At 43.9% G+C, this 72,089-nt stretch overlaps 1 non-coding gene across 1 annotated transcript; it reads right to left on the bottom strand.

Moving 5' to 3' along the window:
• Positions 1 to 40,179: 40,179 nt before the first annotated feature.
• TRNAS-CGA (transfer RNA serine (anticodon CGA)) lies at positions 40,180 to 40,252 on the bottom strand. Its single transcript has one exon. It is a non-coding gene; the product is annotated as a tRNA-Ser (tRNA).
• Positions 40,253 to 72,089: the final 31,837 nt, after the last annotated feature.

Raw genomic sequence — 72,089 nt, 5'->3', positions numbered from 1 at the left:
CGACATGGCCCAGTGTCAACGAGCTGACCCCGGTTTACGCCCACTTATTGAGCATCTTGAAGGACTTGATGTAGCTGTTTCATGTGCTTTTGCCATTCGCAATCGCCTACTATACAAGATAAACTTTAAACACAACGAAGAAACCTTGCTTCTCGTTGTGCCGTCCGACCTCGGGCCAGAAATCTCGCACGCATGCCACGATGAGCCTTCGGCTAGTCATTTAGGAGTTACGCGAACATTAGCAGGCATTCGACAAAAGTGCTATTGGCCTAAGTTCCTGCCTTCAGTTCAGTTATACGTGAGAACATGCCGAGATTGCCAGCAGCGAAAGACACCTGCGTTGAAACCTGCAAGGCTTCTTCATCCGATACCTCCGCCGACAGCCCCTTTCCAACAAGTGGGCATGGATCTTCTGTGCCCTTTCCCAACATCCGCATCAAGGAACAGATGGGTGCTAGGCGATGGACTACGTAACGCGATATGCCGACACACAGCCACTTTCCCGTGCAACTGCTGTTGAAGTAGCCCCGTTTTTTCTCAAGATTATTGTACTGCGCCACGGTGCCCCATCGGTTATTATTACTGACTGCGGTGCAGCCTTATAACGCCCGAACTAATGCAGGCTCTCTTCAGTCTTGCCCGCACAAGTCATCCTAGGACTACTGCTTACCATCCGCAAACGAACGGACTGATTAAACGCCTAAACAAACATTTCCAGACATGATTTCTATGTACGTCGAGGTTGAACATCATCCATGGGAAGAAGTTCTTCCGTGCGCAACGTTTGCATGCAATACGGCTGAACAGGAGACGACGCGTCTTACGCCATTCGAGCTATAGTCTTCGGTTGTCCGTCACCACAATGTTGAACGCTATGCTACCCGTAGGTCATGGCGACGATGCCACCAACGCCTATGCGGATGTCGACATATTTCTTCAGCGAGCCGAAGACACGAGCCAGCTCGCACGGTGCCGTATTCAACATCAACAACACCGCGATGCCAGTCGGCACAACCTCCGACACCGAGACGTTCACTATGAGCTTGGCAATCTTGTATGAGTCAGGACACCAGTGCGCCGTCTAGGACTCTCCGAGGAGCCACTTCGCCGATACTTTGGCTCATACGAGGCCCTACGGCATCTTAGTAACGTAACCTACGAAGTTGTTCCTCGGGGTCAACGACTCTCAATACGGCGGCGCTCAAGTGCAAGAACTGTTCACGTAGTGCGGATGAAACCGTATTATCAGAAACAGTAATATTTTGCTCGTGGGCAGCTTTTTGTTCCCTGCTTGTCCTGCGTGTATCTAGTTTGAGGACACTTCCAGCGTCTAGTCGCCAATTTCGAAACGGGGGGGGGGGGGGGGGGGGGATAAGGCGGCGTGCCTCTCTGAACCGAGAAAAAGGAGGATGAAGCATAGTGTAGTGTGTGGAACTGATCCGTTCAGTGTTTGCTGCCTTGTACTCGTTACAATATGCTCATTACTGCACGGTAGTAAGATGCCTCAATAATAAATCTTTTATCAGTGCAGTCTCATCGTTTTGAAAGAAGTCATTTTTGATTTCCGTTTTCTCAACGCACGCTTCAGGTTAGAATACAGTACTTACGAAATGTCGTGCGTGAGCGATTGTTTAGGTGTCTGTCTGACTGTGTCTCCTCTCAGCCATATACCAAACTTTGTATACAGAGGAGGCGAAGAAAAAATTATCATTGCGATAGCAATACTGCCCCAGGTTTCGAGTCATTGCATGGTCCCGGCGGAGGCCACGCTTGAACTTGAACAGCCGAAGAGCAGGAGGAGCAGCAGAAGAAGAAAAGTGGTAACTTGCGCTCTCGCGTCATACTCTTAAATGACGCGACCAGCGTCTTAAGTGTCCCCAATATTGTAGCAATTTACACTGATAGGGCGTGATAGGGAAATAATGCAGCAGGCAAAAGAAGCTCCCACAATTGCTATCACAATTTAACTAACTAGAGTTAAACCAGAGTTAAACCACAACTAATTTATATTTCGAAAATGAGAGAATAAAGTAAAAACGCTGGAGGACTCCAATGCTGCGCTGATGAGCTGACGGGACAGAGTACACATTTTGGAGCGTGATGTGGTGTTTAAGCGACTCTTTAGGTTGTTTGACTCATCATCTGCTCCTATTTAGCTCTTGACTTAATTAGTATATAAATGGTTTCATTACCCGTCATCACTTGTCACGAAGCAATAAATCATTAGTCACTAGAACCACAAATTGCAATAATGTCATTTTTTTTCGACGTGCGGTGCCAACACGTACGCTGACGACCTTTTGATCGAACAAGCTGCATAAGAAATAACGTAATAATACGAGTGGGTGTATACCCATTTTTCTTCAAACTGCATAGAGGTAAGATGCTTTTAAAACATGAATGGCGAAAAAGGGGTCGTTTTTGCCTTAGGAAGCTGAGCACTTCCTTTTTATCAAATCACAATTTGTTACCCATATTTTAGTGCTGGTGTGTGCCATTCTTTCAGACGTGCTGCAGACAGCAATAAAGACTACCCTTAACGTCGTATTGAAAAATATTGTGCCAGTACCTAAAAATGATGTTTACAATGATGATGTTTTCCATCTTCTTGGTCTACGTAGCACGTTTCGGACGTATCTGTGACGAGAACGCCCTGTCGTACATGATTACTGCAATAAATTGTAGACAATATATTAGAATGATATACAAAGTTTTATTTTCTGGAGAAATTTATTTGCGGGATAAAACATCTACCAAATATTCCTTAGAAACACCACTGGATCCTGACATGAGGAATTAACGAGAAAGCATTAGCTTTGTGGATGCAAATGTCGCTGCGAAAGTATCTGTATACTTTTACGGTCTAGATCTGCGATATGTGGGCGTTCCTGCTACAAGCTGACATTAGGCAATTTTGTAAGCACCGAGCACTGCTCTCTTTCTACATAAATTCGCAATCTTGCAGTCATGTGCTTTAATGCGAAAGACGGAAAATTTTGGCGCCACATAAAATTTCGTCAGGCATTCACCCGCAAAATGACACCGTCGAACCTTGACAACAACGCCAGATGGATTTTCGAGTAATGGAGCTAGTTATCCTGTTTGCCTCTGTTGTTTTTGTGGCACGTTGCTCGAACTTCTTAGCGAAGAGTTTGCGCGAACCAGTCATTTTATTTGAGAACAGCTGTGTTCTATGTAACCGAAAAACTTGTATCCTCCAATTTGAAAAGGTTTCGTAAGATATAATTATTATTTACTCTATGCGTTCAGTCGGAACCGGCGACATACAGATGAGCATCTTAGTTGCCTAGTCGGCATAGTGCTTAGCTAGCGACCGCAAGGTAGTAAGAATAAATCCCGGGTGAAGCATGCACAAACAATTATTACAAAGGAACTCATACAGCCCATCATGTCTCTCTCATCCAGTCTTTGTGTATTTGTGTAAAAACTGTGAGGTGAGCCGTTGCCTAGACACAGAAGCGCTGTGTGGGATGACGGTATCTACAGGCTAGGCCCCTGTGACGGGTCTCCTTCTATTACTACTTTCACGCTATTTCTTCGTAAGAGATCACTGAAACCGCTAAAATCGCGTGATATGAGCTGTTTTGTAAAAGGAATCGCCATCTGAAAGGAGGTTCATTATACCCACTATACAGCAACCCTGAAATCCCGCCGCGATGGTGCTGTGGTCATAGGGCGCTCGACTCCTCTGCAAACGGATACGGGATCTAATCCCGGACGCGGCGACCGTTTTTTGGTGGAAACGAAAAGCAAACTGTTCTACATTTCTGGACTGCTGCATTACGGCGCCTCTAATACCCTGAGTCGCTTTGGAAGGTTAAACCCCATGAACCTAACGAAACCGGACCAGACATTGATAAACCATTTCACGAATAGACATGCACCAAACTGATGTCAGGGGGAGCTCAAGTGTATATATTTTACTTATATTACTTGTATCTGAAGGAGAGTGTGGGGGGACATTTCTTGTGCCATCGCTATCGCACTGATTTTCTATCGAGGACTTGTTTGGAGCTAACTGTCCAGGCAACATGCTCGAGTAGCTGCGGAGAGTGCCCGTGGGAAGCCAGGATTTTCATCCACTGCTATTGTCAAGTTGTCTGGAGCGATTCCGCGCACAAAACACTGTGGTAGCCGCAGAAAGCCTTCATCGAGCAGCCGGAAAGTGTGTGTATTGCCAATTATTATAATTACCTTGCTCATAATTTGTTTTTGATCTTTCTCAAAAAGTTCGAGGTAGAAAATATGAGAGTAGAACTTCAGTGAGCGCGTTTTTTTTTTGTTTGTTTCTGGCTTTAGCAACGAGCAATCACTGAGGAGAGAATTCTTCACAGTCGGCACCTCTTCCTATTGTTTTAGTTTCCTCTTTGGTGTCATTGTATGAAAGATGCCCAAAGCAGCTCCCTGATCACTTCCATACAAGTTCCTGCAGAAGAATAGTGGTTTCAGAGCTGCAGCAGCAGAAGTCGGGTGCTTGAAACGAAAAATAAAGAATGTTTTATTCTGTTAAGGCGGCGGAATGAATGCCATTTGCGTGTGTCTGTTACCTTTGGCTCAACAAATGCGGCTCTCGGGTGTTCTCGGGTTCGCAATGGCCTGCGTATAGCAGCCATTAGCAAAGACGTGGTACTCCGTGGGGGGTTGTCTCTGTTGCACTCGGCGCTGCATACATCAAAGGCCAAGGCGATGTAGTAGTTTGAAGCATGGCAATACAGCGGGTGATTAATGGCCAGCCACAGGCCGTCCTTACGCGGTCATTAGAAGGAGCCGCTGCATGGCTCTGCCACGGCTAGCCGCTGTGCCGCGGCCCCTGTCTTGGTGGTGAGTAGCGCTTGGCGTTCGCTGTGTCCAAGGAGGTTTGCCGGTTCATTATTAAAATGGATCCTCCCCGTAATGGGTGTTTTTACTGCCGCACACTCACCTGAGGCACGTGGCTCGCGTCGACCGCCACGACTAGTGCGGCAGTGACCGTCGCTCGCCGAGCAAAAGCACGCAAATAGGTAAGGCTGCTGTATGTAGAAAGGGACCTGGAAAGGCTGGCTGTCAAGCCATGTCGTATGCCTCATTTTAGAGACACAATGAGAGCGTAACAAGAAACTTTACAGAGGCAACTTTGGAGTGCCAGTGATGAGCTGTCATGCTTCACTGGATGGGGTGGCTGCATAAACAGCTTTGTTATATATATATATATATATATATATATATATATATATATATATATATATATATATATATATATATATATATATATATATATATATATATATATATATATATATATATATATATATATATATGTATATATATATATATATATATATGTATATATAACATTTCTTATTTTGCGTATTGTCGAGCACTCCTTTCCTTACATCCAACTCGTCTTGGTGTGCAATCATGCTGTTTTTCTTGTCAATAGGAGATGAAGGTTAGTCTTGTAGAGGTCAAGCACCTTCTTGCTCATAACGGATGTTGAGACGTTGCGAGATGAATGGCTAGTGTATTAAGGAGGAATACATGTGGTTTATTTATTTTAACCTCAGGGCTCGGCGGCAGTACAGAGAGGAATAAGAATACGCAAGTGTACAATATATGCAGCAATGACGAAGGGAAAAATAGAACATAGGATTTAGGAATGAGAAAATGAGAAATAGAAAAAAAATAAAGAGAACAGGAAGTATGCAGAAATAGTCATAAATAAAAAAGACTACGTCCAGAATGAAGTGGGCATACATTAAAATAATTCTTTCTTGAATAAAAGAAAAATATTGTCATATTAACGAGCATGCTCACATTCGAGAGGCGCAATAGTTTCCGAAATGCGTTATTATCTTATATACGAACGATGTTAGGGGGAACGTGATTCTATTTAAAACAAGTTTTGGCTATACATGAATTAGGAAAACAATTTTTGATAATATGGAACTGCAACTTTATGTCGGTGATTACTGTATGCTTAAAAGTAACATGGTAATGTTAGTAATCTGTCTGTCAGAAAGCCGTCGTGGCAAAGTTTATGAAAAGGGCATAATGACGCTACTGATCTGCGGCGAGATAGAAGTGGGAAGGACAAACATTATTTGATGGCAGTTACAATACTCGTTCGGTGATAGAAAGCATGAATTGACAGGCGCGGTTCTGCGCAGCTTCAAAATCGGAAACAATTGAATAAACGCCTGTGCTCCGAACAGACCCAAATATTCTTGTTTCGAGGTACCGGAGTTCTATAAAGTAATAATTGTAATGAGATGGATGAACGAGAAAGATATCTGTGAAGATCGCCAAGCATGCGGCTCGCGTTATTTATTACAATAAACGAAAGTTTTCTAAGTCAGGCCAGAAGAAACGTAGACGCCACGGTATTGAAAGATAACACAGCCACAAGAGAAACGTTATGGTGACAAGTATTAGGTGCGTTTAATTACGAAAAATATACACATGATGAAAGTTCTCAATATTTAGTTTCATATTTTATTTGCTACAGCAATGGAGAACCATGTTAATGTCAGACGTAAGGCACAATAGATCATTATCGTTAATAATTCTACGGTGCTGCCAACGAATGGTTAACTTAGGAAGAAATATTAGCCGGTATGTCCTTTATATGGCTGAGAAAAAGCAGGCGCCTAAGGACAGACCTCTGAGGCACGTCAGAACGGACAGGCAAAGAATATGAGTCAAAGTTTTTGGCCGTTATGTATTTTGAACAGTTAGAAATAAAGCTGTGCAGCCAGGCAATTACATTAGGGTCTATGGTAAGGTTGCGTATTTCAAGACAGAATCTCGAGAGACATTAATTGTCAAATGCTTTAGGGAAGTCAATGAATATGCAAGCTGCTTGAGACCCGCGATCAAGGATACAATGAAGGTCATGTGTAAAACATATTAGCGAAGTTTTGCATGAAAATGACTTACGAAATCTATGCTGGGCAATGCTGAAAAGGAATTTGATTCAAAAAGGAAATACAATGCGAGTATATGTCATGTATCATAAATTTAGATGGAATACTTGCGAGCGATATAGGACGAAAGTTGTCAGTGCAGTGCTTATTTCCAGAATTATGCAGGGGAATATGTTTCCCATCTTCATATCGACGAAAATACAACCTGTTTCAAGAAATTGATCAAATAATTTAGTAAGGATCATGGAACAGGGCGACCTTGTTTGAATCAAGGCTTTAGAATTAATGGAGTCAACACCACAGCAGGAGAAAATGTTAAAATTTTCTGTGATGGTCAAAACGCCTCATACGTCAAATGGAACTGTATCTAAATAAACAACAACAAAATAGGGCACATGCGATTGACAAGAGAAACATTGTCAGACAAAACCATCGCAAAAACATTCTTAAGTGTACAAGCACATTTGTTAGATTGAAGCGCAATACTGTCAGAAGACGCAAATTGCATTGTTGAAGTGTCGTTCTTTTTAGCAATATTCCAAAATTGTTTATGTTTGTTGATCAGGATAGCAGGTAAAGTGATGTTATATAATTCGTCCTTGGCGTTTTTTAGAACAGCTTTGTACTCAGCTGCCGCCAGAAAGTAGGATTCCCATCGTTAGTTAGAATGTGACCACTTTTCAGGTCGAAACAAACGCTTCTCCTTATTGGAGTGTGTTTTTATAAGGTTAATTAACCATTTCCCATTATATTGCTTTATCCCTGGGAATGAGCCAGCTGCTTTAAATGAAGAACTCTTACAAAGAATATACTCCGACCATAACGTGAAAAGTTTCTTGATCTTGTGTCAAATCGCAACTGGAATGGCGTAATAAAAGAGTCGTATTCCAGTAAGTCCTATAATACTATTATATCATCCTTTAAATTCGTATATGACTAGTATTCTCCTCTTACCCTTCACAAAAATCCAGAATATTGAGGAAACACTGGAGAACCACCTAATTATATGATAGGATGAAATTTAGTGGCAACTTCTTTGAACACAACTGATGAAACTGATATCCGTGACTACAAAAATACGAGAACTAAACTAAATAAAGACATCAAAAGAGATAACTCTGAATAGTATATAAATAGTTTTTTTTAGTACTGCCGATAATTCTAGATTTATTCTGAAGACGTTTAATGAACTAATAAAGATGAAACCAATGACCAGAAAGATTAATTTTATAATCCTGATGCTTCTGAAAGGTGATCTCAAACTTGTTTATTAAGCACATTTTTACAATATCGTCCTCCTCAGACACCCATCGTGGCATATCCTGTGAAAAGTATATCGCTAACAACTGTGCCTCAACTGCCTTGTCGCTTAGACCAACATGAAGCGCAGAGCGTAATCATGTCTATGAAATATAGCTCAGCCAGAAATCCGGCACACGAATCCGGCACCTGAGCATAGCTGGCCTTTAAGCAACCAATCCTGCCTCATACGTCACTTGGACGCAGGGACCTCATCACCGCTCACCTCTGGACTTCATAAAATCAGCCAACCTTTTTCCATTCATTTAATCATTTATTCATCCTTCATCTCATAACCTACTGATGCCCTGAGGCAATAAATATCGACTAAAATATATATATATAGCTCAGCCTGTGGCCCTATTGACGTCAAGGCAAAGCGGCTAAAAGCGGTGAGTAGTTTAATTGCAGTCCTACTGACCCATATATGTAATCTTATTGTGACAACAGGCGACTTTCTGGACGAAATAAAGCTAGCCAGCGTTTCTACAGTACATAAAGTAGGATCTCTTGACGACTTAAATAGCTGCAGTCTTAATACAATCATCTCTGTGTTCTTTAAAATAGCGTAATAGATCATTAATAAAATCATAAAGCTCTTTCTAAATACTCATACCACAATTACGAAGGACCAGTATGGATATTTAAAAAAAAAATAATTCGATGGAAACAAAACTTCTTGGAATTAAAGAAGAAATTTTCGAATACGCGGAAAATAATCTGCCCACACTAGGTATCTTCTTAGACTTCCGAAAAGCATTTGACTGCATACAGCATGACCACCTTTTGCGTAAACTCTGCTTTTACGCTTTACGATGTGTAGCATTTTCTCTAATAAAAAGCTATTTAACATCCATGTCATATTTCATAAAAGTAAATAAAACGCAGTCCGAGATGAAAACTATTAAATATGAGGCACCCCAGGTGTCAATTCCTGGAACTACACTATTTCTTCTGCTATGCATAAATGGTATTGTTAATACTTAAGGACGCAAAGAATGGTGCTATGCCCAGATGATACAAATGTATTTTCCTCAGGCAATAACATATATTATATACGTACAGAAGTAAACATGTGCCTTATAAATTTAAATGTATGGTTAAAATCGTATAAAATGCAATGGAATATGGAAGAAACGAAGTACTTATTGCTTAGCTCGAAAGGACAAATTTACCATCCTTACCCCTCGAATTTCAGCGAATACCTATCTAACCCGCATCAACAATCCGGTCTTTAGGTGCCTTGCTCCAAGAAAAATTGTCATGATCTCCTCATATTGATGTCTTAAGAACCGATGTATCTAGAGCCATTGGCGTACGTACCGAATAAATTAAGATAATTTCTCCTGTTTGAGGCTAAGCGCAATAAGCGCAGAGAGCTGGAAGTGAGACGCGAGTACACAAGCGCACTTCGCACTTGTACACTCGCGCCTGATTTCCAGCTCTTTGGTGGTGTCAAGGACTACTGAGAGAAACCTGAGTCCCCGTTTATCATTTCAAACAAACTGTGCGGGCTATTGAAATCGTTCTCTACAAATAAAGCATTGGCTCGTACTTTACCAGTTGTAGCATATAATATATAAAAGAATTGTTTAAGCAAAACCTATCCCTGGAGTCGCTAGTTCAATACTGTCACGTAGTGGGGACAATGTCATAGGCCACAAATGAACAGGCAGGCAGGTGTAGCACTGAAATGAACTCCTTATTGAGCTCACTTGCGCCACCAAAAGTACTAAACAACTCGGTGGCGGCGATAGCAACGAACATGCGCGCTGGTCGTCGAACAAGGAATGCCCGTTTCACCCGTCAGCTCTTATAAAAATTTAAAAGCGGCGAAGAAACATCTAGACAAAACCGCGAACGGTAACTAGCATAACTTGAAACATTGCATAAATACAAGCGCGTGGCTGGAATCTTTCGATATACATCAGGAATCATCTGCCGCAACAACGAAATTAATAAAACCGCGTCTTGCGTCAACGAGCATTTATAAGCAAAGAATACATAATACGTGTGCTAGAATCAGAGTTATAAGGCCGCAACAACAAATAAACATTTGAATGGCTAGCGTCAATACCACGCCGACAAAACCAAGTTTCAAGAAAACTATAAAGTTAAGTATTCCCCGCATGAACTACACAGAGCTTTATTAGTTTTTTCCGGATCACGCACTAACTACGGGTTACAGAGGTAGCCATCACTTATACTAGAACATCTCAATGAGCACCCTAACATATTAAACTTCAAAAAGCCAGTTAGAGCAATATTTCTATCAGAGCAGAAATATGTTAGAGTTTAACCCCTAAGTGAACACTCGGCGTAAGTTTTCTTTATATTCTGTATTGTCATCATGTATTATATGTGCTACATTTCATTATGCACATGTATTGCGTACTACTTTGCACGTAAATTGATTTTTGTGTCGTGAAATCATTTGTTTGTTGGCAAACACTAAAGCAACAAAGAAGTTGCTTTATATCATTACACTGCGAATAAGTTTTCGTACACGGAAATATCAGATCTATATCGAAGAAAATGTGCTTCTTACTCTATTTACATCGATGTATTCTTTTGGGTCTGCCTATGATCGGTAGCTATAAGTAAACGTGCGCTGCCAACGCTGTCAGGGTGGCATAGCCTAGTCAGGCTTTTTTCGAGCATTTTTCTTTTGCCCCCGAGCCAATTTTCATAGAATTGTTTCAAATAAAAAGATGAGAAAGAATGAGAACACAATTACTTGTTACACATCAGGTACCTCAGTAGCCCAGAAGCATTAGTGAGAAGTTCAACAGGATATTTAAACAATTCCCAATTAGTGTGAACTGAACACCATGAAAACCCTGGTAAGTGATCATTCAGAAAAAAGCTTGTTCGCGGTTAATTGTGTCAATATCAGCCCGTCTATAATTTTTAATGCGTTTCATTTGATTTATGTATTTACAAGCTGAAATATGTACATCAAAATGCAGCAAATAGTGATCACTGAGGTCAGGCAGATGCAAGACCGATGAAATAAGATGTGGATTAGTTAGAACAAGATTTAACACGTTAGATGTGGATATAGTAGTTCGAGCAGGTTTAGAGACAAGCTCTGTCAGGTTGAATTCCATACACGTCATTCAAAGCTTGTCACATTCAGTCGAGAAAATGGTAAGAGAAGGCAATATTCATAGTTAAAGTAGCTAGCTGAGTAAAAGGCATGCTCGAAAAAACACAGTGATTGTTTTAAGAGCGTTATGCAGTTCGTCCAAACGTGTGGCTCGAGGACGAGGGACGGTAACATATGCCTAAAATTATCATCTTGAAATGTGCACAACGTTCCACCCTAACCTGTTCCAGGCTACCTAGAAAATTGAGAGGGGTGCAACAAAATTATCTGCGGCAGCCATTAAAACACCTCTGCCATGTCTGACTTCTAACAGAACGAAACACATTACAACGTATTTTACATTAGGAACCTTCCTTGTTCGACATCATATAAGAAAGCCACGTTTTCATTAATGACACAACATCAGTATTAAAGGAATCGATGACACAGTAAAGTTCACTATGCTTGGGTAATGAGTTTTTATCATGATAAAGAGAATAAAAATTGAGTTTACAGTGTCCGGCGCATCACCACCGCCCTCAAGCATCTCTTTGATGGAGGACTTACCAGGTTAATGTATAGTGATTGCTGATTGTTGTGCGGCGAAGAATTGATCCGCAGGCTAAGCATGCAATGAGCCAGAGGTGACATCATTTGATGCTCTTTCATGATTTAGTGCAGGTCCCCGAAAATACCTCTCTACGAATACACAATCGCGACTAGGGCTTAAGCGAGCCTCGACCATTAATGTACAGCTTGTTTTACCTAAGCTTGTAATGCAAATCCGTACCGTTTGCGAACTGCTGCCACTCTTTTCTTGTGTTGACGCGCTTGTAACGAATAATCTTTACTTACGATGATAATTTTGAGCTTGGCTGACTGTGATAGGATCTGTAGCTTTGTTTTAATGGAACAAAATTTCTGAACTGAATGGCATAAAAAGTATCCTGCGGAGCTCCTTGACTGAAAAAGCTAGAAATCATTTCTAACAGCTTTACTTCCGCTTCTTTCCATGTTTCCCACGGACTGTCAGGCAAGCATAAAAACAGTAGATTGTCCGTTCGCTGCCTGCATTCCAGCTGAGATTGACTAACCCGCAGCCAGGAATTTTCACGAAACAGGTTGTCTGCAAGTTCACCCAGGGTCAACCGCTCTTGCCATGCCACCTCAGAAGTCGTGTTTTTTTTCAACATCGGACAGTCTCGATAAATATAAGAAATTCCATTCTATGCAGTTTTTTAGCCTTCTTTGACTCGGTAATAGAAGTAATTAATCGTGACTTCTCTTTTTCCCCTCAAGCAGTGCGAGAGGTTAGACTAGAAACAAGATGCAGATATCAGTGAGCTTTTTTTCTGTGGTTCATCTATTTCATTATATTTTGACCGCTTAACAACACCATGATCACCAGCACTTGAGCCAAGATTAAGCTCTAAGTTTCCCAACAGTAATGGGAGCTGCGCACACATATGAAATAAGTGCACAATCAAACCTACAAGCACTCGTGGGCACTACCAGACCTGATGTTGGCTCTTGAGTTTGGGACGACGTCAGGTATATGTCGTCGACAACGCAAACTAAATTCCTATGAGGCTCTGCGTCCATACATTTCGACACGCCTTAATTTTAATTGTACGCTTGCACTTAAGGCGAACTGCCTCCTTTTAATTAGGCACTTGTAACTTAAGGACTCTCTGTGTCAAGTATTGGCGCCATTCGTTGCAACAACAGCGAGATTATTTGTACAGAGGAAGTAAAAATGGATGTTGTAGAACTGGCAACGTTTCACCAAGGGACGAGTGAATAACTCTGCATTTCTCAAGTACTTGTTTCAAATGATAGTAATAATACCTTCCATTGAGTGGAATGTGTGACTACTGTAATGTAGAAGTGAAACCTTCGTTTTTATTACCTTAGACGAACAAAAAGTGATTAAGTTGACGTCCAGAGTTTGTCGTCGTCAAAGGTGAATGCCTTAATGACCAATGTCAAAGTAAGATGACTACAAAATGAGCTGATTGCATACAGGTGTTCAGAACAGTTCTTCTACATGGAGACCGCTAGACATTTCAACGCTGAAAACTTGTTCTCGAATATCGCCTATGAGCATGTCTCCAACGAACACTTTTCGGATGATGAAACAAGGGAATGGCACGGGGAAAACAGGCTAAGATAAATATAGGTAAATGGTAAATCTAGAATCCAAATGCTGACAGCTGCACATCTTCAGCGATGATAGCAGCACCCAGCACTTAGTCGGATCACAGCAAGAGGTAAACAGCCGAGTTTTCGGGGGGGAATTAGTTGCAATAGAGGTTTGTTTGGACCATCTTTTCAGGTCGTCGCAACGCATTGTCTTTCCACACCATTGGAACAACTTCAATCCTAAGCATCGAACTGTGCTGCTGAAGGGAATTGACGGAATTCTTAAACTGTTGGTCTACATGCTAATGCGGTTATTTTCTCTTGGAGTATTTCTTTAAACATAGGACCAATTCATTTTGTCATGAGGAAGATAGCGGGAACAAGCTGAGGGAAACTAATGAGGTAAGTTGCAGCCAATACGTAAAATGTTCGACACGTGCGCGCAGTGGAGCTGCTATGTGCCTTTTTGTTCAAACCATACTCGTCGATTAAGTGGGTAATATATCGAATTAACATTCCGGAAACAAAGTGAAAGTTGAAAACTTTGAATAATCACGATAGATGCATACCTCTTCAATTCCATAAAAGCGTGCACTATCGTCGTCATCGTCGCTTGCTTCCTGGAAGGAATCTATAGGCAGCGCATGCTTGAAAACCTATCTTATTGCATATGAGTTCGTTTTATTTTGTTTTAACTTTACTTTTGATGCGTGCGAAGAGAAATTGCGTATAGTGGTGGAAAAACCGCAAAACCCAGCCGCCCAGACGCGATGAAAGAAAAACCGAACAGGAATCGCACTTCGAAATACTTTCCGCATGGTAATACCAATGCTTCTCTCCTCTCTTTTTCTTTTCCAGGGTCCTTGCGCAGCGGGTAGCCTCCAGCTACGGCAGGATGGTGAGCGATGAAACCAAGATTGAAGAAAGGAAAAAAAATAACGTCTTTCAGCGAGCGGAAACGCAATATGCGATGACCAATAGATATTCGTACAGACAGTCACGCACGCACTGAGCTTCACTGCGTTCACCAATAGCCCGAATAGTTGGTCAAAAAAAAAAAAAAAATGACGCGGAAGTGTGGCGATCGAAGACGCGCACGTACGTAACGTCCATACACGCACTGAAATACGAATAGGCGCTTTTCTTTCCTGCCCGGTCTATGCGGCGAACTTGGATAGACAAAGACGAATACTGGATACCACGAGCGGGAAACTTTTTTATATTTCTTGTACGCAAGTTTTCCATAAGGTATATTATAGAAACTCATGCAAATGTTTTTCCGTGAGGAACCGGAGCAGGCTCCCGCTCTTAGCGTTGTCGGTGAGCGATTTAAAAAAGTCCACTTCCCTTTGTTGTGGTTAGTCCCACTTCGCGCAGAATCTGTGTCCTTGATGCCCTTGTCGCTGCACAAGTCCATAGCAGGTGGCGAACAGTGGGAAACGGACAGAAATATGTCAGTGTACTTGGAAGCAGTTCCCCGTAAGACACCATTGGGCTATCATCAACGGAAAGAAGATGAAAAAGAAAGTGCAGTGACATTAAAGCGAGCATAGGCGGAACAGATCGTTTCGCCGTAGCCCCGAAAGGGAAAGGAGTGATTAATCGCGTGCCGATTTTGCCAAATCGTGAGCGCAAAATCCGAATTGCGAGCATACATCTTCTACCACATACGAAGCTGCAGCTTTGAGACGCTCCATTTCACCCCGCGAATTCCATTTTCCTCTTCTTCCTTCTGCTTTCCTTCCTTCTCCGATTTCCCGTATCAATCGAACGGAAATAATGAGATCTGACTTTTAAAAAAATTGAAAATGCTGAACGGCACAAGGAAAAATAAGAGAGAGAAGAAGATGGTTGCATTAATATCGACCTCCAGCTCTGGAATGTTTATTGAAGTGGTGCAAGGCAAAGAAGAAAGCTAAAAGACAAGAGAAAGCAAACACAGAGGTGTCATAAAAAACAATATGAGAGAACACCTAATTGTTAAAGCATTAGGCGAACTGCTATTAATGAGGTATATTGAAAACAGCGTCAAAAACGATCGCCTGCACGAAACAATTACACCAGCCCAAAAGGCTGGGAAATTCTAGAGCTGCCGCTCCGGTTTTGAATAACAAGCGTGGAGCGAGGTAAACAATTTTCTTATTTCTCATATTCCTTGCGACCCCTCGGTTAAATTTGTGCAAAGTTGTGCTTATAACAAGGTTACGTTCGAGCAAGCGGAAGCAAAAGCACAAGGAAACGTCGCTGTTGTCGACGCCGGAAGGAAGTTTGGGACGGGCACCAGTATGAGTACAGTCCTCCGCAATTCTGTATATTTTTATTTTTCTGCGAAGATACCGTGTGAACAAAATTGCTTATTATTGAATGCAATCGGGCAGGAAACGTGACGCGGACTATTACGGCTGTAGAATGTGTCCAGATTAAAAGCGTTCTTATTTTCCGAGCTTGTCATGTCATCCTCTTGTTCATTTTTAATTGTAAGTGATTTTTCGCTGTTATTTTTTTTTTGGGACGTTAGCTTTGTTTGTTACTGGAGTCGAACGCAACGTTGATGAAATAACTTTGCCACATTTTAGAAAGACAAGAGGCAGAGAAATTAAATCGGCCGAATTGTTCACGTAGAAATTAACCGTCAGGGTATTCTCTCACGACACAAATAGTCTCCTTGTACGACGGTTTCCAGCTGCTCGAAGAATAGATGAAAATTACCACAGATGAACTGAAACACACTCCAATACACCATTCTATGTGATGTATTTCTAACTCTTCGTGTGCACCTTTTTGTTATTCGTTTGAAACCAACCAAACATTGAGAACCAACTAGCCCAACGGCTTTCAAGAGCATAGAGTGGAAGGACCGACTGTGTTTTTGTCGGCAATAAATAAAACAGATTTCACAGTTAAATAAAGTTACATTATTCTTTGAGTAAACAAATTAAAAAGTATGCAAGTCGACAAGCATGAACTCTAGAAGGGACTTCTGTATAAACACAGATTCAGAGAAAGAGAGGTATGCAGCAAAAATTAGGGAGCCTCGCTCGTCGCCTGAACGCTCTCATGTGTACTTTCAGGATGTTGATCTTTAAAGCGATTAAAGCTAAAAGTCAGTATGCGTAATGTCAGAAAGGTTAACGTTTTTTTTGTAGTATAGTCGGCAGAATTCGATGAAAAGTGTTCGACAATACCAGTTGTTGGGCGAGTTGGTGTGCACGGTGATCCATAACAGTGCGATAGACGGGACGTGGAAGAAAGGACGACAACGGATGAAAAGTGTGTAGCAGAAGTACGCGGTAGTGTAATGAGACGGAATAAGAAACGAAGTCGAATGAAACAAACAGCTATCCCGATTTTATTACAAAATCTTCCTGAAGCATTATACGTATTTTTCCTGTGCTTGCGCACTAGACTCTTAAAGAATACCTAGGTTAGGTGCTCCTCTCTGGCGCGGGAAAACATCCGTCACGGGATTTAGCCAGCAACCTCCAGTCAATAGTGCGGGCAGATTGTTTCGCTTCCTTCTTTTTATTTTTGGGATAACTCTTTTCGGAACTCCTTCTTAATTGAAGTTATTTGAAAATACTTTGAATTTTTGAAAATACAATTTGACTTGAATTAAGCACCCTTGCTACTCATACCAACGAGCAGCCAGTCACGCTACTGCTCAGTCTATTTCGTTTTATAATTCTGGTGTTAATTGCTTTGATAAAATACTTTTGGGTTTATCTATATAACCTCCATCATAAGCACAATACTTATGCTAATTATTAAACTATAGCAAACCATAATAATAACGTGAGGATTTATGTTCTTCTTAGCGCACCGAATCTCTCAACCACTACGTATTTGGCCGGAAACTCTATCCTCCTATGACAATTTTGTCATAGGAGACCAAGCGAGAATGACCGTAAAGGATTATCGATCACAGTGTCCAGAACGAAGCTCAAGATTTTATACATCACTGATGTTTTCATCTTGCGTGGTTTATACTGAAGTTACAGAACTCTTCACAGCAAGGCGCAAAATAAGTGCGAGCGTCAGGGCTGTGCAGTAGGTGGTCAGAGAAGGAAGATTGTATGTGTAGGACCCAATAATGAGGCTTGTTTCTCTGTGTCAGTAAATACACGGGTACCCCACGCTCTTCAAACAAGCGCCCTGTCTACGTCGCGTTGCCAAGAGCCCGCAGCAGCCAACGGTGTTCAAGGGATGATGTCGTGACAGGCTTCACCTCTCGCATGCTCCTGCTCAGAGTTTGTTGTTGTGTAGGATGAGAACACAACGCCAACATTACGCGAGATGAATGGACGTGTCTGTTCGCTGTGACAAGCAGCAGGCGCCACGTTGTCTTGACGGCATCCTACCGGGCAAGCACGCGAGCCTCCGCTGTTGGGTAATCTCTCACCAGCCATGTTTTCTACTTGGGCCTGAATTATAAAACTAGAGCTCCCTAATCTAACTGGCGGCTCGTGCCTTCGACGCGCTATCATAGCGATGGAACACAAGCGGAAGGGCATAAACGGACTATGTACTTTTTTACGAATAGCATCAGGAAGACACAATATGAAATATGTTTCTGCACCTCTATAACCCAAAGCAGGTAATGCTTGCAAAAAACTGGAGCCTCCAGCGAAGGCCTTCACTCTCCCCCCATCTTAACGTTTCATCCCTGTTGCCTCCCTTCGCATTTAACTCAAGCATTTAACCTAGGTGGCTCACATAATAAACAATGATGAGGTTACACATTTTAATGTGGGATCGGATCCAAGAGCTATTTGGACAGCCTTTAAGAGCGGAGAGGTTCACACCGTCATGAGGGAGGCTGTGTTCAGATATAGATGACCTCTACACGTGGTGAATATGCGTCTGCTGTTACAAGTAAAAGTGGTTCGATGAGAAGTTCTTGCTATGCTATTGCATTGCCCAGCTTATTACACAATTCTCTCAGGGTGTTAGTAAAAAATAAAACTGGGGGATTACGTATACCAGATATATGTATTCAGGTCATTCGAAGTGTCTGCCAAAGTGCGAGAGTGTTCACTTCTCTTTACCAAGCTTAGTGTCTGCAACGTACATCTTTTTAGAGCGGGCGATTCATTTACATATTTCCATCACCGGAACAGCAATTTCTATAACGAGTCTAGCGCACGTAGGATAAGATATCACTGTGGGCTAGCCTTTGTGTAGCATACTTAAAGCCGAATGTGTCAATAATGAGATACCAGAAGCGCTAAAATACATATCCATAACGTGATGTTTAAAATGCATAGAAAGGGGTAAGAAGTGCGACAACAATCGACAATGACTGCCCATTATCACACCGCTACCTTTCGTCATCTCTATGAAGATTATGAAAAGAAAGTTGCATGAAAGTAATCACACGAAATTTAGCTGAGAAATAGAAATGTTTACGAAAGAGAAGACAAAACAGAGACATTACAGATTACTCTCAGCGCCACAAAATTAGATTTGATGATTATTAACAACTTGACAGTACCGATCACTTGCACACAAGGACAAGAAATATATTGCATCCAAGATGTTCTGGCTAAATGCAACAAAAGCAGTAAAAAGCCCAGAGTGTCCGAATCCGCGGAAACAACTTTAAAGCTGCTCGCGGTCAGCTTGGCTGGCCTGTTGTATTTCTTTCCATCGCCATAGTTTTTTCGTAAGTAAAGTATAATAAGCTTAAATTTCATTTATTAATTGGCTTGAATAAGCAAGGGTCTGTTCAGAGTTGTATATTGTCTTGAAAACCACCGGGGCACAATGTAGGTAACATTATTTACAGTCCCTTAAAGAAAGCTAATCCGTGACTACCGGCTGGTTCTTACTAGCGGAAGTACAGAGCCTCGTCTGGCAGAGCGCTTCAGAGAAAAGCAGGCCTTATCCTCTACGACGTATGACAGTACTCTGAAGTGAGCGCATGTTGTATTATAGCATTTTTTTATTACTTACTCTAAATAGGAAAACTCTGAAATATTCCTGCCAATGGCACTGCTACTTCTGCGCGTACTTCATCTAGCTCTCCACGGACTATTAGCCCGTGCTCCTTGGGTCCCAGTAGCTTTCAATAAATCATCACTTACATTTGGTAGAGGTGGCGGGTTCTTTCCTTTACGTCACTAATTTATTTATCAGTGTGCAGGGTGCCGAATGTGGGCTTTAAAGGTGTTTGCAAAAAAAAAAAAAAAAAAAAAAAACCTTGTTTCGTCAGCTCAAAGTAAATCTGTTTACTTCCAGCGTTCTTTAGCTTGCAGTTGATGCTTAATAAGTAAGTGTCTTGATCTTTGTCTGACAACCCACAATGGCTGGTGCACACGTGTTGGTCGAGTAAAAGAAACAACAGCGAAAACACAATAACAAGCTCATTGACAGAGCTCTCGCATTAAAATATTTTACTTCTATATAGTTGCTTGCGTATATCGATTTTTGATTCATGTGTGTCTGACATGACTAGCTACCCTCATTATGTAAAGGAAAATGAAATGATGTAGCTCTATGTGTAATTATGGAGAATACCTTGCTACACTCTTAATCTCGTTCCACATAGGCTCCAATTATAAGTGGAACTTTCAAAAAAGTTCCGCTTAATAAGTGGAACTTTTTTAAAAGTTCCACTTATAAGCGGAACGTATGTGGAACCAGATTAAGAGTGTAGCTTAAATACCCGCACGCTAAGCTGTTTTGAAGAATGAACTACGTTCAATGATAAAAACATTAACTGAACGATTCCGATCACTGTTTGAAGGATTTTGAACTACCATTACTACATCTTGCTCTTAAAAACTGATCTTTAATACAAAAATACATAGGAGACTTAGCATGCAGTTAAAACAAATCTTTGTTGCGAAACAATCGACCTGAATTTAAAACTCCAGGTGGCCTAAATTTCTGAAATCCTTCACTACGGCGTCTCTCATAGCCTGAGTCGCTTTGAGAAGTTAGACCCTACAAACTAAACCAAACCGATCTGTCTATAAGATTCATCGAACATTCGCCTTGTCCCATTAGTCTTGTGCATCATATTTCACAGAGCTGACAGAAATTCGATCCCATTCATGCGGTTGCCAAAGCTCTTAATGTGCTGCGCGCACACTATAAGTATGAACTGTGGGATATGTACTAACGCGTGTGACTTAGAAGCTCAACAAGAACTTATCAACTTACAAAAATTCTTTAAGACGACGGTTAAGTTTCGTCTTTAGATGCGGTACCATCGTTGACACCACCGTTTCATCCCACGATTTTTTTTTTCTTGACAGACACGCAAGAAGATTTTCAAAGTATTAAACATCTTTTACTCGTTTGATTTTGCGGAGACGAAGCCGCAGCCTCTGTCTCAATTTTGGGTTGAAATCTACGCTTGCAATGAACGCCATACCATTAAAGTTACATATGTCGTCGGTTGCCATTACTATCGCAAACTATCCTCGAACTTTAGTAGCTGAAAGATTTGACATCGCATTGAACGCTGCACATAGGAGAATTATGCAGTGGTTTTGATACCAAATCAGGAGTTGTGTTTCTTCTTCAATCATCTTTTTACAACATCCAGTTACGGCGCTGGGGACGCCTTCTGGTCCGAACGAGCTGTGCATAATTCGCGAGGACGATATGTCTCAACAACTATTAGGAATAAAAATACCTGTCAGGGGATTTTGTTTTCACAAATTAAATATTTTCTTGCCAGACAATATTTCAGTTAACCGTTTCGTCCATCGCATAGGTCCTTTGTATCTACAACAAAATTAGTTGCTTCCGTAGCCACTCCGGAGTTTACGTTAGGGGTTCTCGTCCGCGCCTCGCCGTCTACTTGTCCGCTGCGGAGCAGAATACGCCGATATTTTTGGAAAAAAGTTAAAGTATCAGCTTTGTGCTTATAATATACGTAGGGTATATTAGGGCCTTCAGTGAACCGCTCACATGAACTTACGCTGTTTCGCATATCAGCAGTTTTATATTAAAAGCCGCAGGCCGAGCCACATTGAAAATATTCGTTTAATTTCGCCACGTAGTTTATTAGAACGATATCCATTTTGTTGACAAAGTGAAAATCACTTTTAACCCAGGAATTTGAATATTAACTGCAATTTAATCATTGAACAGATTTATCGTTCATGGATGACTGGGTAGATAAGTTTAGATATTTAACTATAATTTTTCGAACCTTGACCTAGCGCTAATTCTATAAATTATGAATCCAGAGAAAACATGATACTCATTTAAAACCGCCTTTGCAATCCACGAAATTGCTCATTAATAGACTGGCACAGATCTCCAGTTTGATTGAATTGTGGCCAAAGGAAGGCGCATTACTTGTCTTACTCTTCTATGGATACCTACACTTACAATGATTGCATATAATTAGAGGTACATACGTCGGTTAGACTCGCTGTCGCAGAGTAGCCTCCAACGTGAATAGCTATTTAGATGGATGCTAAGTGGGAAGAGAAGCGAATGGTATGACACCACCCCGAACGCTGTATAATAGTTTCACCATGATTTAGGTCCAAAACCACGGGATATTTTTTTCTGACACTTCGTTCTCTATTTTAGGCTGCAGGAACTACGACACCTCTTCTAGGTAACGAGCTGTATTCGCTTCGCGCAATTTTGTGCTTTCCTGTCCGCCCTAACTTCTTTAAGCATAGTTTTTTTTTTCGTCATAAGATTTTACTTTGGAGTTTCTTAAGACGCAAGATCAGAAGAACGCAGTAAAAGTTTGCTTTCCTTGATTACTTTTGGTATTGTACCCCACTTTTCCAACAGCCTCGCCAAGTCAGCAATAATTGTGCAAAAATAAATATATAGGTAACCTAATCAAATTAAAGACAATGCCCTGGAAATTCCAATAAATACAAACAATTCAATTGTAGAGAAGGCACCTGTATTGAATCATGTCGCCATGTTGAAAACGTTGTTTTAAAGCACTCGATGGTAGCAATCACAAATTCGCGGAAACAGCCTGGGTCCACCAACCGTATATTAGGAGCCGCCTTTTCAAATAACGTGGGGCAAGTGTTGACTTTAATGAAGGCTATCTCACATTGAGACATGCATATTTTATAGTAGCACAACATTTCACAGCTTCAGCTCTCTCCCTACGCACTGATCTCAAACTTTGCTAGTGCTGCAAGACATCGTTTGCAAAAGAGGCACCATGAAGGAGAGGTCGCAATCAGACTTGTTGTTGCCCCTTTTATGCATAAGGTGGCTAATAAATTGAAGAAGTTCGCTAGCAAACATGGTTTCAGTATTGTCGTCTCCATCCCCAAAAGATTGGCTCGCATGTGCGTAAGAGTTACGGGCGATGACCATAAAAAACAAGGCTGCTTTAAAAAGCAAGTGAAGCACTACTTAAAATGTGCTACCTGGGTTATTTATCATATTCCTTTAACCTGTGGCAAGGTACACATCGCCATAGCTGGCTGATGCATGAATGATCGGGCTGCAGAGCATAAGCGTTCTTTGAAAAACAGTCCGACTTTACATCTCCCCGCCCATTGCCAATCGTGCGATTTCTTAGCAAAGTGTGAACCAAAGTTTAAACAAAAATGGGATTTTAAGCAGGAGCAGGGACACTCTTGCCCCTGAGTTGCTCGATGCCTCTTATATAAAAAGGCTGAGATCGGAATGCATCAGTGACAACTTAGTGTTGCTAGTTTGTGGAGGAAGTCGTGTTCTAAAATTTCTTTAGATGGGGGGGGGGGGGGGGGGGGGGCTAAACTGGCATACATATGTTGCCGACGATGTGGGAGCATTTGTTTTTTGAAGAACAAGTTTCAATTTGCTGGTGTTTCGAAAAAGAAGTTGAAGTCAGCGCATGTCCTGTGCGTCTATTTGTGACTGTTTATTTGCTAGCGTTGCGAATATTTCCCTTTATGAGCAATGCCCCAACTCGCCCTGCAATTTGTTCTACTTATCTAGACGTTCCTATGCCGCTTTTAAATTGGGCGTTGCCGATTTAAACAGGAATTCGTACTCCGACGACCGACTGAGCGACTCAGCGCAGCCGCTAGTCGCTCAGTTATTTTGCGGGCGCAAGATGATGATGATGATGAACTCAGACAAAATGGCATATACCAACGGCGGGGAATTGGCCTGGGTGCGTTGTAGATTGTAAATATATATGTTCAAGAACTAGCCCCGTAAAGAGTTGATATCTCAGTGCTATTACGCCTTGTCTTCTCTTTCGTGCTTACAGCCTTGGCACTACCATGTGAAAATATTTTATCTGCACTTTTTACCTGCCAGTAATTTCAATGTGTCCTAATCGATGACCAAGGGGTAAGCTTTTCGTTTCCTTCTGTTCTTTCCTTAATTTTCAAATGTAACGCGTTCATCTCTTTTTCGTGAGCGAGTTTGTTCCAAACAAAATCTGATCTTTCACACCATTTTTTTTTCATGGCTAATTCTTATATTTTCTATGATGCACCAAGCATCTGTAAATTTAATACTCCGACCCTTGTTTCCGCTACGAGAAGGCGCCTGCAGTAGCGTGTTAATAAAATCATCTCAATATAAGTGGCCAATCGGGCACCCTTTTTTGTCTTCTGAAAATTGCTAAGGTTCCTCGGGAAAGCTAATATAGGGCTCATAAGCAGAAACGTATTTATGCACCATATGACTTACACACTTTGCTTTCTCTTCGATTTGCTTCTCGCTGTTTAGCATATATGCATTTGTTACGACCTTCCACATTGTTACGGTATGCAGTCTCGATACGACGAAGATGAGGTGGTGTAGTGAACAACGACAACGTTGAAGCTAGGCTCGGTTGGTCCGGCGAGTGTGTCCATGACACTGAACTGTTGCGGCCGCATCTTAATGTTCCCCGTAACATTTTGGTAGAAATACAAGGTAACAACAGAGTTTTGGCCCGAAGGTCGTTCCCGAAATAAAAATCCTGGACTGCGGTTTCCACTCAGGAATGCAAGGAAAATCGACCATAAATTTATTACGTCCTCTCCCACGCCGATGTGGTGCAGTGACTAGGACGCTCGCTTTTTTTGCGCGAGGTTGCGTGATCGGATCCGTGCCACGTTGGCCGCTTTTCAATGCAGGTCAAAAGCAAGACGCCCTTGTGCTGTGCGATATTAAGGCACATTAGAACCAAAGCGGTGGTCGTTGCAGTCGGAGCCCTGTACTGTGTCCTCTCTCCTAGTCTGAGTCACTATGAAAGGTTGAATACTGTAAACTACACCTAAATCGAAGCCTCCAGTCAGGCAGGCTAATCTGAGAGTTTCGATGCACATTCGGCCTACTTTTTTGGGGAGTGTTTATGTGTCCTATCATGTAAAACATACAAATAAATTAAAGTGCACTGCAGAATCTGCAATGTAGTATTACGAAATCACGGATGCCGCTTTTGGTTGCTTGTGGTTGCTTCTAGCTGCTTAATTCACTTCTTGTTTACCCATTTTAGTCTTTGGTACTTTCAAATTGCATGCCAATCCATTTATACGCCCTTTTTTGACTCTTCTTCTGGTTGCGTGACGTCACATCTTCTAGGTCGCACATTATTCAATTCTTTTTGATCTATATTTTAGTCTTTGGTGCTTTCAAATTGTACGCCCATTCCTTATCATGTCCTTTTTTGGCACGACTTCAGGTTGCGTAACGTCAGCTTAATTGACTGATTTAGTTACTGTGTGGTATTTGATATATCTCGACGTCACCCTAATTGACTGACTTGACTATTTTAGTATTTGAACATTCAAATGTGGCGTCAAGCCATTGGCTCACGGTAGACAAGCGGAATTATGAAGAGCGTTTCGCGATCCGGGGCGTGGCACAGTGGTAAAGCGCTCGGATGGGGATCCATGACATGGAGGTTGCAGCATGCAGAGTTGCAGCATGCAGTAGTCATAACTTTGGCTAACTGTATCTTCTATTACAAAATTACATCGATTTTTTTCACAATAAACAACTTTGCAGTAGCACACATCGCCGCTTTAGCAACTTGACATATGGTTAACTAAAATACGTATTTGCATGCCATACCCTACAGCAGCCTTTGAATCGTTGATTTATCTGTTACCACAACTTTATTACAATATCTTCTGAAGAATTTCATTGAAATAAAGTGAGCAAATATCTTGCGAGAGCAACGATTTCTATGACATAAATTTCGCGCCTTTTTTTCTCTTCACAAATAGCGCAAGAGAATTTTCATTCTGCAGACTGAAACGAGAGCTTCCTGTCGCCATTAGCAAAAAGAAAAATATTGCTGGAGAACAGAGAGCTTCAATTATGCAGTGCTGTTAATTTCTGAGAGTGCAGAGAAGAAACGATTAAGAAAAAGCCTCACGACAAAAGGTTGGAACAAAATTGTATTTTCTCACGCGAAGACGGTCTCAGGATACAGCACGTGTGGTCTTTGTAGGAAAGATCCCAATTTCGGGACACTATCTTCGTGTGCATTTCATCACTAGGTGCCTGCCGTTTATCTATATGCAAATAAGAACTTCCTGCTTAAAATGTCTCCGTGGAAGAAATAAAACCAAAATATAGATGGACAGTAATGAGGCAGCTTAGTATGGGTGCTGCGTATGGCTGTCATCTAGGCTGTTCAACGAATTCAGCGGCCTTTTAAGTGCTGGCGCTATGTGCACAGCTCTGACGCTGACTTCGAAACGAGGGAAATTACCATCCCTCAGAAAGCGAGGAAACTGGAAGAGTGTATAGTCATGGGGAGCGAGGAAGAAGATTGTTAAAAATGGAAGACAATTCCGGTGGACAGAAACAAAGCAGACAATCTAGACTCGAGATCCTAACGAACTTCATGCCAAACGCTATCATTCCCACAAGCTCCACCACCTGCGATCTCACAGTGACATCCGACGCAGGATGAGGACCGTCACTAAAGATGTCTAGCTCGGCCGAACCTGCCATATATTATGGGAACACGCAGCTCTCAACCACTCCACGATTGCTACGGAGCACTTATGCAGAGAAAGCCAGGAGATTTTGCACTGGTGCCGGTAAGGCTTTAACAAAGCCTAAATAATTCCTTAGGTTGAGCTGCTACAGTCACCCAAGAAAGTTAATAGGTGCGTGTGTACCTGACCTATGCCAAACCTCATTAGAATGCCGCTATCAGGCCAGCACTCCTGACAGACAAGCAGGTAAAGATGAGGACAAACTGATGTGATGCACTGCGGTGACCATGCGTACTTGCTTACCGTTCGCTGTGGCCACTCATGACCAGATAGCAGGTGCAGATCGATCCGCAGGAACACGACTCCGACCCAGGGTACATCAGTTGTTTAACCTTGAAAGACTGTCATTGCTCTCACCTAGTAATCCATCATTTTACGCAGTTGTGGCGAACATTGCACAACAGTTACAGAAAACCTTTGTGACTACATGGTAAATTTGACGGCTCATCACTTAAGCGAATTAGGCAGATTCCTATATCAGCAGTTGTCTTTTAAACGCAAATTCACCACGACTCACATCCAGCTTCAACGAACGTTACATGAGGCTCTGGTTCAACACGTAACAGTTGTTATGGCACTAACAAACCAGACTGCTTTTTTTTTTTAAGGAGTTGCTGCCAATGTGAACTACGAATGCCAGTGGCTGAACTCCCGTGCCCAATCTACGTGTTCACCTGTTGGACGAAGAAATTCTCAATGGGGTCGTAATGTATATTCAAAAACCTATACAGGATATAAGTTCTGGCTGTGAAATAGAATAACAACCCTTCCAAGAAACGGCTGCGAGGGTACGTTCGTACTCTGTCAGCCGTTATACGTCAATGCCAGCAAATGCATTATACGTTAATTCGTCCATAACAGCAAAAAGGGAAGGAATTGACCACTTCAAATACAAGCTACTGTATGCAAAAAGGTGAACACGATAAATTTAACGAGCCGGAAAAGAAGCAATAATGACACTTAGAATAGTATATTGTGCTCAAATATTCGGGTACCTGATGCAGGTAATGGCGTTGCACACGTGAGTACTCCAATCGTTATATTCGTTAGAACCGACCCAATGCAGAAAAGAAAAAAGAATACAAGCAGATGAACACCCGATACTCTGTAGGTGAAGGACGGCACAGTAACTGGCTCCCTCGTCTCTCTGGTTCATTATAACACACGATGTTGCCCAACCGCCATTTGGGACATCAAAGGAGAAGGCCCTGGGAGCCCATCCTTCGCAGACGTCTCTTGTCGTCGAGATAAACCTCCGGATTAGAGTGACTGGACACAGGCTCACCGGGACTGATCAGAGCAGAATTGATGGGCTGCCGATTAATGTATCAAAAACTGAAGCGGTAGAAAAGGCTGTTGTAATTCTCCTGGCTTTGCTCAAGACGTTGACCCGGACCTCGTGAATGCTCTTATAATAGGTCAGCAGTTTTATTTTGCTATCAGAAAAATTGTAATAGGATTCATGCTTAATTATGGGCTACTCATTAAAGCTCGATAGATGTCATGACAAAATATGTTGATTGTTGGTGCAGAGCGCAAGAACTAGCGCAATCCTCCTCATCCAGTTATTTTCGGGTAGAATTACGGCACATACTGCAGATTTATTAACAACCCTTAAGCGCGGTGCCCTTGGCATCCATTGAATCACCTCCGCACAGAGAACGAAGAGCGCCACGTCTGAGGGTGCATATTTAGCGCGGAAGTACTATTTCAGGACGAAGGCGGCAAAACCGGATTCGGGTATGAGGCTTGACATTGCAGCGTCCTTGTAGGCCTAGCAAAACGAAAAGAATAGAAACGAGGAAATAAATGCTCGAACAGGCACCGATTCAACCAGGGCTGTTTGTCGTGTATAGCGAGCTCAAAATGTTGTAAATATATCGTGACAACCCATAACGCTGTGTCATTTACTGCCTCTTTCTCGCTCAAGACACTGGATGCCGTCGCCTTACCCAACAACCGTCCGTACGCAGTGGATTGAAACACACGCTGTGCATTGCAATCTGAAGGTGTGTTGATGGTGAGAGGTGGTCATAGTAATGAACGTGACACACTCCCGGAATTCGGGTGACCCCTCCTTAAATATGACATTTTCTTGTTGAAAATTCAGAAGACCCATATTCAAAACGGTCCACCCCTAACTGTGGCTTGTAGTGCGAGTACAAGTACAATTATGTCAGAAATACTTGAACATGAATGTACAGTTCAGATTTGGAAGCTTTAGTCTGATAGCACGTTGGTTGATTGGCGGAGCCAACGGAACTGCCTTTTTCTATGTGTACGCTGATCGACAGGTAAGTAGAAACCGGGGAGATGGCTTGTGAGGACGAACTGCAGCAAAAAGAGGCCCTCCCACATTCCCCAGAAATGCCCGCGTGCTTTGGAACTGAAGGAAGTTGAATCGGTAATTATCACCGAAATCATTCACGAAGGACGGCTACATTCTTGCGACGGAAAAGAAAACTGAAGGAGCGCCAGTGGTCAAGGACTCGCTTGGAAACGAGACCATCAGAATCAGTTTTTCGTTTTCCAGTTGTCATGCACTGGATGGAACCCTAGGCTAAATCCAGAGATATGGCATGACATAGGCCAAGCAACCATATACATGGCAGCAGACAGAAACTGGCAAAATAATATGTGGTAAAAAAAAAAAGTAGACATGACGGGATAAAAAGAATATACAGAGCAAATATATCTGTGAGCACGTAAACATGTAAAGAAATCATGTAAAATACAGGATGTACATATTAAATATACAGAGCAAACATCGTTAAAGCGGCAGGTTGAAATTTAGGCCATGGCATGATTCACAAAATATTGCGCAGGTCTTTTGCATTATAACCGACAGTGTTTATACATTTATTCAAAGTGGCGAAGACATTATGTGTTAAACACTTGCTTAGTGCGAAAGCGTGGTATTGTCCAAATATCGGATTTTCGTGTCTACACATTACTACTGTACGGTTCCAGTGATGCAAAATATTTTAAACGTTTACAAATTTCAGGGGATGGAAAATAGAATGTATGGAATACACGAAACTCGTAAAGATGCTCAGCTCAAATGATACTATAAGACACAAATGTATCCTGCACTGGTGACATGTGTTCACGATTGGCGATATAACACACCATTCTCATCTGGAAGACAAGAATTCTGTTTATGTTGCGCTTTGTGGTAGTTGCCCAGACTAGGTTGCAATATGTTAATTGAGATATGATAAGAGCAAAATAAATTTCCATTTTGGCTTTCTTGGGCAAAAAACACCGCCAATTACAGATGACAGTTTTTCAGACAGGTAATGAACGTGAGTGTCCCAATACAAGTTAGAAGAAACGTAATGAAAGAAGAAGTTTAGCGAATACATGTTCGAAGCTTTGGCGATGGCAGCCGAGTGCCGAGACATACCAGCCCGCAATATGAAGAAATTGCCACTGTATTGCACATGTGCGCTAAGGAATTCCGCTGTCGCAACATCAGACAGCCGGAAATCCGGATTTGCCCAGGACTGGAGTGGTTTTCTGGAGGTCGCGAGAACTTTATTAGCAACAATGAACCTTTCTAGCGGGCATGCTGGCAGAGCGTTTTCGCACTTCAAACTTTAAGGCTTTTCTGGTTTGATCATGCGCGTACAACACTGTAAGAGCCCGGCGCCAAGCCGGAGGACGTTTGCATACATTTTTACTTGTGGGTTTGGAACCAACCTCCTCCCAGCCAGGACGGGTGCATAAAACGCTATTCCACGGCTGCATTGCGATTCTCTGCGGTGAGGATTCATCGGCAGGAGTGTCTCTCCTCGTCACCTTATTAATTTAAACATTGCTCTTATTTCAAGAATGAATGCCAGAGCGCTGATTGCATTCTGCGTCTTCATAGGCCAAATACGTAGGCATTATGTGAAGATAATAGCAGTAACGCAATTTGCCGTGGTATAGCATTCTTATTGTTCAAGCAAACGAAAACTAACTTAAGAACAAAAAAAAGTCTGGATTAGCAAAACACACGTCTCTAAACATCTACACTATCAGGCAAGAGACTAGGCAATATGGATGTCATTAAGCGATCTTTACATTGTCTTTTTGTCAGCAGAGCGTAAGAACTGGGAAATATTCACAACCTCGAGGGGCATTTGGGAAAACGCCGTTCGTTGCGAGTTTCTTTGTTATCCTCGAAAAACTGGTCCTAAATAACGGTAAAGTGCAAATGGCTCATGTAGTTTCCCTTTCTTTTCATGCTTGGGCTCTACACTAAGGTCCGCCTCGATTGTCGCTAACTTTGTCCCTGTTCCTATCGTTTCCCTGCCCTTTCTTCTGCTTCTTCCGAGCTCTCACTTACGAAAACGAAACGCGAATTTTCTGCTTCCCGGCAAGAACCTTGGAATCAGTCGCACCAGCAAAGGCTGCTTGCTTTCTCTCCTGTACCTTCTTTTATATTGATTTTTAAAGCTTAATTATTTTCTCACTCGCAAAGAAATCAAGCGAAGGAAACAGTATTCCTGTCGGTCATCTAGCCCCGTGTTGCGTCAGCCATGCAGTGGCCACCCGATTCTCCTCAGTGGTGGTCAACCAAACCGACAAGAAGCTTCGTCGATATGGCGCTGACATTTGGACACCGAGAGGACGGTCGATCGTCATGCTTCTTTCCTTTGTGAGAGCCCTAAGCAATGTTGACGATCAGCATTTCGCCGGTGTACGATAGATCGAGGTTGCGAGGTTATATTTTGTGCCTTTATTCTTGCAGTAGGCAGAGTTTCAACGAGTTGGCAGGCTGGGACCGTGTTCGCCTTTATTGAAGTTTTTCTTAGCCGTGACGCAAGAGCCCATCCGTAGAGGAGGCTAACGATTTACCGTGGGTTCCTTATCAGAAAAGTAGCCTAATGCGAGTTGAGAAAGCAATACGGCTTGAAAGCAGTGTTGCAAGTTGCCTAGTGTTGACGTTACCCTTCGATAGTGCGGGTTACGAGTACATTGAGGGAACATCACATGCCCTTGCCTTTACTGTCACAACGATACAGTCTGAGTTGGGTGGAAGCGTGCAACTTTTCTTGAGTACGAAACTTATTGCGTATGTTAGCTGAGATGGTCAACGTACCTCTTGGGGCCCAGTTATTCTCTCGGAACTGACCTGTGTCATGTAGGTATTTTTCGAGCAATATAATTTAATCTGCTTATCGTTTTTTTACTAAGCGTTCTTTAAATGCGAAAAACAACATAGTGTGCCGAACTCCGTCATCCTCTGTGCATTGTATATCGCGCAGATTACCACAGATAGCGTAAAATTACATCAATAGTTAAAATTGAAAGTGCGTAGCCATATAGTTGCAACCAAATCAGCAGACCAACGAATATTTTAATAGGTTGCCTAATTGTTGCTAATCTGTCGAGGGAGCTTCGCTAAGCGACATCAATGGCAAGGATATTTTTGTAAGGATTTATCCTCACTACTCTCATTATACATGGAGTTAGCTTGCCCTTTGAGATGGTTCAGGCTGTCCGTCTCATTTTGCCGCACAAATAAGGCCGTATGCACCTGTACACTTCGCGCCGTGATGACCGTAGCCGTGCTCGATGAGGACGACTTGGCGGCTTGTCGGCGAAGTCAGCGTTTTGCTTTTTTGGTGACAACCGGTACGAACCCATCGCCGTCGGTCGAGGATTCGTCACTGAGCGCCGAGGAGGCATCAATGTCCTGGCTGCCTGAGTCACTTGGCTGGTACACTCTCTCTGGGCGATTGCTGTCGACCAATTGGTTGCTAAAGGAGGCCCAGGGGTCTCCTCGTCCATTGCTGTAGCGAAAAAGGGCGCCACCTCTCTATAAGTTTCTTAACTTTCTTAAGGACACAGGGTTGATCAATACCCTTTAAAAATCATCTGTGTGTGCTTATGTGCGTGTGAAACTGTGCGACACCGATTCTCTTTTTTTTTCTCATTTATTTCCCCTTCCCCTCCCACACTCTGTCACCCTCATCCCTCAACCCTCATCAGGAGTAGCATGCTAGGCTTACCACCAGGCAGACATCTCCTGTTGCCATTAAAATATATCTCTCTCTATATATATATGTCGCATATATTCTGAAAAAGAAAAAGAAACTGCACAGATATATAAGTAGTGTTCCGACACAGAAGAACTTTCATTTTTTTTTTTCGTCCATATCTGCTACAGATATTAACCCGAAAAACTGCGGTAATTCTCACATCATCGCTATTACACGTTCCAGCCCAAAAAAATAGCTCATTATTATTCCGGGTCAGTGAACGCTATGAACAGGCCTGAGAAAGCCGGTTGCGGATGCAAAGATGGCAAAAGTAGTTTGCACTGCGCAGAAATGATCAGCGAGCACGTCCTGGAAGGTGGGAAAAAGGGGCCAGATATAAATATTGCAGGTACTTTTAAACGCCGCATTTAGGAGTTTACCACGATAGTGTTAATCACTCCCATCCACGGGCCCTTTCGCGGATCCTCGTTCACCTGCATTCACTTTGTGACTAACCTAATAAACAACCTCTTAATTCTTGCCTCTATTACGTCGCACATAGTCATTAGCATGATGTGGTAAACCCCTAACTTATATGAAATACTGCGTGGTGTAGACACCTATAAAACTCTGCTGTATTCAAGCTGCACGAACGTGCCTGCGTTGCCTAGGAGTAGTACGTATAACTTCTCGCCCAAGGGAGCTTGAAGGCTCGATTTCCATCTCATCCTTCTGTGTGAATTGAGGAGCCCGAGTCAGCACTGGCTTCTGTGTCATGACGTCACATAACCCGCCGACCAATCAGTGCAGAGCCTTGTCGTCGATCTACTACCCTCAACCAGAGCCTCTTATTTGTGCTCCCTGTGTATACTACGAAGGATAATCTCCAGAGAGAGGCATTTAATGCTATGAAATAAAACTACCTTGAAGATCTGCGGAATAGCGCTCAAGCAGCATTGCACCAAAGGAGAAAAATAAAGGTTGAAACAGGACTCGAGCGTAGAGTGGTGAGTAAAGCCTCCGGAGGTAACTGGAGCTGCGATCAATGTCTGTTTTGGCCTAGCCTCAAGTGGTGAATGCGGAACTCCCGCGCTCATTAGTGCGCCATCGTTAGGGCTCCCTTGCCGTGTTCGCATAGTTTAATGGCTCGCGCTTCCTTTATCACTGTGAAATTTTTTTTCCGCATCATGCTACACCATGCGCGAATATAAATGCAAGCCTTCTTTCTTTCTGCATTTGAACATTTGAGCACAACTTCCGCGGTGTACAAATATAATACTGTAGCGTAAAATCACTCGTAATATCTTTAAGACGACTACGTTATTAGCCCCATTGGACAAAATTGAGACATCAATCATACGAAACATAGTTCCCGCAATCAGCGTGAGCTAATGGAGAGCTACGCAAGTTGTTCCGCTTCAATAGCGAACGCAAAGTGTTGACTCGATGACGGAACTCTCTGGCAGTACGCACCAAGCGCTGAGGTTTCGTATCGGGCCTTTTGCTACACAGCGAGGTATGGCCGTTCGACGAAGGGATGATGATGCTTGTGTGTTTCTATTTCCCCATTTGTGTCAAGGCTTTACCTGCGACTGGACTGTTCTGCGCTCATCACAGTGGAACCTTCGAGTGGGGCCATATAATTTAGTAGTAGACGTGGGTGTTGCGATTGTAGTAAGAAAGAAAAGAAAATGTTCGGGCCGGCTGACTGGCTTCGCTGCCTCGTGCGGACAGAGGATAAATAAGAGAAAACAGAAGAAATAAAGTGGAGGAGAAAGAAAGCGAGAAAGACGCGAGTCGCAAGAGCCATTGTCCGAAACCGAAACGGTGGCGGGTGCAATAATGACCTGCATAACAGGTACAAGCGTCATTGACAACAGAGCACCCGCCGCAAACGGCGGTCGCCCATGATTTCCAGCCCCGTAGGACCGGCACCAACCACCCTCCCGGGCATCGACGAAGCAACGCGTTTTTGCGACCGTTTAGAAACACCCCCTTACGCCTCATCTTACAAAGGGTGGGAAGAAGAGCCCCTCTTGTCGAAAGGGAATGTCCCTTCTCTATGGTTTGATGCTCGTAATGGTTGTGTTACGATAACCATCATCGCAGAGGAAACGCGCGACGTGGATATTGTTACGGGGATGTATTTGTCAAGACTTGTGCTTCGAGGGGCAGCACTCGGCGCATAGACATTAAGGGCCGTCGAGTATCCACACTGACTACGTTGTCGTCGTCTGGAGCCACCCTTTATCTTTCACGCGCTCCTTGGTCGTCGTCGTATAGTGCCACATCACTTCGTCGGCCATGTATTCCCCGATAGCAATATACTCGGGATTAACCTCTCGCAGAGCGGAAGCGCTAAACTTTCTTTTCGCCATTCTGTTTCTTTAAGTGAGGGGCTTTTTTTTTAGTTTATTAATTGTGGGATATTTTTATTTCTTTGACTTAGTTCTTTTTAGCCAAAATGTTGTTTTGCTTACTTTTCTCATTCTTTGCTCTTATGGTTGTAAAGGTTTATCATTGACCTCCGAAATGTATGTGTACATATACCCAGTGGGTAAAATAAATAAATAAATTTAAATGCACAGCAGTATGAGTAGAACATCCCGTGTCGTCGCAAGTGTCGCTTATAATGCACGTAGGATTGGGATCTGTGTGACGACCCTCTTAGGCTACCTATGACATCAACGCCGTCAGATTCGAAGCCATCGTTATATTCATTTTCAAACAAATTCAGGCAAAATGAAGAGCTTGTAAACGGCATACATAAGAAGGGAGCCTACAGGCACTGATAGAAACAAAATAATAGGAGATGTTTCTATAAATATGAACAATTAAACATGGAAATATTCGGGGGGTGGGATAAAGCTGGCGACATGCTGGTCTTGTGTTACTTTTGCAAATACATCTCCATGTTTATTTCTAACTGTACAATGTTAAAAGCATCCCCTACACTTTTCTTTGTGTTAATGCTTACGCACTCGTTCCTTATGTATTACAAATATTTAGTTTCAGGGAAGAAGTGCTCGGTTCGAGGCTGCTACCTCGACCAAAATATCCCCTTCGTGCGGAGCAGTTGTGATTGGCAAACAGCTTCTTAGCACTGTTGTGCAGCAACCGCTCCATAACTACAGGAGGAGCTGCACGACGTTGCTATGCATAGTAACTACGTAACAGCTTCAGAACAACGCGTTGTCTAGGCAAAGGAAAGTCCCGCAGTTTGGAGCTGCACGCACACACTCCATCGATAATGTATTTTAAAAGGTGACAAATTTGTGTCTCATTCCAGCCAACTAGATATAGGAAAGCAACAAGAGAGAAAAACCTGCGTGTCATCGCTTTCGCACAATATTAAAGTCTTAGCCAAAATTCCCTTCTTTTACTTTAATTTGAGGCACCGGGGCTTTTGTCTGGTCCCATGTTTCCCTTGAAGAACGCGTAGCCGCATTCTATAAAAGCAACTAGGCCTTCGCCAGCACTAACGTTAGCGTTAATAACAATTAACCGAATGCTTGTTTAATTTTTGTTGCACTGACTACTACCCTGAACTATCCCCCTCTTGAGGGCCATTTAAGTTGAAGCTGAATTTACGTCGTCGCCATAAAAACTCGGGAACACTGTCGCAGTGGGCCCCAGTGGTGTAATCGATTTTCATTTTTGAAACGCCACAAACATCTGACATATTTTATACGGTTACCGGCTCTAAATAATTCCGAAAAATGCGACAAATTGCTTTGTAACAACAACGCTAAATAGTGCATTTCATCTGTTTCATTGCCGTCATTACTTGGTTTTCGCGGTAATTTTCCAAGGCTGCTTGGACAATAGTTACATACAGCATAGAACATTAGTCGCACAGAAAGCTATAAGTTTAATCGGTATAGTTTTATTTCTTTTATGGCATGTATTTGTAATTTAAAAGCATAATAACGCACAGAACTGCAACTAATAAAAACAGGCCCGAGAATTTCACTGACATTGATCAAAGTGACTGCACTGAAATAACCATCCAGTCAATGCAAGATTGCTCAATGAAGAAGCACTGCTTTATTTCAGGTACAGTTGAGCCCTCTTATTACGACCGCAGGTATGACGAAACCTCGCGTATTGTGAGAGAAAACCGAGCCACCACCAAGAAAGATAAACAGAAGAACGGAAAGGCAGAGGGGTTAAAAAGGCGATTCACAATAGGATACCCTACACGTTGGGAGGAGAGAAAAAGAGAGAAAATGGAAGTTAGATAGGCAGCCGTTTAAGTATCTATTTTGGCGTTACCAATGCGCTTAAGGTAATACCAGTCACCTGTGCTGCACCACTCGGTCATAACGAGCGAAGAAACGCGCAGACTAACTTCCGCAGTCAAAAGGCCTCAGCTTCCCGCCAGTGTGAAGAGAGAACATCTCCCAGGCAGCGCATAAGCACTTCTTTCTCACTTCTCCTGCAGCCTTCAAGGAATGTTCCAAACCTCCAGTAAAGAAATGATATAGCGTACCAGAAAAATCAAATAACTATCGCTTTTTAAAAATGCCCATACGTGCGTGTACCAGGTTGAGAAAAGCATATATGTGGAAGCAAAACAGGGGTAAGCTTGAAAAAGAGGTAGCGTTGAAAGCAAGGCTGCTACATACGGTCCGTGGACAACCACCATCAGCAATTTCAGGCTTCAAAACTAGTCGTGGGGTACGCTTTGCTCGCCCACCCAGTCTGTGCCATGTTTCATTGCCCCATTCGGGTCTTCGCATTCTGCGCTGCTAGCGCGGAAATCAGAGCACATTGTGAAGACATGTAACATTTAATGCGTTGCTTCGTCGTTGCAATATTGTCGAGAATAGGAGGAATGAATGGTAATGTACCCACGACGTTAGCGTCTCGACCGTTACAGCTAGTACATTCCCGAAGCGGCAAATATTCACTCAGGAGGATGTAGAATGCGGCTTGATCGTAGGGCCATTTTTGTAGAGATAGACATCCTCAAGCGAAAATTTAGGGAAACAAATACTACAAACTCGATATTTGGATTCTTTGGAAGAAATAGGGCACGTTCACTTTCTACAAACTTCGGATACGGCAAATTGAACCACTGCGACCATAATGTCCGTTATAAGATGGCCCGACTACATATAACCGTTACTGCTCAGTCCGTCAGCAGTAGCGCTTATATGGCCATAATGTGTGCTTACAGAGCCAAGGTCAGGGTTTAGATGTCAGATGCGGCCGCATCAGTACGTGTGATGTAAAACAGAGCAGTTATTTTCGGCGGTGCAACATTAGAGCGCGTTTAAGAATCCTAAGTAGCTGAAATTATCCAGGTGATCTCCACTGCGATATGCCTTACCATATGCAACTTCACGAAGCTACACTCCAGATATTACTTATGTGGTCAAATTATATAAATGAATACTACAGCTAAAGTATCGTTAGACCCGTATGCTAAACAGACATCAACAACTTTGTGCACTTTATATATGATGCTTATTCCCTTGTCCAGCTCTCCTGCTCCTAAGCGACGAAGTTTTATGATTTTCCGTAACTGAATAGGTGCGTTCCCAATCTTGTTATCGACACATCACCTGGAAATCTGTGCTGAAAGCGCGCACATTCTTGAAAAGTTGTACGGCAACTCAAGCGATGCTGCAGACTTGTGCGGCGCTTTCGTTTTTTTATTTACTTGGAGCTTCGTTCTCACTGCTTTGCGAGAATGATAATCACCACTTCTGAAATAGTGAAATGAGGATAGGGAAGTGCGTATACGTGTTTTCTTTTTTTTTTTATAACTCCCCAATAAAAAAGACCATCAGGATGAAGCAGTGCATTCTAGTGTTCGCATTTACTTCGAAATGCAGAGCCCAGGGACTCCACTCAATTGTTAACCCTATTATTAAAAACAGGGCGAATATTACTTATTGTTGATTGGCTGATTAACACTGCTTATAACACTATTTCTGACGTAGCATTTATTGCAGTAAATATATTTACTTGCACATATTTTATCAGAATACACACTGGGGTATGCGGTAGTGCATACCGGCGCACAATCAAGCTCTACGTTGCCTCACCAGCAAACAATTATATCCCGAAGTATCTAGAGCAACTGATTAGATTAGCAGACACGAGTATTTATTTCAAGCGCTTGTGGTAGCATAAGGGAATTGAGAACACTGGCGGTATTGTGTTGCTAGTTTCGTTCCAAACAGCCTTGACAAGCATTGGAGCCCATAGCCTCGTTCTCTTTCTGTAAATATTGTAAACCGGTACCGAAGCCAAATTTTTATGACACCGGCAATCGGAAATAAAGTGGTTAAAGGAAGGGAAACAAATGTTCTTCCCTCCAGCGCTTAATAAAGCCATACAGAAATTATCATTGTCTGCCTTGAGTCCCACGGTTTTTACAATTTAATGAGGTAATTCTCATCTGGTTCGAAAGATAACTCATAATTTCCGTCTTTTAATTAGGAGGAGATAACCGCTGTTTAGGAGTTTTGCCCTGTGCATATGCCATCCCGCGTATTATATTAAAATAAGAAAATTCTTCGTTTCCGATGACGGCCAAATAAGGTCATATCGGAAACGCTCTTGAGCATGCGGGGTTTTTTTACTTCCCCAGAACTGAACCTTAATAATCGGCTGCAGTGCCCAGTTTGTAGAAGAATAAAAACAAAAAGTAGCACAGCTTCTTCCAACAATGTTTAATGAGAATGTTTCTGAATACTTATATATAGTTTAATATATATAGTTTAAAGGCGCTGACAGTCTACGAGTCCAAGACAAACGTTGGGGATTTTTTTATGTTTTGTTTTTGTATTTGACAAGAATTAGTCTTATGGTGAATATCGGGATAACGAATATTAAATACAAAGTGGAAGAAAAACCATCGACGCGTAGTTTTTCCTTCCGCTCTGCATTTAATATTCTTTATCCCGATAATCACCACAAGACTAATTCTTGTGAAATACCAACAACAAAATATAAAATAAAATCTCCGACGCTTGCCTTGGACTTGTAGACTATCCGCTTCTTTAAACTCTATAATAACGGGCCCCTCATTTCCCTTTCAATCAGATATATATATATATATATATATATATATATATATATATATATATATATATATATATATATATATATATATATATAAGGGGAAATGAGGGTGCTGGTTATAATACATGAAGGAAAGAAGCCAACAGTCGGCGAGGCCTAGGAGAGCGTTGGAAATGGTACTTTATGTCTTTTTTTTTTAATGTTTACTTGGATAATCACAGAATTAGTCATGTAATCTGTTTAGGGGAAAGACAATTAAACACAAAGTAGAAGAAAAAAGAACGTGCCGATGGTGGGAACCGAACCCACGACCTCCGAATATCGCGTCCGGTGCTCTACCAACTGAGCTACATCGGCCGCTGTCCCCCCTGCTACTTTCTTGGGTATCTATGTTGTCTGTATACGAACCTTGAGAGTGTTCACCAGCGCCACCCTCAACCATAGCGGCGGACGTGGAACGTCCTTTGTTACCGCCAGCGTCACGTAGAACGTGATCAAGAGCGAGGGCGACAGCTGTGCTACAACCCTCTTACGCTACACCTATGGCTTCAAGACTGCCAGAACTGAGACCCCCGTAAGCTACAAGCAGATCAATTAAGGGGAAATGAGGGTGCTCGTTATAATACATGAAGGAAAGAAGCCAACAGTCGGCGAGGTCAAGGAAAGCGTTGGGAATGGTACTTTGTCTTTTTCTTTTATTATTTACTTGGATAATCACAGAATTAGTCATGTAATCTGTTTAGGGGAAAGATAAACACAAAGTAGAAGAAAAAACAACGTGCCGATGGTGGGAACCGAACCCACGACCTCCGAATGTCGCGTCCGGTGCTCTACCAACTGAGCTACATCGGCCGCGGTCCCCCCTGCTACTTTCTTGGGTATTTATGTTGTCTGTATACGAACCTTGAGAGTGTTCACCAGCGCCACCCTCAACCATAGCGCCGGACGTGGAACGTCCTTTGTTACCGCCAGCGTCACGTAGAACGTGATCAAGAGCGAGGGCGACAGCTGTGCTATGCCTTGGCCTCGCCGACTGTTGGCTTCTTTCCTTCACACACACACACACACACACACACACACACACACACACACACACACACACACACACACACACACACACACACACACACACACACACACACACACACACACACACACACACACACACACACACACACACACACACACACACACACACACACACACACACACACACACACACACACACACACACACACACACACACACACACACACACACACACACACACACACACACACACACACACACACACACACACACACACACACACACACACACACACACACACACACACACACACACACACACACACACACACACACACATATATATATATCTATATATATATATATATATGTGTGTGCGCACGTGTGTGTGTGTGTGTGTGCTAAATTATCTCGATAGCAGGGAATTGTCGATCTGAATATGTTTTTTTTTGGTACCTGTGCTAACGAGGCTGTAGTTAATAGGGCAAAGAGAAAATAAATGTATGCGCAAATGCGCAAATGTGATTCAGATGGCTCGAACCTAGCGGGAAAGTTTTGCTTCATCTTGGTCCCAAAAGATGGAGTAAAGCCCCCATAGATAAATTATTTTCCCTATGTTCGATTTATTTTGCTTGAATTTCACGCACAACCACATTAGCGCTGCGACGGAAGGATGCCTCGCACAGCACCTTAAACCGGCGTTTTTGCAAAAGTTCATTACCTCGGACATAGATGTCTCTGAGATGTCTATTAGAGCTCCTATATACAACATAGATCTCCCTGATAGCTCTGGCAAAGTGCTTCCACTATAAGCCTTTCGCCCAATTTAATGCGACATAATGGTCGTCACAAAGACGAGACCTCGAAAATTCCCTTCGCGCGCAGAAAATACCGCGAACCTGGAAATTCTGAAGAACCTCGTTGATGGGTTCCGTGTTCCGACCGAATCTTATGGTTCCCTGGGCAGTTCTTTAACGACTACGTGTCGCATTCCTTGAGTCTGTCATTACGCTAATGAATTCGGAAAAGTTCCCATTGACTTCGGCATTTCGTCGCGAGCTTTAGGAAAACATTTGCTGGGTATCGAAGTTGGAATTCGCTCATGTCAAAGGGTTACATTTCGCGCGGGTATATTTATAAGCTTCCAGGAATGTTTACTAAAAGTGATGCTTCGAGAGCTGATTGAACGCTTAAAACAAATGCTTTTTCATGTGGAATTTGTCTTGGTTGGTATTGCTAGGACATTACATTGAAGAAAAAAAAATTGCGGATAACATAGTTTTCAAATAAATAAATAAATAATATTTAAACAAAACTTGATGACATCCAGATTATGATGGCCTTGGTATAGAAGATCAAGCAAACTAGCAAACAAGGCTTATAGAAGACAATGTAATATGCATTTAAGCCTGCTGAATACAGCACATCTCAGTTTTACGCAGAGGAAAATGTGCACTTAGCAACTATGGACATTGCGTCTTGTTAAGAAACACAACTGGCACCTGTATTGAGGACGGCTGCGTGGCAGCTTCACTTGACTGTTATGAAAACATCTCTACTGTGTAAAGTTTTTGGCCTATGCCTGGTTTCAAATTAGTTTGATGGGACAACCAACAGACGTTTTTTTTTTTGTGCTATAACGAACCTGAAGTATTTCACTTTAGGCAGCGAAACACACTTACCTGAAACCAATGAGGACCTAACGTGCGCGTCTTTGAGCAACATTCAAGTTATGATGATTTGGCGGCCATATATAAACCAAGAATGCACTCTCGTGTTCTTAATCGCTTTTGCATATGAAATGTGTCACCACTGAAACAAAATGTATTCGATTTCATCATACGCCTCTTCCTCCCCTATATTTTGCAGTACAAAAGATATCTTCCTCTAAACTAGAACGGCGCATGCATAATTTAAGTATGTTGCAAAACGATGATCTCTTGAATTGTCCTGAAGTCATTAGGAATGATGAGTGCGGGGAAGGCTTTTCACAATTTCTTTCTGTAAAGAGACCTGAATCAAATAAAAAAAAAAACTATTTGGTTTTATAGCTTGGTTTTTTCGTCAGAAACCAAACAAACTTGTTTGGTTATGATAGTAAAAAAAAATGAACATTTGTTGAAAATAAGTTTGAAGAGTATTGCGGGCTATTTCGCCAAAGTAATATCACTGGCTGCAACAACTAAGTAATATGATTAGCACCACCAAAGAAAGAAACGTCTTTTGCAACCAACATCAAGGCAAGCACATGCAGTCTCTAAGCACAACGGGTCAAACAAGCCATGTTGGAAGTTTAGGTGCATCGAAGACAGGGCTATGGAGACACAAAACACAGAACCAAAGATACGATGCGAAATGTCGTTCCAGGTAATGTTCATTATTGATCCCGACAAGGTGTCTATAGCGCAGATTTTCACTTCCTGTTTAATTCACTTTCTCTCTTTTAACTCGAGGCAGCTACCTCTTCCTCTCTTTGTTTCTAAGCATCCTGCTTTTTGATTCTGACGAGGAGCCCTGTTTGCTACTTTCAAAGACAGATGCTTTTCAGGGTCGCGTAGTAAATTTCAGCTCCCTTACTGCGTTTCGTATCCTTGCCCTCTCTTCAGCCAAAATTGTCCTCCCGAGGACGCTGTTTTTCCATTTTCTTTGCTTCGACCGTGAGCTGGCTTTTCCAATCACCCTCTTTCCCCACAGCGCACTATTGCTCTCCGTGCCTAAGTTCGTTCCTTATAGATTGCTCTGCCCCGAAGACCGAGAACCACCCTATCGACGGGGGTATTGATTATTTTGTTTAATTCTTAAACCTTGCCTTCTTTAATTTTCCTAAGAGTGTTCCTCTTTGCCATTATTTCTACAACTCTTCACCTTTGCAGCTATTACTGTAGCAGGATGTGCTGATACTGCCAATATTGGGGTGTGTCTCAACTCTGTCATTATCTTTGAAATGAACAGTAATTAAAATGTAGAAGCTCTGCAATACTTTCCTTCTAACCGCCGGGCACTGGACGCGAATAGTGGCAGGTGCAACCTTATTCGATGATAGGGGGTGGGGGGGGGGGGGATAGTTGGGGTAATATAAATTGTTATTACCTTAGCTCCTTTCCAATTGCTGCAGCCCTCTTACGAATGTTTCACCCCCATCTTGCCATCGCTACCGTTTGGCTCTTCACATTCTTGAGTCATTATTTTTTCCTTTTGCAGCCCTTGGAGACTCATTGATCGCTGCTAGCAGTTATGCACGTTTGCTTATTGGCGCAAGAGCTGCAGTTTTAGAGACATAATGAAGCACTGTGCAACGTCTGAACACCGTTGTAATGACTGGTTATCTAACCAGCGTTAGTGAATGTCCTACGACAGTTCACAACAGAGACAAAACATCAAGTGGACTCCGGCATGCTGCAACCACCAAAAGCGCTGACGAGGCAACCACAGCAGGGTGCATTTTATGCGAAAGCTTCACTGAGTTCATTACGCGAAAGTTATAGCTTTTACCCACACTCGATAGTACACGCAGAGATGCATAACAATAGCAGTTGTCAAGCCAGCGAAGCGGCCAATGGGAAGAAGGCATTCATTAGAAATACCCACATGGCAGGACGCCTCCTTCCTTGTTACTTCAAACGCGTCATTTACTAAAACGGAACCCTCGCTGCTTTCCAAGTGGGGCTATATTTCAGGTTTTTATTATTGAAATTGTGACGTACCCGTTCTCCATGTAACGTTCCGGTTGCGGACCTACCAATTTACTTCTCATTTAGCATGCACCTCAGTCAAGTTGCAGGCTAGTTTGCGCTGCAGTTTCGAATCAACAACATACGTACCTCAGATTGTAAGCTTTCATCCTCACCTCATCTCGGCATGTGACCTAGAGTAGCGGGTGCCGTCATATGAGTATTGGTGAAGAGGGCGCCATCTGACGCTTCCGGCTTAGTGGTGGCGAGCGCACAGAAGGAAGCATCGAGAATGAACGTCGCGGCAGCGTATCGTGCGAGTCAGCTTTCGCGTTCATACACGTAAGCGGTCCTATTTATGCTTAGCACGTCCGCTGCTGCGGATAAGAAGCGTGCGACGGCGAGGAGCATTGATGGGAAGAAAGGAGTTCGCCGTTCATGCCTAACCCCGCCCTACGCACAAAGAGGAGACAGCAAGATATCAAATCCCTTTTTGACGGCGGTAATATCATCATCACCCCCAAGGGAGTTGCCCCTCGCCCGTGAATATCTTTCAGGAGGTTCGGGAGATGCCTCAGGCAGTGGATACTTCCTCGGAACCCTCAATTTCTTGAATGTGTCCATTTATTTTATTGACAACGCCAAATCAACTGTATATCTCAAGCTAGAGAACTGGGTGGACTAAAGGTAATAAGGAAGGAATTCTATTTATTGGCAGCTTTGAACTCTTCATATCATTTGCAGATGTCGTGCAGTGTAAGAACGTTGTACGTTACGCAAACATTTTTTAGCACTGTCCATCACTGCCACCCACTCCGTCCTCTTTTCTCATCTGGTCGCACTGCGAAGAAGTGCTGACCACGCCACTCAGTTCCATCGCCGTTGCTACTCGTGCGGAGCCACCGCCTGTAATTCCTCGTCATGTATTTTGTTTGTCGCAGGAGTTCCCGCCTGTTACTTTTGATTGAATGCGAAGGAAGAGAAGTGACTCTATTACTGTACGAAATGTTGCTTTTCTCTGAAAAAATTGAAAATTTTATTTCCAATAATTTTCACTGCTATTAGGAGTAAAATGCATAAAGTACAGTACATGGTACACAAAAGGTGGACGGAAGGGGAGCGCATTGTTCAGTATTAGAGCCTTCGCAGATCACAGTACTGACTTTATTTCCAATTTCAGCTTAACAATGTAGCAAAACACGTTTAAAAGCTTACAACCATGAATATAATGACGAGCTACTGTCGGACAAGCTCCATATTTAAAATTTAACATAATGAGCAATTATTAGCTACTTGCTATTTTAATGCAATGTGGCCTCATGTACGCACTCTAAGGGCTAAATGCTAAAACGTTAGCAAATGTACTGACGAACACAAATACTCTTTGCCTACTGGTCAGCGTCGGAATTATCGCTGGGGTTTTCTTCCTTTTATGGTTCGTTCATAAATATCGCCGTGTAGAGGCTCTCAAAATTACGACTTTTTTTACAGTCTTTGTCGATGTACTAGCACATAACGGAAATGTATCTGTTTTATTACGATCGAAATCAGGGTGACATACCATTCAATGCAAAGGCATGCACCTGCACCATCGATATTAAATCAGTCCGGTCAGGTGCCATCTACGGCCAGCCTGTCCCCGGAAATGTTTTTTAGCTCTCCTTCTAAGCCCATGTATTCCCCAGCGCCGTTTGTATTTCCTTGGAATCGACTAATCTCTTCTGATGCAATACACATCACACAGGTTGACAGTCTCTACAAATGGTATGTGGTCGAGGAAAAATTTTGCAACTTATAGTGAAATATTCCGAGTTTCCCTGGACATTGCAAACTGAAGAATAAATTCTTGGAATCCTGGCATACTGGTTAGCAGGAAATGATTACAATAAGTCAAAGGAAGCTGAAAAAGGGTTGAAAAGGAGTTTCTGTCCGACGACTACCATGTCGACAAGTGTTCTTGTCTGCGTTCTTGTCTTGAGTATGCGAGGCACTTGTGAGCTTCCTTAGAATGTAAGCGTAATGAGGGTTTTCTATCTGTTTTCCATCCTCTCTTATTTCCTACAATGCTGTAGAGCATGCGACGCGCATTGATTTTCGTTCGGATAAGAAAAGAAAAAATTGCGTGAACGGAACAGTTTAAACCTACTATGCGTGAAATGTTTGCCTAAAGCTTAAAAGCATATTGATGGAAGCCATCATTTATTTTGTCGCACTTTTAACTAAAAGATGAAAAATGTATTTCCATGTTTATTTCCCAACTGTTCGAAGCCACCATTTGCCGTGGTAAGAAGCATGACAATTATTGGTTTGGCGTTGACGTCGTCCCATTGGCTAACAATCAGCACTTCACTAATGTGTGATACTCAAAGAAAGCCAAATAAATTCTGACTCATTAAACTGAGGTTTCTGCTAGCTCCCAGTAAAAGCCCAGTCGACAACGTATCCTTCCGGCCGCTTGGAGAGTGTCCACGACGGAGGCTTCTCACAGTACGGCGAACTCGTGACAAACGCTCCTCTTGAAACAAGTTGCGCTCAGCACGAATGAGCTACAAAACCATAACTTGCTTACACGCCACATGGAAGTAGACACGTTCCCACTTCATTGCAATGATATATATTTTGGTCTCAGTGACAGCAGAAGACATTTATCTAAAAAAACAAACCTCTAGACAGAAGTATACACAAGAGGTTAAAAAAGACGTTTTGACGGCGAATTGGCCCCCGAGACATCAGCGGCTTTCCAGGCCCCTCCCGTTGCACCTAATGCTTATTCAGCGGCGCGCGAAGTCGAACGGCCGAACCAGAAGACAGGCACTCCAGCCAGCATATAGTAAAATCCACTCGGAAGTCATCGATGTAATTCATACGCCATCCCTAGGAACTTGCCGAATTTTTGTTTTTCTAGCGCCAGTTGTCTGCTTTTTGTGATGTTTTCTATTTTCCCACTCTTGCTGTAGCGGAACACGCTGAACGATGCCACGTAGAGCTCACGAAAAAAAAAAAAGAAAACGATTTTTATAGACAGCCACGTGCACAAAATACTTTCCTGGGTTCGAGATTTTGTTTAGTCCGCGTTGGTTTACATTTCGGTGTATAAAGATCGTTTAGGTGAATCAAAAGACCTTAGGTGCGTGTGGACAACCTCAGCTACCATTGGAGTTGAGAATGGAGTACAGCCCATGATTTATTACCCGACACACGAACATGTCACTCAGTGATCGCTAATTCCAAGTGAGGTCACAACCAAACGTTTCTCGCTGATACAAATATGCCGTCGGCAATGCTTTAATGATCAAAGAGCTACCAAAATAACCATGTTGGGCATTTTGTTGGGCATATAACAGCAAAGGCTCCAGACCAATATAGTGAACCTGCACATATTGGCATGCGCTCGGCAGTCCTCTCCAGAAATTTAAGAGTTCAGAAAGTTGAACTATTCTACTTCACGAGAAAGAAAAGCCAACACAGGTAATTTGGTCTAGGAGTCGACAAAACTTTGCCTGTTTAGACTTAGATTAGGGAAACAAGATTAGCAGTCACCCAATTCAATGCCGTTTAAAATGTGCCTACTCTTTTTGTCCGTGTGATTGTGAACAAGTAACCCGTGCAGTTGCCGAAAATTTATTATTGCTTTACGTGGTCAGTGACTGCAAATCTATTTCGACACATGAAATCGTTTAGCGGGCTTCCGAAAACAATTGCACAAACTGCCATATTAGACCAATTTACAAGATTGCACATGAGCGCTCTGGGCTTAATAATATTAGTACAATTTATTTAAAAACGCACATGGCAATAAGGATATAATGCAGGCTAAGTCAGTCTCAAAAGAAGAAATTATTCCTGGCAGTGGTACATGCCAAGGAAGAGCATCAAATCCGTCCTGTACACCGCTGTGTAAGCAGCACCTGAACCTTTTACAACTTCATCATAACACACAATATATTTCCGACCTTCCCTCGGCAGGCTGTGATTTTTGCTATTTATCGTCAACATATACCACGTTTGTTTAAGTGGAAGATAAAATTACTGACTTTGAACATTGAAGAAACTTCAGGCGGAAACTTTCGCGGTGAATCTAAGGCTTATTCACTGTCTATATAAATATTCATAAAATTTTCCTCTTTTTTTCTCCTTGCGGCAAAACCCAAATTTAAGCCAGCAAGGTTAAGACGTTGCAACGCCACGCACGAATTCATCTATGCAAGTGAAATATGCCGTAGTTAACAAATGCCTCACGAAAATGATACGTTTCATAGCTGTTTTCTGCGCAGTCTGAAATTCCACGCCTTTCCTTATAAAGAGTATAGCGTGACTTCTATATAGGGAAAGTGTTTTACGACTTTATGTAATAGAGCTCGAAGAGCACAGATGCGGGTGACTCCTCATCATTTAAATTTTCTGCCAGCTGTACTCGAGGTTTCTTTTTGTTTTAAAACGAAAGCATTCCTTGACTCAAATTGGAAATCTTGCTTGTACGAGATCTGTTCGGGATATGTGTTTTCCTTGACTAGCGTTCTTGCCGTATCTATGGCAACGTAGGGGGCGCTATGACGAGCGACGTTGTACCGCCAATTCCATACATCCAGGAGTAGTGCAACAAATGCATGCCAAGGAAAGAAAACTTCCACTGTGCGGCGTGCAGGAGCCATGGTCCTGCTACAAAATGTATACAAGGGGCGAGCGATGTACCTTGTGCTAAAGCAACGCTCAGGATTTCCAATTGTCCAGTGCAAAATCTGCTGTGCTCTCGGAATTTTTTTGTAGCCAACAAACTTATTTCTTCGAAGCGCAAAAGGCAGCGGGCAGGCGCCATGTTTAGCAAGTAAACATAGCGCGTCCACTTCGGATTGTTTAGAAACGACAGAAAAATGGTTGGTTGGTTGGTTGGTTGGTTTGTGGGGTTTAACGTCCCAAAGCGACTCAGGATATGAGAGACGCAACAGACAGAAAAATGAGCTCGGAGATAAAATATACATCACGCCAGCGAACACTATCGGTGGAGGGGATTTTCAACTTTTGAAAATGTGATTGTACATTTTCAAAGGTGCGGCACAAGTACATTTCCTTCATAGCGAATCGCACTTTTCCCAAAGGCCTCGTCGAAAGTCAGCTATATCCCAGTGCCGTCCTCGGCAGGAGCAGTATTCTTTTTCTTCTGAAACGGGTCACCATTATTACGTGCGTGAGACGAAGACGACTATTTTCGCTCTTGTCTGCCCATCTTGCAAAATTCTTGGCGAAGGTGATCGGAGTTAAACGAAAGACGTGACGCAATCGAATATATTTCACCTGCAAGCACATGACTTCCCCTGCTATTTCGCCTTTCTACTGTTGCCCGTGTGCCCTGCATTTGCTGCAGGAAAACGTAACGTTTAGATGCGTCTCCGAACTTCTGGCCGCCATGAAATAGGTGCATCAGTTTTACGGATCGTGCCATAGCGGAAGCGATGTCGGCTATGGCGGTAGGAAGGAAGGAAGAAGGAAGGAAGAAGCCAAGTTGCCACCAGCATCCACGGTCCGTTATTAAGCAGCCAAGCCGAGAGAATGCCGAGGGGCATAATGGTCCCCCAATTGTCCAATCCCACGGTGAAGCTGCGAAATATATTCGCGCCTTTCTAGTGCATTTATCGCTCTGTTGCGTTCTTCTCTTCAAGCATCCTCCGCGACGGACCCATTCCATCTACTCCATGCTGAGCATCTGCAGTCTCCAGAACAGCCTCTTCTCTACAATGCAAGCACACATCTTTTTCTGCAACTCCTGTAGGCGTTGCAGTTGCAGAATCCCCCACCTGGATTATTGTCGTTGAAGGAGGCACTGACCAGACTACGTAAGGTGCTCCAGGCAGACACGCTCTGCCGTCGAATCAGGAGCGTCTTAATCGAGATCGTTATCACCAAGAAAATCGAGTTATGTGTGAAATAGGTACTTGGACATATAGGTGGCAGCAGCAGTTGCCTACAAGCGGGCGAAACAAGCCCTCCCTTTCACCCGTACGCTTATTGCTTCTTTGGCCGTCTGCGACTGGCGTCATAGAGCGGAAGGCTGCAACGCAACACTAAATTGATTCCGATTGTAAGAATATACTCCCTTCAAACACTGCTCCCCTGCCTCCGAGGCCTCCCCGAGACGCAAATGTTATCATGCACATGAACCGCGTCGGAGTATTCGATAATGTCGGCATACTCCCTAAATAAATGAACTGTACCGTTAGAAAACGACGTTTTCGGGGCAGTCAAGAAGAATAAAGCCAAGATTAAACTCAGCAAGACTTGCATCACTGTCCTCATTTCAGTTTGTACGTGCTCGCTGTTGCAGCTGACTGCAAGAGCAACAAAAAAGCGCCCGATTGTCATAAAAGGCTCAATTATCTGATCGAACAGTAATCATCGCACCACATTTATTCCTGTATGAAAGCAAATTAATTTTTTAGTCCATCACCACACTAAGGCAACAGAAATGCGGCGCGCAATGTCACGCCAGGCGAAGCGGAGGTTCCGTTCTATCTTTACCCAACTAAAACCATATTAGCTGCCATAAAAGTGGCCCTTCGGAGCAGATAATCTTCCATTAAACACAAGCCTCATCTGACGAGCTCATAAGAGGAATGAAATGTCCGCTATCATCAATCAAAATAGGTGCTTGAGGGCCTAATGGAGGCAAGGAGGTCGCTGGAGGCGTCGCGATGCTATCTTTCGAACTATCCCTTCACGCCTGAGCTAATTACGCGCATCAATAACAAATGTCAGCTCTGCACAAGCGAGCGCTGTCGACGGGGTGGTCACGCGCGACATCGAATGGCAACGTTTCCAGCACGTCGCCGTGGAAGATGGAAAAGCACCATTTAGGAAAACGACCGGAAGTGGAGAAGGGTGTAGGTTATTGGTGAACGTGATTAGGGGCTTCATATCGATCAGGTGGAAATTGGCACGTTTCTCTGCGATTGCAGCAACGAGGTCTGAGCTAACAGGGTAAACGTGAACTGTCTGATAGTAATTATTTTAAATGGCTGAAATTAAAAAAAGAAATTGGCGTTTATTTTGCCTGTTTTCCTCTTTTGGGTATGGGGTCGCAGTGTCTCACTCATAACAGGCAGATTGTGCACCGAGCGCGCTTAGTACGAAAGCACTACTGAACACACTCAAACCCATTCAGATTTCTTTGATGGGTCATGAGATGAGTTTATGGGATAAGAGGTGCTGAGCAGAACGGATCAGAACCCAAGAATTTTACTTTGAAAACAAGCACGGAACCTCGTAGCTATTACTGCAGCTAAACACACGGCGTGCTTTTACTGATACTCTTTCAAGCGTATCAACATGCTTGAGTACGCAATAGATCTCAAACAACTGATATCGCTTTGCTCTCTTAGGGCGCGTTAAAAAATATAGCAGGAGTTACTTGACATGATTTCGAAAAAAAACACTCGCTTATTTTAGCTGAGAAGTGTACGCACACAGGCCAGCAGGTTAGAACGAGAGAAAATGTGGATACACAGTATGAAAGAGCACCGAACAAGGGTTGAAGCGGAGCGTTAGTTCGCAAGCCGGTGCGACGTTTCAACAAGGGGACTTGGCGTCGTCTGGGTGCAGAGAACAACATGTCCCTTTATCAAAACTTTGGCCCGGCTTGAAAACTGAGGCTCCCCCTCACACCTTGTTCAGTACTCTATCACACAACACATAAATATGAGAAGGGGGGGGGGGGGTATAAGTAAGCGGTCATTATTATGATTACTCAGTATTTCCCAGTCCAGCAATTTTATTCACAAAAGCGTATTTCAGACATCACGTACGCGAGTTAGCTGCATATTATTGCGTGGTAATTAAAAATCACTTCCATATTTGGCCTGAACGGATTCAAGGGTTTGAAATGGCAAGTGTTCTAGCAACCTGTCTACTCTTTTTATTCATGAAATAATTTCTTTTTGCACCCTTATGTCGCTTATTAGGCCATAGTTTATACAGTTCGTTCACTCGAAAACCCGTTGACTTAGTTAGTAGTAGTAATCTCCCCCGCGTGTCGGAAATAATCGGGGACTGCGTAATAAAAGTTGTATGATGTTTTTGTGGTTCTATTGATTTATGTTTACGGCGGCCACAAGTTAATGAAATCATTTTATTTAACTGTTTCATTAATGAAATAAAGAAAGGAAAAATAAGAAAAAGCGGAGTCCAAGGCGTCAAAATGCTGAGAATGAAATTTCAAATCTCGGTGATGCTAATTAAGGAAATTTAGAGTGCTGAGCTTATAAATAATTGTTCGAGATAATTGAAACAATTACAGAAGTTTAGCATAATTAAACATGGTATTCAGCGAAAGCTTCTCAGCATGGTTATTTTGGTAGCCAAAAAAAAAAAAAACAAGACAGCTGCACGATCAAGCAACAAACCTTCTTTGTAGAATGTTCCGACGAAGGCCTCCTTATTTGGTGCCTGTTACATGTGAGAAAGAGTACGTATTTGAAAAAACGGCAGGTGCATGAATGAAAGACTTGTCCAACAAATAAAGAATTTCGAACAAGCGTCCAGAAACATAGTAATTCATTACAGAGGTTGTGTCTCAAAAACTTCTGCACCTGAGCTCAGCTAAAGCAAAGCAATTGTTTTTCACAAATCACAAAGAGCAGTTGGTCCGAGAAATTATCGAGGTAGCTTCGGTGGCGAGGGTTAGCGACAGCTGTGAGGGAGAACCGCTTGTTGCATTAACAGACAAGGAATTGGAAATGTGATAGGCTTCTTTAATTGCAAGCCTTTGCTTGTCATTGCTTGAATAATATGGTTGTTACGGATGTGATTTGAAGTGTAGTGCAGATGTTATAAGAAGTCGTGCTTCTCGAAATGAAAACTGAGTTGTAAGTGAGTTCGTGTTTCTTGTCTATTTGTTCCTAAAACACAGGGGTACATTACCTGTTAATCCGTGGTTGAGAGAAAAAAGTGTCTTTGTTTCGAGGTCGGTAGACTGCATGATTTGTCATAAGCCGGAAACCATAGACCATAGTTTTCTTGACTGTTGAGATGCAGTCTTTCTGTGGGATATCTTGCAGAATACTTTAAAAAAGGACTTGCCAATTGCACCCTATGGTATATGGTTCCGGCCAGTCCATATTCAAGGGGGTGTGCCATATAACTTACTCATGTTGCTTTGCCTCCACAGTATGGAAAATGAGAATGGCTGTGAGACACGCGGACGCGGATGCTCGCTCAGCGAAGGAGTATTTCATTGAGAGTATCAACAACCTGACCGCCATCTATAATACCCAAAGTCAGAAACCTGAATGGAGGCCAGTTTTGAGTGAACTGGCCAACTTAAAGCGTTTTTAAAACATTGTGAACCCTTACAATTGCTAGAGCGCTTTGTGGCATTATACTTTGACTTTGCCCACTGTAAATATCATTGTTAACAGGAAATAAAGAAAAAAATGTCTGTTTGTTCCGGCGCTGCTTTTCCACAAAGTGGATAACCAATTTGCCCCAGTCTGCTCGTGGTTGCTCCTTATTATCGCAACCATCGATTGACGTATTTGATGCTTCCATTGCGCGATGGCGCGACGAGAGGTCACCCATGTGATTAATCACTTCCTCCACCCTTTCCCACTCTCTCGTCAGCTGTAGGTTTGACAGGTAAAATGTCTCTACCCGTAGGTCAGATGGTCAAGGTCATGACCCTGTGGTGGGACATGAAGTGGTACAATGGTTATACGTCAAGCGTCGGATATTTTTCGGAAAGAAAGGCACAGTGTATTTATAGCCCCAGTACTGTGATTCCTAGGTCAGTCGCTAGGCCACGCTAATATTGTGTTACTTTGTTAAAAGAAAATGCATTGTATCTGCGACATAATAAGCTGAAAGCTTTATTAGCCCCAATTACACGAAAATTTGGTTGACGGTGTCTGGACTCGATGGTATCCCAAAATGACTTGATGTGTGCACAGAAACAAGTGTGACGGATACTGCGCCTTTCCGTTGCTGAGAACCAATTATAATAGCGATGGTGATGGTGATGGTGATGACGGCTGTCCCATGATGATAGTATGAGCTAGTCCCTTTGTAACGGGCCCATTTTTAAGGGGTCACCTCCGCCTGTCGGCGTGGTGGAGCGATGCCTTTCTAGGCTCAAGGTTAAAATGTTGCGTCGGCGAAATTTGCCCGCTAGATGTGTCGGCGAGATTCCGCGAGTGACAGATGCTGCGGCTGTCCTTTCCTGCAAACCAATTCGATAAGGGGCGCGCGATGTACGTGGGTAGCAGCAACGATCAGGCTTTCGCATTTTTCCACTACAGATTTTGCAGTTCTCTCAGATTGGATTGGATTGCAAAACATTTATTTCGTCGCTCAAGCAGGTCTAAGGAGAGACGTACTATATGGCCGCTAGTCCATGGCTGGCGGCGACCTCATTAGCCCGCTCGATGGCCCGCAGTAGAATCTTCAGGTCCGAGCTGACCAGCATGCCTTCCCACTCCTCGGAAGAAGGGAGCTGTATTAATTCCGCCTGCGGCGGATAATTTGCGCAATTCCACAGAATGTGTTTGTATGCCGCTCTTTCGTCGCATTTATTGAAGTTTGGGTTGTACTGGCCTGGGAACATCAGCGCAGGCACCGCCGGATTTAGGAGGGAGCGCATTTGTAGTCGGCTCCAGGTAACTTCCTGTGCCTTTGTTAAGGATTTGTGGGGAGGTGGATATGTGCGCCTTTGCGCCTTTCCAGCTTGTTGTTGTGGCGGTAAGAAGAAGGAAAAGAAAATGCACGGGCCTGCTACTGGCTGTGTAACTGAGCCACCTCCGCTGCTTCTGATTTATTTGTAGGAAGGGAAAGGCGCAGTATCTGTCTCACTTGTTTTTTGTGGACACCGCAACTGCGCTGTAAGGGAAAGGAGGAAGGTGGGAGTGAAAGTGGAAAGAGTGAAAGAGGAGCCGTAGTGGAGGGCGAGGGAGTAATTTCGACCACCTGGGGATCTTTAACGTGCGCTGACATCGCACAGCACACGACGCTTCTTCGTTTCGCCTCCATCGAAACGCAGCCGCCGAGGTCGGGTTCGAACCCGGGAACTCCGGCACAGTAGTCGGGCGTCTTACCACTGCACCACCCCGGCGGGGTGTGCGGACAGAAGAGAGAAAGTAGAGAAGAAAGAAAAAGAAGAGAAATAGAAAGACGCGCGCCGCAACAACTGTCGTCCACCACCGAAGTAGTGGCGGGTGCAATGACGGCCTAGAACAGATAAACATCGGTGGCAGGCTAGCCTCCCGCCGCAAGCGGCGGCTACCTACCTTTCCCAGCCCCATCAGGGCCAGGATCAGCCAGCCTGAAATGGTGAGTAATATCATGAAAGGAAATGAGCGCGTGCCTCGTGAAATTCAGCACGGAGGGCGCGCTCACTGCCCTGTCGACAAAGCCTCTGCTTGCGCGTGAGCCGCCTCGTTCACCGGATTAGACGAGTTGGCCGGGACCCAGATTAGTTCAATTTCCTTAACCGGAGTAGGGATGCTTTGGAGAATGCGGAGGGAGGTAGACGTGATGCGACCCCTCGCGAAATTGCGAATGGCTGTTTTAGAATCACCGAATATAATATCGGTGGACGTGTTTGCAATAGCTAAGGCTATGGCCGCTTCCTCCGCCCTCTCGGAGGAGGTGGTTGCGATTGATGTGGCCGCCAACGGGGAACCGTTTCCATTCACTGCGGCCAGTGCGAACACTTGTCTCTGGGTGTGCCGATATTCCGCCGCGTCCACGTATGCTGCATTGACATGTCGGCCGTACTTGGCATGCAGGGCGCGAGCCCCCGCCATGCGTCGATCTTCGTGGCGCGTGGTGTGCATATTCTTGAGTAACGGTTTAATGAATAGAGCTGTCCTAATGTGTGTAGGTAACTGTGTTTTCGCGTCCTTCTCTGTAAGTTGCTCGCACATGCGTAGTCTGTACAGGAAGGTCCTTCCTACGTTCGTGCGAGTTAGTCGTCCGAGCGGGGAGACAAGGTGTGCATCGCACAGCTCCGTTAGCGTGTTGTGAACCCCAAGAGCTAGAAACCTTTCCGTGGACATACTGTGCAGAAGCCCAAGGGCAGGCTTGTAGGCCTGTCGGATTAGGCCCTCGACCCTCATCCTCTCCGCGCATTGAAATTCCAGGTACGGGAAGGAGTAGACAATCCTCACAAAGATCTTTCTCTTTCATTTATTTTCGCTCATTGGCGATCCGTCTGATGAGTCGTATACAGTCTGATTAACCTTGGCAGTGAGCCTGTTGATTGTTTCGGTGTTTTTGCGATTGTTCTTTCAGAGCATTTTTTTTTTTTTTTTGTGAACACCTGAATCGCATAGCAACAGTTATTCTGCTCCTTGAAGCCTAAGTGAAGGTCAAATTAAGTGAACTTAAGCTTCAAAAATTGAAAAATGTGTTAGATGATGTCAAAGTGCCTTGATGGAAAGCGAATGCTTGCTGATGCTAAGTATATGTGTATAATAAAAGTGAACATTTTTAAAACAGGAGCGAAATAAAAGAAAGAAAGAATAAAAATTTAGGAATAAATACTAACAAAACATCATCCGTGTGCGTGAAGAGCTATCGCATCGTACGCTTCCCGGTGGACCTTGTATCCCCGAATTTTTGCTGTTTGATTGCGTCCTTTTTTTGAACTGCCTCATTTGTGTTGTCCTCTGCATGAACCGTATGTGCAACATTTAGCGCAAAACTTCAAAACTAAATTTTGCCATAAACATTCCCTAACGAGGACTGTATAGCAATGCGGATGCTCTCTCGGGGGCACATTTATTTCTCAAAAGCAACGCACTCTTCGCAACACATCCACGCAACACATAAAGCTGGTAAGGATTAATCACTAATATTATCACTAAGGTTGAAAGAAGAGAAGCAGGGATGCGAAAAGAAGTAAAAGCGCTTGGGCGGTGGAAGTTATTCAAAGAAAGAAGTCTCAGATGAAAGCAAAGCGAAGCTGATGTGCAACAAAGGACGCGCAGCAAGCCACCTCGGTGACAAAGTGTTTGCTGCTCCACGGTGCTCCATGTGACGTTTTCTCAGTGGCGTACGGCCATTTGCGCAGTCTTTACGAAGAGGCAGCCTGCAGCAACAAGCCAGAGCAGTGTAATTTCCCCTTTCCTTTTCCACCACCCATTCTGAATCAAGGCTGATACCGTGGACCACAATACACGAAGAAAACACAATAAAGACAATGAAATGCGGAGGCTTCCACTGCAGCCGTGGGTGTTTGCCTTCCCCGCTTTATTCGCAGCATCGTAATCCCTCCCCTTCTTCCTTATCATGATTATGCGCGGCATAACGACTGAGACACTCCACCACCATACACGCAAATCTGGCGCAATTAACTCACAAAGTCTGCCGCTGACATACCCGCACATTTATCAATTCCGCCCCCCCCCCCCAAGCTGCATTTTTTATCTGATCAAACCATCTCCCCGGCTTGAGTCGAAATGGAAGGGGCTACCAATGTGGCCGGCTACTGCAGTTACGGCCACTGTGTGCAGCCCGCGAAATAGTTTAATAGCTGCCTCGGCCTTTGCTTTTTTGCTACTACTGCGCCGTTGCTTTTCTTAGTCAGCAAGGAAGTTTGAGCCCCAAATACGCTTATGTGTGCTTCTTCGAGCTTCTTCTAGTGCACCTACTTTACCCTCGTTTGCTGCTCCTGACGCTGCGCTCTTCAACGCTGCTGGCGCCCACCCGGCAACTTTGCAACCTCTTGCTTTATTCTTCCCCTCACCATCTCTTTCTTATTTCTCTTCTCTGTATCCTTTCCTCAGCGAGCTCATTAGCAGAGAACGGAAATGAAAACACTGCGACCTCGGTGGTCGCGGGAAGCGTGTGAGCGCGACAAGCGGGAATTTTGTTGCTTTCGCCCCATTCGTCACAAAGCTATCACCAAGTGGACGTCGGAGCTATTCCTGAGGGAAAAAGAGGCACAAAATCGGAACTTCCTTACCGGAGGAACAAAGTGTACAACAGACTAGTTTGGAGAACGGAAGCCCGACCTGCCTTTTTGGCTGTTTTTTTTTCTTGTTTTTTGCTCTCATTTCAGAATATTTTGAAATTATAACGAATGCTTTCTTCCACAGTTTACTCATTCCTCTTCATGCCCCGGCTAGCGCTTTGCTGCTTTTTCACCTTTAGCCATTTAAAAAAGCGAGAAACTCGATGTGTGGCATTTATCAAATAGCTATTAATTACTTTGGATGTAAAAAAACCAGATCTCTGGATGAGATTTTAGATAGTCAATTCTTTTAGGCGACGTTATTTATTCGTGCCGAAAAGCCTCAGCTCTTATTACTAGTGTTCGATATTGAGATTAAACCAACCTCAAGCTTTGCCTAAATTGATTCCTCCAAGAGGAAGTTTAGATAAGCTTCACGTGGCATGTAATATCTATAAGGTCTGGACAAATTATTCACTAACTGTTCGTTTATGTACTCATTCTCAGCTCTATAAATAGAATGCATCAAATACGTAGATGTATTAGAACATACATTAAGCACCAGCAGCACGGAGTAATTGCTTACTCTTCAAATGTAAACGAAGGAAAAGAAGCGGGTAAGTTCGACCCGTGTCTTCAAGCATTTATTTCGTTGAGAAAATCCTTTTGGGTCTGTTGTCGTGGAAAAAAAGCGCCCACCATTTCTTATATTTCTGCGTATTTGCGCATAACTAAACATAACAGGGGTAAACTACTGGCACGAGGGCTTTCCCGCTCATCGCGAACGACTTCAATTGCTGATGCGTTGTTCAGGAAACTCAGATGACGTAAGTAAAATTTCCAACGTTTTTTCATTTCAGATATTCAAAAACAATTTAGGCCTATAAATGGCATTATTGGTAACACACCTTTTGTGCAAAGAGAAAACAAAATAAAACATTTTTAAAGTGCGCTCATTTGCAAAAATAACGTTTCCATTCATCAGCGCGAAGGTCCGACCTTATTTCAAGGCTGTATAATGTTCATCACGGACATGGTGTTGTACATTCATTTCCACAGGAGCGAAAATGAATGTAAATATATATATGGGTATATTTTATATGTATGCAGAGATTAAGCTTATACATTTGCAATGCCCCAGTTATCCTAATGAAGAAACATTACAAACTGTACGTTTGCTACCAGGAGCTTCAACATACCCTGCGGTACAAAAAGGAAGCAATAGAGGGCCTGTTACCAACTTGAGCGCGCATACACATGCTGAAAACGGAAGAGTACGAAGTTGCTTCAGAATCTTTGTAGATGTCGCAGTCATTCCTGTAGGGTGCCTGAAAACTTCACCCACCCTCTGTTAGTGGCCATATATATCAGCTAAGCTACCAAGGATGGCTTGAAGACGACAACGCGAGGAGAAAAAGATCAATAATTGTGATGAAGAAAATTATTTTCTCAACTTTAGCTATTATGTCGCAACCGTACAGCTAAATGACACGCTACTTATATTTATAAGAATATTGCACCAATGAACGATATTTAGAAATAAAAACAAATGGGAAGTGATGGTTATAAAAAACTCAAAAATTTGCATAGCATTAGACTGTTGTTCCCCATTGCACAGTGGAACACATGGCACACATGTTTTACTTCATTTTTATTAGGACGAAAGTGAACGGAACCTGGTGGTCCCGACGGTGTCCAGAAAAAAGGATCCCGAAAATCGGCGTCACATCATCGCGACTGTCAGTGGTCGCCGTAGTCCATTAAAGAATAAAAAAACGTGTCCAGTTCACACGTGACTGCTGATAAATCATGCTGATTAACAGAAAAACCACAATTTCCGCCATCCGCCTCTGTCCACGCGCTAATATAACTTAATCTTCCTTTCAGGTCACCACATCCACCTCTTAATCATCCTAAATCCACTTCTTAATTCATATTGTAAAGAAGACAAAGAACAGAAAACGCTGCGGCATCGCCATCACCATCGCTTGTCTCCGGCGCCCATCTCGCTCGCGCTGAAGCTGTGCCCTGCGGCTGGTAATTCGATCCCTTGTGCCCAAAGTACTGCCAGCGCTAGACGTTCCAACCAACCATTAAATCCACATTTCACTTGGTGGAGGTCAATCTGAAGTTCCCTGTACCCATCTCGCCCTGGAACTTCGCAGCAGAACATTGACTACCCCAATGACGGAGCCGACTTCATTGCACCTGCCTCCGCCCGTCACCTGCACAGGTGCGCTCCGTCAACGGGACCCGACTACCTTCAGCGGAAGCAGCGATGACGACGTCGACGATTGGCTGACCACTTACGAACGGGTCAGCCGTCACAATAACTGGGACGACAACCGTAAGCTCACCAATGTCATCTTTTACTTGAGCGACGTCGCTAATCTGTGGTTTCGAAACCACGAGTCGGACTTTTCCACCTGGGCGAATTTCAAGACTAAATTTTCTGATGTCTTTGGCCGCCCCGCCGTCCGAAAACTCCGCGCGGAACAGCGTCTTCGATCGCGACTACAGCTGCCCGGTGAAACGTTCACCAGTTATATTGAGGACATTGTTGATTTGTGTCGCCGCGTTGACCCGACCATGACCGAGGCCGTTAAGATACGTCATGTCCTCACAGGAATTGATGCCGGCGCTTTCAACATGCTTATCGCCAAAGGTCCCAATACGGTCAAGGAAATATACGACCTATGTCAAAGCTACGACGAACTCCGCAAGGAGCGTGCTTTGATTCGCCAGCCTGATGCATCACTCGCTGGATTAGCCGCGGAGAGGGAGTCATCTAGCCTCTCTGAAGACATCAAGGCTTTTATACGTCAGGAGGTCGCGCGCCAACTGTCCCTACAGCCATATCTTAAGGAGTCGTCAACAACTGGCCTTGTTCCGGAGCTTCGCCATGCAATCCAGCAGCATGTCTCTGAAGTCCTCCCTAATCCTGTTCCTCAATCAGCTCCGGTCGCACCCTCAATGCCGTTACTCACGCCCACAGTTTCATCGTCCGGCGTTGCGCCACTGAGCTACGCTCCAGCATTCGCGCCGGCTCCTCCTCAAGTATTGCGTCGCACGTATGCCGAAGTCACTTCAAGTCCATCGCCTGAGCCAGCATATGCCTATGCTTCGCCCCCCATGCGGTCCGCACCAACAGCCTTTGCTCCCCCCTTGCGTCAGACACCATCTCCATGGCGCACTGCGGACAACAGGCCTATTTGCTACCACTGCGGCATCCCCGGACACACTACACGCTACTGCCGGCGCCGAATAAATATGGCCTTTGCTGCACGGCCTGCGCCACCTTATTTGGCCCCCCAGTTCCCAGTCCCATCGGGTCCTCCAACAGCACCCCCTGAACCTCCGGACTTCCGCCCTCGTCGTTCGCCATCACCACGTCGCCGCTCCATTTCGCCAATGCGCCGACGACCCGCTACCCAGCCGGAAAACTGACCGCCGCAGTTCGCGAGGCACGAACTGCGTATCCGACCGAATTTCAAAGTCCTCGTCTTAATCCCGCGAATGTTATTCCTGTCATCGTTGAAGGTGTTCATACTCTTGCGCTCGTCGACACCGGTGCCGCTGTATCAGTTATCAGCCAAAAACTCTGCCGCTCCATCCGAAAGGTGACTACGCCTCTCGAGGGACTATCGCTTCGTACCGCATCCGCTCACAGTATACAGCCGACAGCTATCTGCACTGCTCGCGTCGTCATTGCTGCAGCCTTGTACATCATCGAATTCGTCGTTCTCCCCACATGTTCTCATGACGTCATTCTCGGCTGGGATTTCCTGTCCCAGCATCATGCTATCATTGACTGCGCCAGTCCTCAAGTAGAGCTTATTGAATCGAGTGATGCACCGTCTGATGCCCTGCTCCACGAGCCGTGTCCTCGTTTTGCGACCAAACTCCTCGTAGCACATGACACAACCATCCCACCCGTTAGCGCTGTTCTGGTTCCCCTCACTGCCTCTTTTACCACCGCCGCGACAGTCCTCTTTGTGCCCTCTAACGTTGTCTGCCGCCGCCGCCACTTACCGCTGCCGTTTGCCGTCCTTGACATGAAAAACGGCGCTAGCACACTTCTGGTATCCAATCCTCTTCCCTCTCCCGCTATGTTGATCGAAGGGGAGTGCCTCGGCCGCATCGAGCCCGTGGACCTTCTGTTCACCTTTGATGATGTGTCATTCCCTGTTTGCCAAGTTGACGCCTTGACTCCAACTCGTGTGGCTTCAGATCCGCTACAGCGGGACCTTTTTGACCATTCCGTGGACAGCGCTCTAGAACCGCGCCACCGCGAGCAACTTCTTGACCTTCTACACCAATTCCGCGCCTCCTTCGACATTCCGCAATCTTCCTTGGGCCGCACGACGACCGTTTCCCACCTCATCGACACTGGCGCTCACCCACCTCTCCATCAGCGGCCGTATCGGGTGTCCCCGACTGAGCGCCGTGTTATTGCCCAACAAGTCGATGACATGCTGCAACGCGGAGTAATTAGAGAATCCTGTAGCCCATGGTCGTCTCCTGTGGTTCTAGTTAAAAAGAAGGATGGCTCCATACGATTTTGTGTTGATTATCGCCGCCTCAACAAAATCACTCGTCGTGATGTGTACCCCCTCCCACGAATCGACGATGCCCTAGACTGTTTGCAAGGCGCAGAATTCTTTTCCTCACTCGATTTACGCTCCGGGTATTGGCAGGTGCCCATGGCAGAGGCGGATCGTCCTAAGACCGCCTTTATTACTCCAGACGGACTATACGAATTTAATGTTATGCCATTCGGACTCTGTAACGCCCCAGCCACATTTGAAAGAATGATGGACACTGTACTGCGCGGCCTGAAATGGAACATCTGTTTATGCTACCTCGATGATATCGTCGTCTTTTCAACCGACTTCCCGACCCACCTGACTCGACTTCGCCAGGTCTTCACCTGCCTAACCCGCGCCGGTCTTCAACTCAACCTCAAAAAGTGCCGCTTTGGTGCCCGCCAGCTCACAATACTCGGACATGTTGTGTGTAAAGATGGAGTTCTGCCTGATCCTGAGAAGCTGCGCGCCGTCGCTGACTTTCCGAAGCCGACCACTTTGAAACAACTGCGAAGCTTCGTGGGCCTCTGCTCGTACTTTCGTCGTTTTGTTCGGAATTTCGCAACCATCATAGCCCCCCTTACACAGCTCTTGAAAGGCACCCCTAACCTCTCCTCTTGGTCGCCAGCCTGCGATGATGCATTCGCGACACTGCGCAATGTTCTCACGTCACCCCCAATCCTTCGCCATTACGACCCTACTGCACCTACAGAACTTCACACCGATGCCAGTGGTGTCGGCCTCGGCGCCGTCCTCGCCCAGCGCAAGCCTGGCTTCTCCGAATACGTTGTCGCATACGCAAGCCGTGCTCTCACCAAAGCCGAGTCCAACTACTCCGTTACCGAAAAAGAGTGCTTAGCAATCGTGTGGGCTGTAACGAAGTTCCGCCCTTACTTATACGGCCACTCCTTCGAGGTAGTTACAGATCATCACGCTCTCTGCTGGCTCGCGTCTCTCAAGGATCCGTCTGGCCGTCTCGGGCGCTGGGCTCTCAGGCTTCAGGAATACGACATCCGTGTAGTGTACCGCTCTGGCTGCAAGCACTCTGACGCCGACGCTCTTTCTCGGTCACCGGTGCGCTCGCCTAACTCATCGTCCCCTCCTCAAGCATTCTTGTCAGCACTCACCATTGAGGATATGCCTTTCGAGCAACGACAAGATCCTTGGGTTTCTAACCTGCTGGATATCCTTGGCACTACTTCCGCGGCTACGCATCCTCGGGCACTCCGCCGACAGGCCTCCCATTTCGCCATTCGGGACGGCCTTCTCTACCGCAGGAACTACAACTCAGACGGCAGAACGTGGCTTCTTGTCATTCCGCGCCACCTCCGCTCCGAGGTTTGTGCCCACCATCACATTGACCCTCAAAGCGCTCATGCCGGCGTCCTCAAAACCTATGATCGAATTCGTCAGAGGTACTACTGGCGGGGAATGTACAATTTCGTACGGCGCTACATTCGCTCTTGTACCGCCTGTCAACAACGCAAGATTCCTCGCCACCCCGCTGGCCCTCTCCAGCCTTTACCTTGTCCAGCTCGCCCGTTTGATCGCGTGGGAATCGACCTTTATGGTCCGCTACCATGCACGGCCGCTGGTAACCGATGGGTCATCGTCGCAGTCGATCACCTGACCCGTTACGCCGAGACTGCTGCACTTTCCGCGGCGACAGCCCGAGAGGTAGCCCATTTTCTTCTACACCACTTCATTCTTCGACACGGCGCCCCTCGCGAGCTACTGAGTGACAGAGGTCGTGTCTTTCTTTCCGAAGTAGTTCAAGAGCTCCTGTCGTCTTGCAAATCGATACATCGGGCTACAACCGCGTACCACCCACAAACAAACGGCCTCACGGAGCGCTTCAACCGTACGCTTGGGGACATGCTCGCAATGTATGTTACATCTGAATCGGGAAGCTCCAACTGGGACCAGGTACTGCCATTCGTAACGTTCGCGTACAACACAGCCACCCAAGCAACAACTGGGTTTTCGCCCTTCTTTCTCTTATATGGCCGTGAACCATCTTGTACTCTGGACACAATTTTGCCATACCATCCAGATGCCTCTGAGTACAGTGCCTTGTCAGATATTGCACAGAAGGCCGAGGAATGCCGGCAGCTAGCTCGCACGTTTACCTCCAACACTCAAGGCTATCGCAAAGATCAGCATGATACCGATACCCCTGCTCCCACGTTCCTGACCGACAGCTTCGTTTGGCTATGCGTTCCTGAAACCAACAAACTAGACACCAAATACCACGGACCTTATCGCGTCTTGGAACGCACATCCCCTGTGAACTACGTCATCGAGCCAGTCACCCCTTCTTCCGACCACCGCCGTCGCGGCCGCGAGGTTGTCCACGTTAGCCGCCTCAAGCCATATTACAACCCTCTGGTCGTCTCTTCTCCCTGAGTCGCCAGGATGGCGACTTCTTCACGCGGGGGAAATGTAAAGAAGACAAAGAACAGAAAACGCTGCGGCATCGCCATCACCATCGCTTGTCTCCGGCGCCCATCTCGCTCGCGCTGAAGCTGTGCCCTGCGGCTGGTAATTCGATCCCTTGTGCCCAAAGTACTGCCAGCGCTAGACGTTCCAACCAACCATTAAATCCACATTTCAATATTCTCTTTTCGCATTCACAGCACGAATGCAGTCCGAAGTTCCTTCCGCAAACTTCAAACGCTTTTTTTTCTTCGTACTTATTTCCAAGTTCATGATTTTACTTGTTTTCGCCTCCAGAGCATGATATCCGGCCTGGTACTGACGTTACTCTCGTTTGACGTCTTTGAGGCTTCTAGATGTTGAACCTCATTGCTTCTTGAGACACACTCACAACCTTCGCACAGCACAGTTTAACCACCGTGGAAAACGCACACCACCAATTCAACGGAACAGTTACATCCGATGTGCTCGCTAGATCATAAATCTCTGTACTAATTCTCAGTTTCTTCACCTCCAAATCATCCTTTCACCAACCTTTCGCTTCGCAGTGAAAAGCCGCATTTCTCCCCTTTGACGCTCTTGCCTGTCTATTATAACAGGTGAAAGGTGCTTCCTAGAGGAATCAGAGAATTCTGCTGACTAACATTTTAACGTGATATCGCTAAAGATCCGGTTGTCGAAAACCTCCGGCCTCTTGTGTCAGTGTTTTCGTCGCTGTGACCGAAAAAGACGGAAATGCCCTTGATAGGCGGTTGCAGGCTCGAAATACATTGTCCGGCATTGTATGACGTAACCAGACGACAAGACATGGCTGAGTTGGCAAGAGGTGCCTCTTTGGGCAGCCGCTCTAGATTTGGTATAAAACTACAAAGGACCACAGGATTTCCACTCAGCAACGCTACCTCTCAGTCATGAAGACATGCTCTTAAATATTCATTAGAGCTACGCTTTATATCTAGGTCGGGTAGTCGTTAATATAATGTCGTATCAAACGATTTTATGATAATGTGTATGAGTGAGATAATTGAAGTTCAAATTAAGCTACTTATGCTTAGGTGTGTAGCGAAACCTATGTAGAAAAACCAGGATCCCCAGTGCGAGTTGCATATGTAAGGCTTTAATGATGTCGCTTTATTCCGTTCAAAACGGGACTCATGTTTCCCTTAATTTACTTTGCGACACTTAGGACGTAACTCTATTCATTGCCATACCCAGATATTCTGCAGACATAATTTTTTTTTCTTGTGAAGCTACCTATAAATGCCATTTTACCACGAATTCTAAGATTGCACTAGAAAAACCAATAACACGGTCTCAAGTACAACACTCATTCAATTTTAAAGGCTGAAAAGAAAAAAGTGATAATGACTTCGGTTGTAATGAGTACCGGATTGTTTCGATGATAGAGAAAACAAACATCTTCTCACCTAAAGCAAATTAGAGGAGAACAACAACGACAAAAACAAACATGCATTGCAACCAGCCCAGTGTCATGATGAACAACCTGACACTAACTTAATTGGCTTTGCCTTCAAAGGGAAAATGTGAGCTTTTAACCCGAGATCTTAATAAAACACCGGCTGGTTTTAAATTCCGGTCGCGTTAGACTGTCTTGCGAGCTGCTGCGCCCACCGATCAAGAACACAAATTTTGGTAATGAAAGAAGCACGCGGCTCCACCAATTATTCATTTGCCTGTGTACGTAAGACAACCGTATTTTAATCCGATAAGTTATCTTATCTGATTTCCTCTGTTTCGCGCCCTCATCGGCGTCAGTAGTGCCGACGTTAGCAACGCGATAAGGTGCTGGCCTGTGATAACAGCTTCTAAAGTTCCACTTGCTTATTCCGTTCCACCATTGGCTAGGCGACTTGGCAGAGCAAAAAGAGCTTCGCAGAGCAAAAGAGCAAAAAGAGCAGAGCTTCGCACCTGGCCTGGAGTGTCTCATTTGCACGCTCGGCGGAGAGCTGCCCCTAATCGCGGCTAAGTGCTTCTAAAACCTCTGCATAAGAGATCACCTTTTCTTGCAACCTGGCGTCAAAGAGAGCTCGGTGTGTTTTCGCAACCAACACTGCCATGCTGGTTGAAGTCTAGCTTGGCGCTTACTGACGGAAACTTGAAATGCGCGCGATGCCTTTCGGCATCCAGAATCGAGGTCAGCGATATGCTCCAATATGCACTACTGCGGAGGCGCAGTGATTAAGGCCGTACCGTCTCCAGTACCGTACTCCGGTACCGTCTACGGTACTGGAGTACCCGTGTTCGAACATGACTGCCGGTGGCTGCGTTTCGATAAAGGCGAAACAAAGAGGCGTCTCCATGCTGTGCGTGGTCAGTGCACGGAAAAGATGTTCAGGGGATCAAAATTACTCCGTAATCCTCCACTATGGCACCTCTTTCTCTCCGCTTTCACACCCACCCTTCCTGGCTTACCTTACGGTTACCTGGCTCACCTGGCTTACCTTACCGTACCTTATGGCGCACAGAAAAAGTATGACATAAACTGCGTCTTCCCTTTCGTATAAACAAATTATTATTACCATTTTTATTATTATTCATTGTTGATATAGTAGCGATGCGCAAGAAATAGAAAGCCACCTTTTGCTGATGTCGATAACTATAAGGTCTTGCTAGTGGAGTTTTATTTTTGATACTCATTTCTAACGCCCATGCCATTCTTAGCTAGGCTCCTATGTCATTATCACTAACTGCAGCGTCATTGGCGTCGCTAGTATAATCCTCACATCCGACAAATAGAATTATGACTGGCTTTTCATGATCTCGAGTGTGGCGTAGTTGGTTAAAGCGTTCGCTTGGGGATCCGAAGGATGGAGGTTGGATTTCAGGTGGAGACCAGATTTTTATTTTTCTGATGACATCATTCGGATGATTAAGAAGTGACACATTAGTGCACATATCTGATGCACAGATCTCGCGCCCAAATCTCGCGAACGGGATTTCGTTCCATGAGCGCGGAAAGGCTTTTTCCTTAAAATGTGATAAGAAGAACCTGGAACATTGTGGGAAAGGACGGGAGTAGCTCGAAACAGTCGAGATGCATTTCGGCTCTTCTTGCGCGAACAAGAAAGAATAATGCCATATATCGGTATCCCTAGGCGTAAGCAAAGAACAAAATATATTTTACTGTGGTTCAAGCAAGTTTACAAGGCGCTCGCTTGATTCATCAAATAAAGATAGCATGTGTTCAGGGCTCTTAAGGACCCGTTCCGAAGAACATTGGCCGCCGGCGTTGTGAGCGAAAAATCACGGCATATTTTCAGCAAATAGTAGATGCCAGGGTGCGTCGTAGCGCACTGATTGGTCCTCGAATTGTGTGACGTCACGAGAAACGGGACATGATCAAATTAGCAGGCGCTCCCTACTCGGTCTTTGCCACTGAAGTGGCCGGGGGAGATCGGAACACAGCACTCCATTGGCTCCCGAGTTTGACATGCTCCATCTGAGGCAGACAGGCACATTGGAAAGGCTTAGTTAAAACGGTGCTCTATAAATTAATACCCTGTTAACAAACAAAAGCGGCTATCGCGAAGGCGCAGCAGATTAGGGGTGAAAAGGCTTAGAAGCAATAGAAATGAATACATGGAATCAAAAGGTTTGCAAGGAGTTTTTGAATTTCACGGCATATCTATGATGTCTTTCTTTTTGGTACAGAGCAATCATAAACATCCTAGTACTGATTGAGAAAGTATGAAAGGCCATTTGAAGCTCGCGGTATTTTTATAACACCGCGAAAAGTATGACAATGAGAGTTGGGAGGGCAGTCCACAAAAACACATGTAAACACAACACACCGCAAGAAGTTTCTCCTTTCGGAGATTCACAGCAGAGGAGGCCGGTTGTTAAACGTTGGCGAGATTTTGAAGAAATGTCTGAAGAAGAAGGCTACGTCATTCTGGAGGCCATCTATTTTTAAAACGCAAGTAACTAAAATATATCTTTTGAAACCGTATAGGCAATCTACAGGCTCGTTATCCGCTGGGTGTCTCTCCGAATGAGGCAAGCTCCTCTTACAGCCCGAAATGCTGCTGTATGCACTTAATTTATTTACTAATAACGATAGTTTATGGTGTGCAGCTTAGGGCAAAGCACAACTAGATTAAAAAGCCACTTCTTAAACGCTACGACTATAACATACGGGCGGTGTAGACGACGCTTCTTCGACCCCGGCGACGCCGTCGTCAGTGAACGCGACTTTTGTGAGCAGACGGGCATTTCGGTCTTCTGCTACTCCACGCGGTTAGTTTATCTTGTTGTTTGCGGACAGCCTTACGCTTAAATGTTGGTTTAACTTGAGTAGCAGTACTTAAGAGAGAATGTAGTCTCTGCGGCAAAATATGAGGCAACACGGGAAGATGTCGCGACTGAGAGAAGTATACCAGCCGATAACTACTTTTCATGTGTATGTGAGTCTTTAAATAAGTAATTTTAAAAACTAGTTCGTTTCGGGATTGTGCGTGTGCGGCATCTGTTCGCTTTTTATCTCTCTCCAGTATACATATAGTGTTGCATTGTATATTGCTGGCGCTCTATACCATTTGTACTGTCCTTCCCTTTCCTGCTATATATCCCAGGCCAAAGCCGCCCCCCCCCCCCCCCCCCCCAATATGGGAAACTAAAAATAATAATGGCATTAAATACTTTTTCACACTCTTTCTTCTAAACATTAATGCCATCAGCCCCATTTACTTGCGGTTTCCGAACTCAGAAAATTATTATGCTGAGTTTTTTTTTAAATGTTTTTTTGGGCAGTGCTCCCGACCTGTACCGCCATACGTTTCGCCGTGCTTATAAGAAAATACTCCGGGTCGGTAATGAGGCGCTGTAGTTCCACAACGTGTTCTAACGATCTTCATAGTTACTCTGCACCAAATGACAACACCATATATATATATATATATATATATAAACCCAAGATCATAAGTGTCTCGCTTCACTTCTATCCGGCACATTGAATCATGAAGCCGAAATTCAACGTTGTCGTCATTGACATCAGATTTTGGCCGCCATTTTGAATTATGAAGTCATAGTCATGTAGAAACCTACGCCGGCCGCCATCTTGAGGTACTTAATGACGTCATCAATTATATACCGTTATTGCCCACCATCTTCGATTTATAAGTGACATCGCGAATCAATCACCAAATAGATATATCAGCGACGTTAGCAATCAGTCACCAATGGGTGGCAGTTCATTTGCTATGAAGCCGCCATTTTTTATTTATCCGCGATATCTTCAATTGGTGGCCATCTTGGATATATCAGTGATTTCGCCAGTCAATCGCCAACTGGATATACTGCTGGCTTCACCAATCAATCACCAATTGGGCTGCTATAACGATTTACTATGGGGGCCTCCTCGGACAAAAATGTTTCTCTTAGATTGGCTCTTAGAATGGTCATCTTGGAGGCCACAAGGATAATTTAGCGCACACGCTGGCCGGGTCCTCGCCATATTTTGGCTGAAGTATACTAGTCTGGACTTCAGTGTAATCGCGTAGACAACAGATGTACCACACTCCATGTAACTATCAACGTATTTCTTAGAGTTTGGATATTTTTTCTTTTTATTATAAGGAGCGAAAAGTAGAAATTTCGCCATCTTGCAAGGAATTGAGAATAGACTCCCTTTATCTATAGCTGTGCGGAAGTTTTATGTGAGAAAGCAAAAAGCTCTTTCGCGCTTGATTAATTGCCTGATGGCTGTGAGGCCTAAATAAGGCCATTATAAAATAATTATGCATATAATACTACAATAAGGACCAACGTTCATTCAGACATCAGCATACTCTTTATAATAACTTCCAGTTCCTCAGGTTAGGCGAGGCCTATTAGGCTTCACGAAATATAACACAAATTAAGCTTGAGACAGAATAATTATGATAGTTTGGGTTCAGGCATGTTCAGACTTCCTTTCCTAACCTGCACTTCCCAAGGGATTATTTGTCTTTATCACCTCTAATGAGCATTGGCCTTAGTAATAACGACGATACTATTTATGGTCACATTAAGGAAACACAATAATCTAGAACTATAGTTACTATCATAGCCAGATCAAGGTACGCAATTAGGAAATTCGCTGAGTCCATAGTGCCAGGCTACGGGTGCTTCCGCAATAAAAGCAACGTGTACACTGCATGGCTTGGCATCTCCCCTTTTTACTCAGTGGATAACTGCTGATGCTGCTTTTAGCCTACCTAATTCTTCATTCATTTGCTATTTTCATCTCGATAGTGCGATTTCGTTTCGGCGTAAATATCCTGCTGCGCTTGTCATAACCATGCATCTTGCCGAATGTAATGATCAAATTTAGTCTACTTTTGTCATCTTCCTCTATTTATGGTTTTGCTTAATTTTCCTATTAGAATCATCACTTGTGCATAAACAATATTCTCTGCCTTCTAAACAACCTTCTTAATATTATTGAGCGCTTGTTCCATCGGTTGATTTCTTTTCTTCACTGCTGGTTCACGCTCCTAGACTTTTGCCCGTTCAGGCTGCGGGTAGCTCTTTCAGCTGGAATACCGCAATTTAGCAGAATTTCGTGCACTTTGTTATATCGCATATTTCTCGACGTCTCCTGTATATTATTTCATTTGCTGAAAAAAAAAAAAAAAGAAAAACAGAAAAACTTGATCAAAGTACTTGCTGCAGGATTTCTTCGCGGGAAACCAATTACAACAGTGCTTCCCCGCCAGTTCCTTTGGAGGCCGGAGATCGGAAACCCCGGAACAGCTTCCGAATCCATCAATTTGCGACCTTTTTGGGGGCAGGCATAAGAAAGCACCGTATTCAAAGCCTACGATATATCCACGGGCTTGTATCCCATGTAAAAGGCAGGAAATAGAAATAATAAGGTCAACACCATGAGCGAATCAAAACTGACAAGGCAAAGTGGCTGCACCGCAAGGACGTAAAATTTCGCGCGGGACGAAGCAATGAATAAATTCGGCCCTGCGAACCTTAAAAAGCACATGGTAGGAATTTCTTCCGTTGTTTGACTAAACTTTCTGG

This window comes from Amblyomma maculatum, chromosome 6, assembly GCF_055883805.1.
Source record: "Amblyomma maculatum isolate TAMU_Amacu chromosome 6, ASM5588380v1, whole genome shotgun sequence".
In the NCBI taxonomy this organism is placed as follows: Eukaryota; Metazoa; Arthropoda; class Arachnida; order Ixodida; family Ixodidae; genus Amblyomma; species Amblyomma maculatum.
The sequence above is the reverse complement of the archived record's forward strand: the minus strand, read 5'-3'. Positions and strand labels throughout refer to the sequence as shown.